This window comes from Hylobates moloch, unplaced genomic scaffold (assembly GCF_009828535.3).
Source record: "Hylobates moloch isolate HMO894 unplaced genomic scaffold, HMol_V3 SCAFFOLD_8, whole genome shotgun sequence".
Taxonomy (NCBI): Eukaryota; Metazoa; Chordata; class Mammalia; order Primates; family Hylobatidae; genus Hylobates; species Hylobates moloch.
The window spans coordinates 94,982,464-95,054,552 of NW_026652283.1; the positions used below are offsets into that span (position 1 = coordinate 94,982,464).

Consider the following 72,089-nt stretch of genomic DNA (forward strand, 5'->3'; position numbering starts at 1 on the left):
CACCACTGCTAACATCTACACACTCCTCCTGAGGGCCTGAGGATGAACCCACATAGCCTGTCACTACCACCAAAGCAAGCACCTACCAGAATATACCATAATAGAGCCTGAAAACTGGCCTGCCAAGCCCATTGCAGCTACCATTAACACCAACATGTGATGCTTCAAAGAGTTGTCCCACCACTGCTGCTGCCATTATCCAGGCTATGCACACCATCAAGGGAACTAAAGACCTGCTCATCTGCTGAGTCCAACCCTGCCACTGCCAGGACCTAAGCAAGCCAAGAATCAACCCATTTGGAGTCACTGACACCCAAGGTCTCAAAAACAGGAGAGATTGGCCCACGCTTCCACCACTGGGGTCTGAGGACTCGCCAGCACAGCTTCCACTAACAACCACAGCCTACAACACAAAGGAAATCACAGACACAACTGACACTGTTTACAGCCTAACAAATCATACAGAGAATAAACTACTGCACACACCAAAAATCAAAGCTAAAGTGTTCCACCCAACCAAAACTATAGATACACCTTCATGAAAAAAATCTTCCACAAAAAAAGCCAATCCAAAAAAGTGGGAGAAGCCACTGTTATATCAGATGTCCAGGCATCAATGTAAGGACACAGACACACATACACACAGACACACAGACACACACATGAAAAAATAAGAAAATATGACACCTCTAAAGGAATACAATAATTTCCCAGCAATAGATTCCAATGAAACAGAAATTTATGGGATGCCAGAAAAAGAATTCAAAATAATATTAAAGAAGTTCAGTGAGATGCAATAGAGCACAGATAAACAATGCAAAGACATCAGAAAAATAATTTAGGATATGAGTGAGAAATTCAGCAGAGAGAGATACATAAAAAAGAACCAAACAGAAATCCTGGAACTGAAGGATTCAATGAATGAAGTAAAAAAATTATCAGGGACTTCAACAATAGACTAGAACAAGCAGAAGAAGGACTTTTAGAACTTGAAGACAGGTCTTTTGAAATAAACCAATTTTTTTAAAAATTGATATTATATCAAATATTTTCTCAGACCACAATGGAATAAAACTATAAATAAATAACAAAATTAATTTTGAAAACTGTACAAATAACATGCTACTGAAGGACCAGCGGGTCAATGAAGAAATTAAGAAAAAAATAAAAAAAATTCTTAAAACAAATGAAAATGGAAAAACAGCATACTAAAAACCTATGGGATACAGCTAAAACAGTCCTAAGAATAAAGTTTACAGAAATAAATGCCTATATCAAAAAAGTAAAAAGATTTCAAATAAACAACGATGCGCCTCAAGGAGCTAGAAAGGCAAGAACAAGCCACAAAAATTAGTAGAAGGAAAGAAATAATAAGGATCAGAGCAGAATGAAACATAGGGGCTAAAAACATACAAAGGATCAATGAAACAAAAAGTTGGTTTTTTCAAAAGATAAACAAAATCAATAAACCAGTAGGTAGACTATGCAGGAAAAAAGTAGAGAAAGCCAAAATAAAATCAAAAATGAAAAAGTAGACATAACTGCTTCCACAAAAATACAAAAAGTTATCAGAGAGTATTATTGACAACTATACGCTAACAAATTGAAAAGCCTAGAGGAAATTGATAAATTCCTAGAGATTTAGAGCCTACCAAAATTGAATCAGAAAGAAATAGAAAATCTGGACAGACCAATAATGAGTAACAAGATTGAATAATAATGAAAATACTTTCAAACAAAAAGCCCAGCACTGATTATTGTATTGCCCAATTCTACCAAACTTATAAGAAAAACTAGCACTAATTCTCCTCAAATTATTTCCAAAAATTGAAAACTGTAGACCAATATCTCTGATAAACATAGATGCAAAAATTCTCAACAAAATGCTAGCAAACTGAATCCAACAAGACATCCAAAAGTTAATACGCCATGATCAGATGGGATTTATACCAGGATTGCAAGGATGGTTCAACATATGCAAATCAATAAACATGATATATCACATCAATAGAATTAAGACTGAAAGCCATATGATCATCTCAATAGATGCAGAATAAACATTTGATAAAATCTAAAAATGTTTCATGATAAAAACTCTATTACAACCAGAGCAATCAGGCAAGAGAAAAAAATAAAAGGCATACAAATTAGAAAGAGGAAGTCAAATTGTCCCTCTTTGTAGACAACATGATTATATATTTAGAAAAACCTAAACACTCCAGCAAATAACTTTTAGAATTGATAAGTAAATACAGTAATGTTGCAGGATACAAAATCAAAATACAGAAGTTGGTATTGTTTCTATACACCAATAATGAACTAGCTAAAAGAAATCAATAAGATAATCCCATTTACAGCAGCTACAAAAAAAAATAAAATACCTAGGATTAAATTTAACCATGGAGGTGAAAGACATCTATAAGGAAACCTAAAAAACACTAATGACAGAAATTGAAGAAGAAACAAACAAAAAGACATCCCACGTTCATGGTTAAGAATTAATACTGTTAAAATGGCCACATGACCCAAAGCAATCTACAGATCCAATACACCTATCAAAATACTAATGACATTTTCACAGAAATAGAAAAAAATCTTAAAATGTATATAGAGCCAAAAAGAAGCTCAAAAAACCAAAGCAATCTTGAGGGGAAAAGTGGAAGCATCACATCACCTGATCTCAAAATGTTTCTGAAAGTGACATTTTGAGTATTAACAAGTATCACAAGGGTATTAACCAAAACGGCATGATCTTGGTATGAAAATAGACATATGGATCAATGAAATGGAATAGAAAACCCAGAAATAAATCCACGTATTCACAGCCAACTGATTTTCAACAAAGTTCTCAAGAACATACATTGGGAAAGGGACACCCTCTTCAATAAATGGTGCTGGGAGAACTGGACATTCATATGCAGAATAATGAGACTAGACTTCTATCTCTCGTCCTATAAGAAATTCAACTCAAAATGGATTAAAGACCTAAATGTAAGACCCAAAACTATAAAACTACTAGAAGAAAACCTAGGGTAAACATTGCAGGACATTGGTTTAGGCACATATTTTATGACTAAGACCTCAAAAGCACAGACCACAAAAACAAAAACTGATAAATGGGTCTATATTAAACTAAAAAGCTTCTGCACAGCAAAGGAAACAATCAACAGAGTGAAGAGACAATCTTTTGAAAGAAGAAAATATTTGCAAACTATTCATTCAAGAAGGGATTAATATCTGGAATACACAAAATAGTCAACTCAATAGCAGAAAAAACCCAATAATCCCACAAAAAGTAGTCAAAGGACATAAACACACATTTCTCAAAAGCAGACATAAAAATTGCCAAAAGGTCTATGAAACAATGCTCAATATCACTAATCATCCAGGAAATGTAAGTGAAAACCACAATGAGATATCATCTTACCCTGGTCACAATGGCTATTATTAAAAAGACAAAAAAATAACATGCTGGTGAGCATATAGATGAAACATAACTCCTTATTAAATTTTTATTTCAATAGCTTTTGGGATACAAGTGGTTTTTTGTTACACAAAAAAATTGTATAGTGGTAAATTCTGAGATTTTAGTGCACCCATCACCTGAGTAGTGTACATTGAACCTAATGTGTAGTTTGTTTGTTTTTTTCAATCCCTAGCCTGCCTCCCGCATTCCCCATTTGGAGTCTCTAAAGTTTATTATATCACTCTGTATGCCTTTGCTTACTCATAGCTTAGCTCCCACTTATAAGTGAGAACACATGGTTTTTGGGTTTCCACTCCTGTGTTACTTCACTTAGAATAATGGCCTCCAGCTCCATCCAAGTTACTGCAAAAGACATTATTTCACTCCTTTTAATGGCTGAGTGATATTCCATGCTGTCTATGCACCACATTTTCTTTATCCACTCATTAGTTGATAGGCACTTATGTTGGTTTTACATCTTTGCAATTGTGAATTGTGCTGCTATAAACATACATGTGCAAGTATCTTTTTCATAAAATGACTTCTTTTTATCTGGGTAGATACCCAGTAGTGAGATTGCTGGATTGAATGGTAGATTTAAATTTAGCTCTTTAAGGAATCTCCATACTGTAGAAAATGTAACTCTTATACACTGTTGGTGTGAATGTAAATTTCTATAGCCATTCTGGAAAACAGTGTAGACATTTCTCAGATAAACTAATAATAGAAATACCAGAAAATCCAGTAATCCTTCTACCGGGTATTTATCCAAAGGAAAGGAAATCAGTATATTAAAAGGATACTTGCACCTTCAAGTTTATTTCAGCACTGTTCACAATAGCAAAATTATGGAATCAATCAAAGTGTCCACCTTTGGATGAAAGAATAAAGAAAATGTGGTACATATACCCAGTAGAATACTCTTTGGCCATAAAAAAAAGGATGAAATCTAGTCATTTGCAGCAACATGGATGAAACTAGAGGTCATTATGTTAAGTGAAATAAGCTAGGCACAAAAAGACAAATATTGCATGTTCTCACTCATATGTGGGAACTAGAAAACTTGCTATCATGGAGGGAGATGTTAGAACGATAGTTACCCAATATTGGGAAGGGTGTCTGTGTAGAGATTTGGGAGTGGGAGCATGAAGAAAGATTGGTTAATGGGTACAAACATACAGTTGAATAGAAGAAATAAGTTCCAGTGTTTGATAGCAGAGTGGGTTGACTACAGTTTTAAAAATATATTATATATTTCAAAACTGCTAGAAGAGAGGACTTGAAATGTTCCCAACACATAGGAATGATAGTCAAGATGTTTACCCTAAATACCCTGACTTGATCATTACATATTCTATGCATGTAGCAAAATACCACATCTATACCATAAAAAGATACAAATACTATATATCAATAAAAAAATTTTAATGTTATTAGAGCTAAGCCTTAAAGAATGAGCTTAATTTGAACAGACATGAACAAAGTTCCTATAATTTCAACTCAGATTATTTGTTTTTAATATTCATTTTATTACATAAGTATATCATGTTTATTACAGGGAATGTGAACAATACAGAAATATTGAGATAAAAATAATCGTCTTTTTAAATTTAACCAACCAGAATGAACTCAACATGAACACATTTCCAGCAGGTGTTCAGTTTTTGTTTTGGTTTGTTTTGGTTTTTGTATCATTTGCATTAGTAAGATATGTATTCACACAATTTTGCCTCAGTGTCCTGCAGATATTTTTATTTATTTCCTGTTTATTTCCTGGTATCTATTACTGGTAACAACAGTCTGCCTTTTGTCTGACAGTGGCTTTTTAAAATAATCAGTCTCTTCTGCCTGATAACTTTTAGAACTTTCCCATGATACACGAATGTTGTAGTTTCATTACTGTGTGTCTAGGGTGAAATTTCAAATTCTTCCATTCTTCAACTTCTCTTACTTAGCCCTCAACTCTTTTTCTATCTCTGCTGTATTCTGGATGACTTCCTCTGATAATCTTTCTGTTTTACCTATTCACTTCTTAATCCTGTGTAGTCTACTGATTAAAATGTCCTTAAAGTTTCCTCCATACCCATACCAATATTTTTCGTTTCTGAAACTAGCTATTTTTCCCCAAGTTTTTCCGTCCTCTTCCATTATCTCCATTTTTATGGATTCTATCCTTTTTTAAACTTTCAATATTTTCAACGTACTTATATTAAAGTACTTTTTCAGCTGATTTTATTACTTCTACTTTCTTGGGCACGAACACTCTATTTGTTGCACCTGCTAACTTACCTTTCACAGTGGTGTTTTTCAGTGTTTTGTGGTATTTTCTCCTCAGCTTATCTTCAATTGAAATTTTCTTCAGTGAGCCCTGGGTTATGAAGCCCTCCTTGGGGGGATGTTTCCTAGAGACTTTCAGCTGCGGTCGTGTGCGTTCACTGGTTCTAGACTTTCTCATTTAGTCCTCAGCTCAGGTTTCCTTTGCCACAGGGCAATTCTGCTCAGGGCATGGTCTCACTGATAAATCTGAGCCCACCCTAGAAAAGAGTAGGCAGCAAATTTTCTGCCAGGACTGCACAGTCCACCATTCTGACCAATATATTTGCATGTATTTAAATTTTCCATCCTGCCTTTTATCCCTTAATGTTTACAACATGAGTATTTAAATAACGGTCCTTTTACCTGGAGCCTCCGGAACTTTAGGACATAAAAATAGGATCAGCTAAAGTTGTCTGAAAATCTTGTGTTTTTGCATTTCTCCTGAGGCAAGAGTCCAGAGCTTTCATCACATTCACAAAGAGATCTAAGACCGAAGAAAGCTTGAAAATAACTATTTTAAACAGCCTTGAATGTCTTCTAAATTCATTTTAGCCCCTGGTATTATATCAAGAGCTACAGATCTAAGTTTTGAAAAATTCCTTCCACGTCTTTTCTAGTGTAGGTCAGAGCTGAGAGAAAAATGTTCCAGCTGGTGTGGGTGGTACCAGCACATGCTTCTCTGAGAAGATTTCTTTATTGGAATTCATGCAAATATATTTTGGGTTTGAGGGAGCTGGGAGAGAGAAGGATGTCTAGACAGTCAGCCCAACCAGTGTGGACGCCTTAACCAAGCAATAGCTAACCAGAGCCCTCCCCTTCTCTATACCCTTCATCCTATAACCCTAACCTCATGAAACCTGAAAGCACAGAAATATTATCAAATAAATGTAATATATATATATATGTGTGTGTGTGTATGTGTGTGTATCAGCACATAAAATAACATCACAAAAAATAATTTCAAGACAAAAAGTATGCCTAGAGAGAAAGGAAGTCACTGTCTAATGATAAAAGGCCCAATTCGCCAAGTAGAAATAACAATTTCAAACTTAATGAACCAAAAAATTACCTCACAATATGAAAAAAAAAAAAAACAAAACTTGACAGAACTACAAGAACAATTTGGCAAATCCATCATCACAAAAAGAGGTTTTGACAATTGAACACCAATAAGTGGCATCTATAATTGTGCCTTCACAAATAGTATCTGACCACAGTACTGATCACAAATGGAGGTTCAGTGAAGGGAATTTTCCCAAAGTCACACACAGCCAGTAGGTGGCCAAACTTTGATTCAAATCCAGGCTCACCTGACTCCAAAGTCAAAGCACTTTCCAGTAGAGCTTGCTAGTAAGAACTAGGAAAGGGATTGCAAAAGAGATATTATACTTTAATATACATAATTCACTAGGTTGACTATTTTTCCTCTCCTCAGCAGCAGTTAGTTGCTATTTTTCCCCACCTGTTAATTACTCGGGTTTGTGTGGGGGCAGATTTGGCTTCCTGCGGCAGCCCAGGCAGGTTGTCACACTGTCAAGGATTCCTCCATTAACAAGCTGTCAATGTGCTGCCAACAGCCGCCATTTGGTTTGTTCAGGGAGAGGGAGCTCTGGTGTGGAGACTTGGCTGTATCATTTAGAGGAATTAAAAAAATAAGGCAAGAGGCAGATGTCTTCCAGTCTGTTCTTCCACAACAGATTCAGAGATATGGCGTGGGTTTGCACTGGGAGGAGGAGAGAATAAGGCTTTTAAAATAAGTGTCAGGAAATAAAAAGCTAAGCATAAAGGAATGAAGGGTGAGAATGATGCACTTAAAAACGTAGTCTTTCCTTTCCTCCAGACTTACCATAGGACAAGTTTCTAAATAACACTAAAAGTGGACTTTTCAAACTCAAACTTTAAAAATGGTTAAAAAACCATGGTTTAGATTTTTAAAGTGAAAGGTGCCATTTGCCTGCAACCTTTTCAAAGTCATCCTAATGAAATACTGGGAAAATTTTCCAGTCCACAGAGGCACTTTCTGAAGCCTGTGTCCTTTCTGTTAATTAACACTGTTAACCTCTAAGCTGGCAAGCCCCCCTGGCTCGCCACTAATAGGCCCATAGAAGTGTCAGATTTTCAAAGGGCTTCAAATAAGTGAATGGCAAAGTCCAGCTTTTGAGCAACTACATTTAGAGCTGGGGGTCTCCATGAAAATCTTTTTTCTGCACCTGTAGACTGCACTCCTGACTCCTTACCTACAACTTCCAGCACCTGTGCTCACTAAAATGCACTTGAATTCTCTCCAACCAATGAGATTTCACAACCAGCTCAGCAGAAAGCTTGTTTCCAGAAAGTATATCAAAGCTGCCTTTGTTGTAAAAGTGAGATTTCAGTACTTAGATTACAGAAAATTAAGAAATATATCCACCTTTCCCTTTCTACTCCCTTTTTAGTGCACTGTGAGAAATAACATTATTGTTCGGACCCAATGAGTCAGTCAAAACATAACATTAATTTGTGGTAAGGACTTCAGTTGGCTTAAGAAAAAAGAAAAGGCAATTATCCTGGCCTATACCATCACTGAAGATATAAAAAAATGGTCTTTGGCAGAGGAGTGGGATGCATGTTTGGAGGTTATATAGACATCATGAGCAATGGGAAAGAGGGAAAAGGCTTGAAGATCTCCAAGCATCAGCAGTGATTCAGCAGGACTCATTCCAAGCATCAGAGAGACTCCCCTCAAAAAGAACCTGAAAGGCAAACAAACAATTCAAGTTTTCCCCACATCTCAACCCTAGCTGTGTCCTATCTCACCCCCACCACAACCCCTCCAACCCCCAGGTTGTCTCCTTGGAAACTCCTACTGGATTTTCTCCTATGAGACTTTCAGTTCCAAGCAAAAAAGAAAGCAAAGTGTTAGGTTTCAATCAGGCAGTAACCAAAGGTGGTTCCCCTTTAGCAGTGAGTGCTAAGAATCTTAGAAGCAACACTTTCAGAAACACTATTCCCGTGTCTTCTAATCTCAGCTATGTTACAGAACAGAGATTGGAAAACTAAAGCCTATGGGTCATATCTAGTCTGTCACCTAGTTGTGTAAATAAAGTTTCATGGAAACAGTCATACTCATTTGTTTACATATTGTTTATGGCTGCTTTTATCCTACAACAGCAAAACTGATAGCTATAACAAAGACTATATGGCCTACAAAGCCTGAAATATGTACTACCCTTTACAGGAAAAACCTCTGGGTTCAAAACACCTGCAAATTCTGGATAAAATGCTCAAAATATTTTTAAGGGAGGGGTGAGATGGCAAGGAAATTAGTCAAAAATGACCCCCCAAAAGAGAAGCCACAAAAGTGAGTGAGCACTTAAGCTAGTGAATGACCTTGAAGATACAGGATCATCATACAAAGAAACCTGCAATCAGTGACTCCCACAAAACCTGGAGCCCTAAAGAGTGACAACCTCACCAGGCAAACTAGCAAAGAACCTATCTCAAAAAGAGTGACAGTAAGGAAGGTTGCCTCATTTAGTCTTGTTTCTGATTAAAGGGGAAAGAAGTCTCTCCTAAGAATTTATAACCACTACCCAACTCTCAGGCAAAATTGGAGCTAAAATTCACACTGTCAATGTGGCATAAAAACAACCAAGCCAAAAGTTAACTTAAACTAATTGAGATTGGTAGTATCCCCACGGCTCAGCAAGAGCTCATGCAAGTCCTCTTTGGAGGAATGCACGTTACATACAAGCCTTAAGAAATTTCAGCTTATAATGTTCGATCATAAGGAATATGAGCTCACAATCAGAATTACTTAACACATGAGAAAAATAAGCCACTTGGGGTCAGTAAACAACAAAATCAATTCTACCAATAATAGCAGCAATAATAATAAAAACAGCTAAGACTCGTATAGGTTACTCTGTGGTGTGCTAGATACTTGTCTTAAGAACTTTATATTTATGGAAGCATTTAATCTTCAAAATAATCCAGTGAGTAACAATTACTTTATCCTTATTTGCCAAATGAGCAAAGTAAAGCACAGCATCTTCAGATTTTAGAATAATTAGATTCACATAGAATCTAAAAAATATGTGTGTAATACATTTGAGGAAATGTCATTAAAATCATGTCTCAAAATGACCTAGCATATTTGAAAGACTCAAAGAGAACTTGTAGAAATGAAAAATACAATAAATGAAAATAAAAACTCAAAAGGTAATTTAAATCACATATTAGACCCAGTTGAAGCATGAATTATTGAACTAGAAATAGTCCCAGAATGACAAGAGAATTACTCAATTGAAAGATAGATGCCAAAAAAAAAAAAAAAAAATGAGAAAAGCTACAATGTAGCATAGAGATAAAAAGTACAATCAGAGATAATGAGATCTAAGACATGCCTAACTGGAGTTTTAAAAGGAAATAATAGACTGCTAGATAGATAATATTTGAAGAGCTAATGGCTTAAGATTTTACAGAATTGATAAAAGACATAAGTTCTCTAATCATTAATTAGGATAAATAAAAAGAGCCCCATGCCAAGACACAATGTAATGAATCTGCCAAACACCAAGAAACAAGGTCTTTAAAGGTTCCCAGAGAAAACCAGATTACCTCCAGAGTCATGACATCTAGACTGATGGCTGACTCCCAGCAGTAATGGTGGAATCCATTTAAAGTAATGAAATAAAAGAGCTGTCAATGAGGAATTTTATAACCATCAAGGCAATATTTTTTAAATGCGGGTAAGATAAAGACAGTTACAGACAAACAAAACATGGATTAGCTTCCAACAGACATTTAATAATGTAATTCCTAAAGAATATACTTTAGTAATATTTATAATATTTTTAATGAAGTATATTCTTTAGAAGTAAGAAAGAAGAAAAGAATTTCCAATGGAATATTAGAGATCTACTAATGAATAGTGAGCAAAGAAAATAATTAAAATGTGGATAAATTTAACACATTTAATTGTAAAAACAATTACATAAGGACATAGCAATGTCCCTTTTGTGTGTTAAAATGTGAATAAAATACAAAAAAGTTTTTAGGTAAAAAGATATAGATTCTGGGAGAGTATTTGAGAATTAAATATTTCAAATTTTCTACATTTTGGGGAAAAGGCAATTTTTTAATTTATTTCAGACTTTATTAAATTACATACATGGTAAAAACTTAGAGTAACCAATTAAATAAAATAAATGGAATTTTAAACCTCCAAAATAATTCAAGAAAACTAAGGAAATCACGAGGGTGGGGGGAACCTCACTTGATTCAAAGGAAAAAGAAATTTAAAGCTAGACAAATGGAAAGTATAAAATAAGAGAATGGGAATAAATCCAAATATATCAGTAATCACTGTGAATGGAAATTGACTAACCCTACCAGTTAAAACGTATAGTAAAACTAGATAAAAATATACCTAAAACATGAGGGTGAAGAAAAGCTGTGAATTAAATGTATAAAAACAATGTATTAAGCAAATATCAGCATGTAAAACAGTATCACACAAAAATCAGATTTAAGGTAGAAAGCACTATTTGTTACTAAGGAGGTTGCTTCATAATGATTTTTAAAAACTCAATACTCCTCCCAAGAAGATATCACAATTTCGAACTTTTATACATTTAAAAAACATAGGCTCAGAATATAAAACTCAAAATTTGATAGAACTACCCAAAGAATTGGATAATTCCATAGCATGAGATTTTAACACACCTCTTCCCATAATCAACAAGTAGGAAACAAAGTCAAATAAAGAAGGTTAGGACATTATAAATAACAAATTTCATCTAATGAACTTATAAAATGGATTCACATGTAATACACATGGAATACATTTATAATAAATTTATTATTTATGTGCTACAGCCCAAAACTGAAGTACATACATTGTTTTCAAGAATTGTTTCGTTGGCAGTTAAATGGTAAGAGTTCATCTGTTTAAAAAGATGTTGAAAGTAATTGTAGCAGAAAATTATGATGGCTAGAATTAACATAGTGGTAATGTGGACAAATAGAGGTGAACAATTTTAAAAGAGATCAAGGAGGAATATTCATAGGACTTGGTAATTGATTAAATGTTGAGTACAAGAGACAGGAGGAGGCAAGGAAGAGATCCTGTCTCCAGATTGAAAAAAAATGTGCAGGATTTTGTTCTATTCTCTGAGTTACAGAAAAACAGGAGAACTACAATCAGAGTTCCAGGGGTGAATTCCATATGGGATGTGATAATTCTGAGGTCCAAGAGTCATAGCAAAGATTCAATAGGCAGGTGGTTTTATAGTCAAAGACTCGGCTAAATATTTGCTTTGGAGATACTGTTTTATGGCATTTGTTGTTAGAATATTGATATTAATTTAAATATTTGGATAAGAGGATATGACATGGTGACATGAGTAGATTGAGAAGAAAACAGCAAAATGGAAGAGATAGGTGAAATAGAAGGCTATATTAGTTATCTATTGCTACATAACAAATACTCCACAACTTAGTGACTTTTATTTACTCATACTTTGCAGCTCGGCAATTTGTGCCAGGTTTATTCAGGTATTTCGTCCACTGATCTCACTTGCAATAACTCATATAGCTACAGTGGATTGGTGACTCAAATGGACTGATTCATCTAAAACAGTCTCCTTTCATCTGGTTATCAGGAAGTCAGAATATCCTAATTCCCTTTCATGTGACCTTACTAGCAGTTTAGCTCCATACAGCACATCCATACTATGGGTTCAGAGTTCCAGTCAGTCAGAGGAGAACAAACCTATTGTGCAAGCACTTTTTAAGTCTTTGTTTGCATCATATTTGCTAATTTCTCTAAATCCTATTTGCTAATTTCCTTAAAGCAAATCATGTGATTATTATCAGATTCAATGGATACAGAAATAAACTCCATTTCTTGATTGAGGATCAACAAAGTTGCATTGTATAGGGACAAGTGCACATGGATAAGAGATATTATTGAAGTCATCTTTGCAATCTACCATAGAGATCCAGCAAAGAACTACTAAGTTGGAGAATTGTGTGCAGAAAGCCCAAGAGCATCTTAATGCACAATCCAAGGGGACAGAGTTTGGAGAATGATGAAGTGATTCCCCATGTCAAATACTGTCAAAGGGTCAAGTAAGACAAATCTGAAGATAAGTCACAGGATTTATTAACAAAGAGATTGCTAGTGCTCTTATCAGGAACAGTATGCAAGTGGTAAGGGCACAACCGCAGAGGATTGAGGAGAGAATTGAAAGGAAGTAAATGCAAAGGGCTCATTCAGGAAGCCTAGTCTTGAAGAAGGAGTGAAAACTACAGCAGTAAGAGAAAGTGGGATGACCAAATAGTCTTGTTCCTCTTTAATATACGACATACATAAAACAGAGCACCATTCAGAGTTAATAGGAGAGACCAAAGGATAGGAATATCAGGTGCAGCTGCAGGAAAGAGAGAAGTAAAAATGATGAAGACTGACCTTTAGACCTTTCTGTAACAAGAAGAAAGGTGAAAGCTATCAGAAATTCAAAGTGACTAAAAGCAAAGAAAAATGTAAGTGCATACCCACTTTCACACTGTCCTATGCAAGGGCCCAGTGTGTGGCTTTTCCCCACAAGTTACAGTACAAATAGAGTTTAGTTGATAGAACGTTAAGTTTGGAATAAAAACAAACCTGACCTTAACACACATTAACTGAGCAGCCTGGTGAAAGTAATTGAACATTTCTGATAATCTATGTTTCAGCCCATGCATAGAATCATAACAGACCCACACTGTTTGTGAAGATTATATGTGATAACATATCTGAAGATAACATACAACTTCAGTTTTCTCCTCCCTCAACAGCTCCAGCTCACCGAATGGGTTGCATGGCATCAGGCAAACTGTGACAACTTTCTGAGTTCTTGTTTCTCCATCTATAGAAGTGCAGACTGACAAATGGGCTTTCCAGACTCCTTCCAATATTGATGTTTTAGATACCATGACATCTCAGGAATGGCTTCAGCCTATAACCTAGCAGGCATTTGGAAGAAGGACAAGTTTATATGATGGTAGAGAAAAGGCCCAGAGTGGACATCCTGGAAGCTCCTCGAAACCATGAACAATGCTGTGCAGGCTTTGAATGAAGAGGCAAGAATCACAGAGCCTGATGAACAAAGAAGTCTATGTGGTAACTTGATGGCAACCTTACTGAGTGAAGTACTTTTCTAGAAATTTTACAATCCTTCTCTGGAACTGGCAACCTGACAGCTGCCAAAGCTCATGCCTCTCCTCATCCAGTAAATATTTACCAAACGCCTATTGTGGGCCAAGCATTATGCTAGACATTTGGGGTATAATAGTGATCAAAGGCATCATTTTGAGCAGCTAATATTCTAAAAAAAAAATATGTTACATGGTAATAAGTGCTATATAGAAAAAAATAAAGCAAGGAAAGGGAGAGGGGGAGCTGGTGGATAGATGCAGGTGTTACTTTAAATAAAACTGTCAGAGAAGGCTTCACTGAAAAGACAATGCTTAAGTAGAGACCTAAGAATGATGAAGGCAACAGCCATTTGGACATTTGGAGAAGATCAAACCAAGAAGAGGAAACATTAAGTGTCAAGGCAGGAATGTATCAGGTATGTTCAAGCCCAAATTCAAGAACAACACTTGTCATGGCCACAATCCACAACATTATGAGACTCCTTTATAGCTATTTTCATAGAGCTCAGTTGATATAATAAGTATTAAACATCAAATAGATTCAGGGTCCCACAACTCTGACCCCTGCTGTCCCCTCCCCTCACATAGCCATGAGTTACTTGCAATGCACCATGATATCTACACTGATTTATCATAAGTTCACACAGCCTCTAGATATGGTTCCCTCAGCAACCATACTTTTCTTTTTGTTATATTAGTTTCCTTTTCTTTTTAAAGGATAAAACTATTAGTTGGGAAATCTATTTTGTTCAGCTGTAAGCCATTTCCCTATTAACACTATCCAAAACATACTTTAAGATTAAAGCTTTTTCCTTTGGAGAATAAATTCCACATTTCAGCATAGCCATCCAGTCTCCAGGATTATTTATTCCCACATAGCAATGACCCCCTAACTTGCAGTTTATCTCTCACATTCTTTCTTATGCCCCCAATTTTATTTTTGCTTCTATGTGATAAATTTCAGGCAATCTGGAGCCAAGAAGAAGCAAATTTTGAGATAAGGATGTAAAGGTGTTAAAAGCATTTATTATGAGCCTAAGGGTGTCTACTTAAAATGCTGATGTTCTGTTATCCACCTGATATAATTGAGAAGCTGAGAATCTGGAGTGGTGAATTTCATTCCATGGCTCTTCACAATTTTCAAAGCCTTTTCATATGCCTTAATTTACTGTCACATCATTCCTTCCCTCACTATTGACCTCCTAATCACTAAATTCCATGGAAATTCTGGGTTTCCACTGACCTTGGCCTCCCTGCAGCATTTGAAGCTCCTGACACATTTGCTGCTATGTTCTCAGCAGTGTGATTCTATCCAGTTTCTTCCCATCACTTTCTTTACTAGACCTTATAGGTAGACATCTCTTTCTTAACACACTCCAGTTTTGGTGTTTCCCTGAGTTCTGGCCCAGCCCTTTTTACTGTAAGATATCCAGAACCTCTTGAGTCCCCTGCCTTGTATATGCCAAGGATTCCCAAACATAGCCTCTAGTCCTAATCACTTATTCTCCACTCATCTGGCTCTGAGTTTCCAGTTGTCAGGAGGACCTGGGGGTCTCACAGGTGCCACAAACTCAGCAAGTCAATAACCAAATGGTTTGTATCCAGTGCCTTTGCACATGATGTTCTGTACTGACTTTCTTTCTCTCATCCCCACTGTGGCCCCAACTAGTACATTTTCACAACCCATTCCCTGTTCAGACTTTTGCTCAGACATTGCGTCCTCTGTGATCCTTCCCAAAACAATAATCAATTTCTCCTTTATACTTCTTCTGCAATAAATAACTTTGTACTATTGCTGTAATGAACATCTATCACTGCATATACACACTATGCTGTTACTTTTGTTGCACTAGGATTTTTAAAGTCATCAATGGTTTTGTTGATCTCTATTTCCCCAGTGCCTAAAACTGCAGTCAATAAATGTGTATTGAATAATAAAAGGAAGAAGGTGAGGAGGGAAGGAAGGAAAAAGGAAAGAAGGAAGGAAGGAAGAAGGAAGGAAGGAAGGAAGGAAGGAAGGAAGGAAGGAAGGAAGGAAGGGTTGACGGGAAAGAGAAAAGAAAGGAGAGTGTCCTAATCAATTTTTGTTGCTTGTAAAAGAATACTTTAAACTGGGCAATTTATAAAGAAACAAAATGTATTTCTTACAGTGCTGGAGGCTGGGAAGTTGAAGGTCAAAGAGACACATCTGGTGGTGATAGCCTTCTTGTTGGGTAGGACTCTGCAGAGTCCCAAGGTGATGAACAGCATCACATGGCATGAGAGCTGAGTGTGTTAATATGCTAGATCAGGTCTCCCTTCTCTTATAAAACCACTACTGCCACTCTAATGATAAACCATCGATCCATTAATTCATTATCCATGAATGAATTAATCCATACATGAGGGTTCTACCCCAATCACTTCTTAAAGGCCCCAGCTTTTAATACTGCTATGTTGGGGATTTTCAATGTGAGTTTCTGAGGGGACATTCAAACCATAGCAGGAGTTCTCAAAACATGTCTTAATTTATATATAGAAAAAAACAGATTCCAGGAAATTTTAAAACTTGCCCAAATCCCCATGGCCAGAAACTGTAATTCCCACACTCAGATGCAGCCTTTTGATTTCAAATGACCAGCACTTTCCTCCTACACTACAGGAGCCTCAGCTGCCACTTTTCCTTCTGTTTTGCTAGAAAATAGCATGGGCATTTTTAAAAAGATAAACCAGGATGGATAATTCTTTTGGCCTACAACTGGGACAGGACTTTTCACCCAGCCTTCCCTGTGCTTCTGCAACTTAAGAGAGAAAAAGTATGTTGATCTCAGCAGTCAGCAGGAAGTCATCAAAGCATTTCTCAGACAAATCCTACAGGCTTGAAGGTGTGTCCAGACACATCTAACCCCGTGATTGTTTCATAGTATGCAATCCCAAGCGAACAAGTTGGGAAATGAAAGGTTGTGAGCATGGCTCTCTCCTGCCAACCATGTCTCTGGCATTGCAGTCGCACTGCTTTTAGAGCTTTCGGAGACCCTTGATACTCTGCCCTATGGAAGCACTCCATCCAATGCCAGTGAAATAGCTAAATCCAGTGGGCAATATGAATATACTGGACATTTCTGTCTACTAGAGTTTCCTTGATAATGAGTGAGCATAAGAGGATGAGGATGAGAAGAAGAGAAGGGCCTGGTTCTGTCCTCACTCCTCACCAGGCAGCTTGGTCCTGGCCTGCTTCAATGCGCACAATGTGTCAAGTGAAACATTGGCCGGGATTCCTGACAAACTCAGGCTTTTGCTGCTCAGAGTCCAGATTGGGGCCTTTACTTCCTCATTGGCAGGAACTAGCTACAACGGAAGGGGAGCAGCACAGCAGGGCGACTGCCAGAGGGCAAAAGCTTCTTTAGAGCTCAATGCTGAGTGAGCTTCTCACTCTCACCAGGCCCTTCCAGTTATGAAAATTTGCCGCCATTTGGAGATTGTGGCAGCAGTGAAGGTACATAGCTCAGCTCTCTCACTTCGAGAAAGGGCTTTCCTTTCAGCTGCAAGGACTGCAGTTATCTGATGGCTTCTAGCTGTCTAGTCCTCTGATTTCACCTCGGTTTCAAGGAAGGCTGTACTCTTCCAGGGCAGCCCCCAGCTATGGCAGGTGTTCTAGGACTTGGACATTTCAGTACTATGCAGGACTCCTCCAGTGGATAATCCTTGCCCTGGGGCTATTTTTGGGTTGGTCAAGGCTTTATGACTTCAGCACTACAGTCAGAGTTTCCCTCCCTCCTCCACACTCTGTCACAGGCTTTGCACTCCAACCCCAATAAGTCTTTTGCACTCCTAACTCTGTATCAGCACCTGCTTCCAGGAGAATCTAAATGACACAGTGGTCTCTCCTGGGATCCTGCCATTTATCTGTGCTTCCCAGTGATGTTTACTCTTACTTTTCTATTTGGTGATATTTTTACTCTACCTATCTAATGATATTTTTGCTCTGTTTGTTACTATCCATTAATCAGTTGGAGGTTGACTGTGGCATAACCGGGGAAAGAAGACATCATTTTCAAATGCAACACTAATTTGTGTACTAAAAGAGAAATTACTTCACTAAGGGTAATTACTCCAACTAACATTCTAACCTCAACACCCATTGTATGGCTTCCAGTTTATGCCCTCATGGACACAGGCCTGAGCTCTAAAGGACTGTCCATGTCCTGCCGCCACTTTAAAAAGTTCTAACTGTCAACTCTCCTAACTTTATCTGGGCATTCAAACACTGATTCTTAAAATGACAAATTACTGGCACAAACAAAAAAGATTAAATATAAAGAAAATTTGGGTTTTTTCCTTTCCAAAATATAGTCTATTTTTGCCTCTTTAATCTTATTACTAGCTGGATAGGGACTTTCAGTTCACAGCCCATTCCCCTGAGGGGAAGTAAGAGAGGAGAATTCCTTTGGTGGTAGGAGGGGGCATTACAAAGTTGAAGGGAAGAAGGAGGATGGAAAGTATCCTATGAGTTAATTAATAACTCATTTTTGTAATGGGAGCTGTCGGGGTTCCTCCCTGCATCCTTTCCTGAGCCAGTGCCCCCATCCCCGGATGATGTGAGTACTGGCTGCTTGTGACTAACTGACCCCTGCACCCTCCTCTGAAGAAATGACATAGGCTGATCTGCAGCTGACCTACCACCACCGTGGGCTATAATCAGTGACTTACTGAGATGGAGGCCTGAATAACTGGCCCCCATTCCTAAGGTAAGTTTTTTTTCCTTCAGGCCAGTTCTTTGCGTCCTAAAAAAACTTCTCTACAAAATAGTCACTGTGGTAATGGCCGTGCTATTTGTGAAATTGGTAAGAAATAGGCATCGAGTTTGCCTTAATTCACATAGAAAAAAAGGTTAATTTATTAATCTATCCATTTACCCCACATTCATTTAAGATGTACTCTCTACGTAGCTCTATGCTATGCTGACCTCAACATTATGGCTTAAAAACTTAATGGCTTAAAATAATGATAACCTTTATTTTTCTCATGAATCCGAAATTTGGGCAGAGGTGTCGAAGATAACTCATCTCCGCTCCACATGACATTAGCTGGAGCAGCTCAAAGGCCAGGGACATTCTTATCCTTTCAATGTGGCAGCTGATGCTGGCTGGTGACTGAGCCCTCCACTGTGACTGAAACTACCACACATAGCCTCTCACATGGCTGCTAGGTTTTCTTACAGCATGTTGGCTAGGTGCCCCAAGAGAACAAGGCAGAACTTGTATCACCACTATGACAACCTCAGAGTCTCATAGCATCCTTTCCACCATAGTCATGGGTCTATCCAGATTCAAAGAAAGAAACTGCTCAGTGGAGGCATGTCCATGTCACACTGTAAAAGGTCATTTGGAATGGGATATATATATATGCAGCCAACTTCAGGAAATACAATCTTCAACAAAAATATAAGAGGTACACCCAAAGCCAGTTGACCTTTATAGCCACTTTCATAGGGTGATGTGAGTGTAAGCCAGAAAGCAAGGGTGGGAGTGAGCCCAGGGAAGTATGGCACCAGCATACCCAGCCTTCCTAGGCTAGAGCAGAAGGCCAAAGGGATTGTCATTTTCATAACATCCCTGAGAACACAGTACCCACTGGCTGTGTACGTCAGATGCTATCTTCTCTCTGCTTTTCCAATCATGGCAGAAACTGTTGTAGCCAGTTTTATGGTTGATTTCATGGTTGAGTCCCTTTTTTTAGGTAAAAGAAAAATACCAGGTGAAATTAAATTTAATTAAGGATTCTTGAACAGATAGAAACATGGAAAACGAAATTGAAAACCCTTGCAATATCTTATTATAGAGAAGCAATTGAAGCTATGCATTCCTCTAATGTCCAGGATTGCCAAAAGTAGTAATTTTTTTCATTATCCCTCATGTTTCTTTATTGAGCATATTTCTTTAAAGAAATCAGAGCCACAAGAAACAATTTGGTCTGTCCTATTACTCCTGATATCTATGTAGTAGGCAGGAGGCAGAGAAAATAAATTACAAAGGGCGTGATCTTCAATGCCAGCAGAGCTTGGGTCCAAATCCTAGTTTTACTGTTTATTAACTTTATAACCTTGGACAAGTTTCTTAAACTCCTTGAGCCACATGCAGCAAATATTTATTGAGTGCCTATGCAAGCCAAGCAATGTTTTAGGTACTGAAGACAAAACAAAACAAACAACATCAAAACACAAAGTCCATGCCTTCACGGAGCATGCATTTTAGAGGGAGAATAAACAAAAAGCAGCTTATGTCAGTGGTGATAAGTGCTATGCAGAAAAAAATAATACAGGAGAGAAAGAACAAAGCATGAAGACAGTAGGGTAAAACTGGACCAGTAAGACCTCTCTTGCGACAACCTGGAGGAAAGGAGGGAGACAGCCACACAGATGTCTGAGGAAAGAACATACCATAAAGAGGAAACAAATGCAAAGAGCCTGAGGTTCCATTGTGCTTGTCATGTTTAAGGAACAGTGACAAGAAACCCCAAGGAAGTCGAAGTGACAAAAGTAAGTAGAATGGAGGGGAAAGATGGAAGAGGAGATTGGGAAACAGAAATGTATGTAGCCAGACCAAGGAAGGCTTCATAGACCACAATAAGAATGGCAGGTTTACTGCAGAGTGTGGCAAGCCATTGGATGGCATTGGACAGAGAAGTGATATGATCAGACCTCAATGTTTTTCACGAATCACTTTGGCCACTGGGTGGAGAGCAGGGAGTCAAGGGCAGAAGTAGGGCCACCAGTTAGGAGACTATTAAAGCAGTCCAAGTGAGAGATAGTTGTGGCTTGGATCAACAGGCAAGTAAGGAAATAAGAAATGGTTTGATCCTGGTTATATTTTGAATATAAAAGCCAAGTGAATGTGCTGATGGAACAGAAATAATAAAAGTATGGGAAGGCTGTTATGAGAATAAAACAAATAATGTGCGAAGTACCTTGCATACTGCTATATTCTCAGAGAATATAATTTGCCAGCCCACTTCTGCCCCCACACTCCTACATTTCTTACAAGTAAAGCAAAATCCCTGAGAATTCACATGATATGTTGGAATGATAGGAGTGAAGAGAGGGGAGAGGAAGTTCCTGCTTTAGGGAGCACAGACACAGCTGCCTTCCTTCCTCCCAGGTTGCCAAAATTCATTCCACCCTGGAGTGCCCTAGCTAAGAGGAAACTAGAAATCCTACACAGGTCAGCTAGAAAAATTACAAGTGTTCTCTCTCTACCTCAGCCCTTTGCACATGCCACCTTCTCCCTCTCAAATCCTCCTTTGCTTTGGTTCTGCATCTGGGACCTGCTACTGATCCTGTAAGAGTCAACTTGTAATTAGAGAGCAATTTTCAGGACTCTTACCCTCACCTTGTCCCTCTTCCTTCTATGTCAGATACTGTCTCTGTCACTCCCCATCAAGCAGAAGCTTGCCATTACTTCATACTTTATGACACGGGGATCATGGCAGGGTAGAAAATCCATCTACGTTCCTTTTTTTGTCTACAAGGACAATGTTGTTTCTTCGTTTGTTCTGTAACTGATATGTTCTTCCTCACAAGCATCCCCCAGGTGAGTAAAATAAGAAAACTAAATTTAGTTTAAGCTCGGATTCTTGGATCTGATTCTAAATGTAAAGACTGTTGAATTAAGCTAAATCCTCAGAGATCCTCAGAGTCTCTGCCATGTCTAAATCTATACTTTTGGTAGGGTCATCTTGCCTCTCCCTACAGGCAAGTTGCTGTCCCCATGGCAAGTCTCTCCTCTCAGCACACCTCCTCTCCCTTCCTGAGTTATGTTCATGCCACTGGAAAACCAAAGGTAATTCAGGGTTGCCAACTCCATCCCATCCACAGCCCTGGCCATTGGATTCCCTTGTCCCCATTTCCATCTCCCTTCCTCCTTCCACATCTGCCAGAACCAGACAGAGTGGATTTTCCTCCCTGGTTTTTCCGGATTTGCAGTGACCTCCCATGCACAAAATTCTATGACCAACTCTCTTGAGATTTCTGAAGCTCTTCTCATAGGCTCTATCTCATCCCCCTGAGTGTATTATCGGGTGGGTGGGCTGTGGAGAAGGGAATCTAGTGTCCTTGAATTGACCTGGTGCCCTGTGACTCTCTTCTGGCTTAGGCTGTGAAGAGGTAGGGCTAGCCTGTGCCCTAGAGTGTATTCCCTCAGGGAAGGTCAGTCCCACCCCAAGCATTCAGCCAGAAGCTGCTATGATGTCTCTGGCTGGTGTGACTAGCCTCTCTGTTTCTTCAAGAGCTGGAGGTACTATTCCTCCCTTGGACTCTCCCTGATGCCTCTCAGAGATACTTAAAGTCTCTGCCCTGTCTAAGTCCATACTTGCTATAGGGTCATCTTCCCTCTCCCCACAGGCAAGTGGCTGTCCCCATGGTAAGTCCCTCCTCTTGGCACAACCCCTCTCCATTCCTGAGTTCTTTTCATGCCACTAAAGGAACTAAAGGTAATTCAGGGATGCCAATTCCATCCCCATTCACAGCTCTGGCCATTTGATTCCTTTAGCCCCATTTCCATCTTCCTTCTTCTTCCCACATCTGCTATAACTAGAAAGAGCAAATTTTCCTCCCTGTCTCTTCCGGATTTGCTGTGACCTCCCATGCATAAAATTTTATGACCTAGTCCACCAGACCTACTTCTGCTATGTTAAATGGGAACTAAAATAATGTAGAACATTTTCTATCTTAATGAAGACTGTCCTTCAAGCCTGTGTCTGTTATCTAACATCACAATAATGCTGCATAACAAACAACTACAAAACCTTAGAGTACTCTAAATGAGCACTTATTTAGCTCATGTATCTGGATGTTGACTAGGGTCAGCTGACTGAGGCTGGATTCCATGGAGGTGGTTGTTTCTCTTCTCTCCCCTGTGACAAGCAAGCTACCCAGGCACATTATTCTCAAGGCGGTGGTGGAATAAAGGAAGAAGCCCAAATGAGCAAGCATCTTTCCAGCCTCTACTGGCCTCAGGTCTGCTGATATTCCACTGGCCAAAGCAAGTCACATGGAGTAGTGTAATATGCTCCCCTCAAATTAGAGAGCACTTTAACTTGCATGTGTAAGGTTGTTTCTGATGAGGAAGTAAAAAGCAAGGACATGAACATGGACATCTGGACTATTGACTATTTTAGAATGACTCTTCTACAATCCCTATTTCCATACCTCCACCATGAGACTGATGATTATTTTGGACCAACTTGAATTATTATCCCTGTTATAGAGTTAATCTATTAATCAGTTTGTCACCATTAAGTTGCAACCCCTCTTAAGGTCAGGGGCCATGTTTTATTTATCTTTGTAAGCCCTGAGTGCCTCGATATAGTATCTGTAATGGATAATATAGTTGCCTCCTGTTCCAGTTCCCAACAAGTTCATCATCTCCATCTGAGACCACCTTAGTCTGGACCTTATTGTTCATATCACTATTAGCATTTTTGTCAAAGCCATTCAACAAGACTCTAGGAAGTTCCAAAGTTTCCCACATTTTCCTGTCTTCTCCTGAACCCTCCAAACTATTCCAACCCTGCCTGTTACCCAGTTCCAAAGTCACTTCCACATTTTCGGGTTTCTTTTCAGCAATGCCACACTCTACAGGTACCAATTTACTATGTTAGTCCATTTTCATGCTTCTGATAAAGACATAACCCAAGTCTGGGAGAAAAAGAGGTTTAATTGGGCTTACAGTTCCACACAACTGGGGAGGCCTCAGAATCATGGCAAGAGGTGAAAGGTACTTCTTACATGGTGGCAGCAAGAGAAAATGAGGAAGAAGCAAAAGTGGAAACCCCTGATAAACCCATCAGATCTCATGAGATGAGACTTATTAACTACCATAAGAACAGTATGGGGGAAACCGCCCCCCATGCTTCATATGATATCCTACTGTGTCCCTCTCAAAACACGTGGAAATTATGGGTATAAAATTCAAGATAAGATTTGGGTGGGGACACAGAGCCAAACTATATCAGACATATCCCTCCATAAGTTTGTATGAGAATATGTCAAGGGCAAAGCTAATCAGTGAATGATATTCCCCTGGATACAGAATTCAGGGATGGTTTTTTCAAAGTGAAGCTCAGAATTCCTGTTAGCTTGTACAAACTAACACCTAACTTCCTCGACATAAGTGAGAAAATAGCCTGGTTCACATAGCCCTGGTCCACTGGCAGCCAAATTGCTCCCATCAGGAAAGCTAGTCTAGCACAAAGCAGACCTGAGAGAATCACAGATGAAAGAAGATGGAGAAATAAATTGGGCCCTGCCTCTTAAGTTTTCAGTTAAATACTTCACACTCCCATATCCCTACTCCTTGGCATTCTCTGTGCCCTTCATTCTGCTTAGTTTTTTCCATATCACTTATCACCTGAAATATTGCATATGTATTGAGATGAACACATTAATTTGTTGTTTCTCTATCTTCACACACTAGAAGGCAAGCTCCTCGTGGCTGCAGACTGTTTTATTTACTGTTCTATCCTCAGCATCCAGAACAGTGTCTGAAACATAAAATGTACTCAGTAAGAATTTGCCAAATAGATGAATGAATGAGTGGATAAATTAATGAATAAATTATTTAGGTCAGTTTGAGTTTTCCATGAATTACCACTAGAAGACTCCTGATACACACTGTTCAATACACACTTGCTGAATAAGTGTGTACTGAATCCTGACACACACAGTTCAATACACACTTATTCACCAAGTGTGTATCGAATAGTGTGTATCAGGATTCCTTTAGTGGTAATAAATGGAAAACTCAACCTAAATTGACCTAAACAATTTATGGATGGAAGAATTGATGAGAGCATGAGACACAAGAGCTGTCTTCAAATATTCAAAGGCCATGCTGTAAAAAAAAAAATTAAAAAGAAGCATTAGATTCATTTAATTCATTCATTCATTCTTTGTGGTTTCAGAAGTGGAAGTTGTATTAAGGCTCAATATAAAGAACAGTTTTCTAACAAGCTGTTCAAGATGGAATGTGTTGACACAGTAGGTAATGAGGTTCCTGTCACTGGTGGTAAAACAGGTGAACCCAAGCTACTGATAGAAACTATAGAGCGTATTCTTACAACAGTGACAGGCTAGATGCTGGATCATTTTCAATATTGATAATGTATAATTCTAGACTTCTTTCCTGGGCCTCCAGGATACATATGCATCTTAAAATGTGAACCGGTGAGAATGTCTCTTCATTATGTAGCTGTCATTTGCAAAGATTTTCTGTCTAGTCTTAGCTATGACATTTAGAGTCCTGTGACTTTGGGAAGGTCAGCTTGCCTCAGGGAACCTTGGTTTACTTATCTGCAAAAGGAGGGGATAGGAGTGAATAAATGAAATATTTCAAAATTATATTTGTGAGGACTCTTTGGCAGCTTGATGCTGTACTAAAAGCTTTATAGTAGCCTTGGTTTAATGTGATTTTAATAATTACAGAAATCTTTACACTGTAAGGGACACAGTACTATTAACCTCTTTCTACAAATCAAGAAACAAACACTCAGAAAAAAACACTAAGTAATTTTTCCCAGGTCACAACACAAAGAACTTCTGAAACATGGAATCTGAATTATTAATCAGGACCCCAACTTGTTGATCTAGAGCTTTTAAGTCAATCAAGATTGAGAAAATGCCTACACTCTATAATACCCAGGTAGGCTCTTCCATCTCTGAAGGTCTGGGATTACAATCTTCTCCCTCAGGCTGCATACTAAGGATTCAAAACTAAAATCAACACAGCGCAGCAAGAAAAGCAGCCTCATCCTGTACTGCTGGTTCCTCTGGGCTAAATATCTCCAAATACCTGGATACCAAATCAATTCCCTAAAAGTTTGTGTTTCTCACACATACCCTACCTCTGTCCCTTCAAGATTTCTTGACCATAAGTAGACATTCTGAGTCAGAATTTTCCAATTAGGGAATCAGGACCAATGCGGGTAAAAAGGATAATATTATTAGCATCCCCATTTTACAGATAGAAAAATTGAATTTTAATGAGGCATTATAACTTGTGCCAGGTCACTCACAGCTATTAAGTTCCAAGACATTTGAACTCAGCAGTATAGCTGAGTCTAAAAAGTCCATCCTCTTCTCTTTCTTTCTTTTTCTCAAATATTGTCCTGGAAGAGATATAAATAATAGTTCAATCCACTTGATTTATACTTTTAGAGAAATGTAACTTCTCCTCCTAATTTGAATTGTTGGAAGAATTATTAGAAGTATTACTTATCCACCTTCTCTCTAATGAATGGCCAGATAAATTATTGTGCAGAAACATTGTAAAGTTTCCTATTCTGACCTTTGATTAATGATCAGTTAGCTACTGCCACAGTTATGCTGTGTAACAGAACACCCCCCAAACTCAGGAGCTTAAGACAATGATCATTTATTATCATGGGTATAGGGGCCAGTTAGGGGTGGCTTGGCTTCAAACTACTGCATCTGAGAGTTGCCTGACATAGGCTGGGTTCAACCAGGTACCTCTACTTCAAGCTGCAAGGCTATACTCCATGTGTCTCTCATTTTCCTTGAACTGCCCAGGCAGAGCATGTTCTTCTCACAGTCACAGGCATAAGAGAGCAAGTCAAACTACCCAGATGTTTTTTAAGTCTCTACTTACATCAAGTCTACTAACATTCCACCAACCAAAGACTATTCTATCACCAAACTCAAAGTCAAGGGATAGCAAAGTACACTCCATCCATCAAGGTGACATGGTATACTAGTTTGCTAGGGCTACCATAATGAAATACCACAGAGTGGTTGGCTTAAACAAAAAATATTTATTTGCTCACTCTTGTAGAAGCTGGAGACTGGAAGTCCAAGTTCAAGGTATCAGCAGGTTTAGTTTCTCCTGAGGCCTGTCTTCTTGGATTGCAGATGGCCACCTTCTTGTTGTGCCCTCAAAGGGTTTTTTATCTATGCATGCGAATTCCGAGTGTCTCTTCCTCTTTTTATGAGGATACCATCGTATTGGATTAATGCCCCACCTTTATGACCTCTTTAATATTAATTGCCTTTTTAAAGGCTGACAGTCACATTGAGGGTTAGGGCTTCCACGTGTTAATTTCTGCAGAACACAATTTACAGTTCATAACATGGGGTTAGTAAATTTGAACAATAATGATTGATCTCTTTTTAAGTTTTCTACAACTTGGAGTCTGACTAACCACAGTTTCCAATTCTGACTTCGCCACTTCATAGCTGTGCAACCTTAAAAAGACTATGTGTATTGCCCTACTTGTAAAACTGGAATAATAATAGTAATTAACTCATGCATTTGTTAAAATTTAAACAATTTATAAAAAGCAGGTAGCACAGGATTTTGCACAAAGTAGTTGCTCAAGAAATGGTGCTTGTGTTGTGGCTCTTCATAGTTAAGAAGCTTTCACTTTATTCAGGGAGGCTGCACGGGCTGTGGCCTCAGCCACATGCCTTCTTTCTCAGGACCTGGATTCTCTCCTGTAGCAAATTCTATTCCCCCAAATCCTTCTTCCTTCAATCTGTTTCTGCAATATGGTGATGCCTTAAAAAAAATCCACTTAACATTTCTCTGCCAATAAATTAGAGACCAGAAAGAAAGAAGATGGTACACACTTGTCTTTCTAGATATTTTGCAGATGGCTTGTTTGAAGCCATGTCATAGCTGCTGAGGCCTCAGCTAAGTGCTGGACTCTTCCAGCACTTAGCTGGAAGCCTGTGGGCTCAGAGGAGGACAGTGCGTGCATTAAGTATTGTCCTTTGGGAGATTCTCCTGGGAGTTCTTTTGGGATTAAGGATATATGATCCAAAAAAAATTTTTAATAACTTTACAGTCACTTTTCAGGATCAGGTTTGTTATTTCACAAGCTGCAGGCCACTGAGAAATCAGTGAAACATCTACTTCCAATGTCCTCTTGGTGCTTTCTCAAAAGAACTGACTACCTACCCTCCCAGGATCAATTCCTTCAAAAATTAATTATTGTGTTCAGTGGTCTTTAAATTCTCAGATCCCACCCCAAATATTCATAGCAAGCAGTTGGGCTGGGAAGCACAGGTAAGGGCGCCAACATGTAATTCTTCTCTATATACCAACTTATTTAATGATCACAATCTGCCCAAAAAGTAGTTAATGTTTTCCACTTTTTACCATAAACAAGATGTTAAAATTAAGTTTTGAGCAAGGCACCAAGACACAACAGGTGTACATGCCAAAGTTAGATGCCAGACAAAATGCTGGATATAAAAGGAAATGTTTGAGAACTATTTCCACATTGATTGGCTTCTATAGGCAAATCACAGATATGAAAAAAGGTTAGAATATGGAAAGAGAACATTTCCTTTGAAATATATCTACAGAGAAATGATATTCAAAATGTAGCCTCCAGACTAGCAGAATTAATAACTTAGCAACTTATTAGAAATGTAAATTATCAGACCCCACACCAGACCCACTGGATCAGAAACTCTGGGAGTGAGGCCCAGTAATTTCTGTTTTAATAAGCCTTCAGGTGATTCTGATTTAGGCCAGAGTTTGAGAACCACTGATCTAGAAAAAGCCATGTTCTGACTACCTCCTTTCCCCACCCAAGAAACATCCCTAGACTGCCAAGAGTAACCATCTGAGACCATCTGCGAAACCAGGGTCAATTTAACAAGTGGCCTGCCTCACTGCCAGCCATTTTCCAAGACTGGTTTACTCTAGTCATTTGTGGGGCATTATTCCCCAAGCCAACGGATTTAGAAAAGACAGAAATAAAACCAGGCTGTCTATGAGAAGACTTCCAAGTTTTCTAAAGACATGTGGACTGGTGAAAAGTCAAAACCCTAACCCATCCTCTCTTCATTTCTGTGCCCTCATAGAGCTTGCCACACTGATTGTTCTAATCCCTGGAAGAACAAAAGATGAGTCAGGGACTCTTGGGGAAGTTCCTCAAAGTCCCTACAGGGAACAGAGAGAATTGGCAGACCAGTTTCCCTTACTCACCCAAGCATGCAGACTCAAGTTCAGTGAGGAAGAAGATCTTTGTATGAATCACTCAGGAAGGCTAATACGTGTCTCCTGGATACTCAGTGGACTGAAATATGACCCTCGTCCTCTAAATAGTGGAGGGCAGGGAACACAACCTGGCAAGTCGATTTAGTGCTTTCTAAAGTTCAGTGCATTAGTAAAGGTGTGCATTTGCAGGTTTTCCCAGTGCAAAGGATATGTATTTTCCAGGCACCCAACAATAGTGGTATGCATAAAAGAGGCAGCACAGGCTCCTCTTAGGCACTGTATTAGTTTTCCAATGCTGTGTAATGAAGTATCACAAACTTAGTGCTTTAAAATGCCATTCATTTACTAGCTTACAGTTCTGCAGGTCAGAAGTACAGGCACAGCATAACTCAGTTTTCTATTCAGGGCCTTAAGGAGCTATAAACAAGGTATCAGCTGAGCTGCATTCCTTTTCAGGGCCCCAGGGAAGAATCTGCTCCCAAGCTCATTCAGGTTGTTGGCCAAATTCAGTTCCGTGCTGCTCTAGAATGAAAGGCCTTGTTTCCTTGCTAGCTATCAGCTGGGGCTGCTTTCAGCTCCTAAATGCCACCCACATTACTTACCACATGGCCTAATCCATCTTAAAAACCAGCAACAGAAAGTCCCTCTCACACTTCAAATATATGACTTCCTCTGTCTCTGACCTCTAGGCCCAGATTTAAAGGGTTTGTGTGATTAGATGCAGCCAACTTGAATAATCTCCCTTTTGTTTAACTCAAAGTCAAGTGATTGCTAAAGTAACCTATACTTAAGTACAAAATCAACTAATGAATTAACATTAATTGCATGTGCAGATCTTTTTTTGCCGTATAGTATAACAATCACAGAAGTCATATCTCATCATAGTCTAAGATTCCACTCACTTTCAAGGGGAGGGAATTATACAAAGGTAAAGGTTATTTATGGTCATTTTAGAATTCTGCCTACCATAGACCATTTTTTAAAACTAGAGAGGTAAGTGGGCCCGAGCAGGTAGGAGATAAAAGTGGATAACAGCTAGGGATCCTCCTTGGAGGTTCAGGATTTTGCAAAAAAGGGATCTAAGCAAAAGGAATTCCCAAATAGCTCATGAAAGTGTCCTTTGAGAGAGATATACAGGGGGGCTCTAAACTCTGCCAGACCTCAAAAGCAAGGAGCCAGAGAAGGAGAACACCAGTTGTCAGATGCATAAGAACTTTCTTGTATCCTCTTTTGCCCTCTACGATCTATAAATTTTCACCCTGGCAAGGGCAAAACCTCTGCTAGCAAACCAGGGAAAGGGGTAAATGCTGGGACAAGAAAGAAAAGTCAAATCATCACACTCTCCTCCCTGAAGGCAGGTGGCCATGAAATGCAGGTCTTCCCCAGGTAGGAGAAGTCTTATATTTGAATGAAGGTTAAAGTCATGATTAATGTCTGGGCCGAACTTCTTGTTCCAGAATTACAAGTGTGTTTTATTGTTCATTTCATATTCCTTTATTTAAAGTAGACACAGGTTTTCTGAGAGTGAACAGAAAAGTCATGGAGACTCCTGAGCTTTTGTATAGTGGCATAGAAAAGCCCTTCTCCAATAAAAAAATAAAAATAAAAAAAATTTAAAAAAGTTCAACAGAACAATATAAGACAAGGAGGAGGAGGCAGAAAAATGCTGCACCTTGATTATACCCCAAGCATTATGGTTATTCCACATGCTAATTACATACATGTGAGACAACTGAGACCATTAAAAAGTGAATTGACTTGCCCAAGATACACAACTAATGAGCTAATGAGTGACTGAGCTGGGATTGGAAATCAAGTCTTCCTAACTCTAAAATGTATTCCTTTACTATCATGCCAAGTAGGAATTTTGACAGCAGGCACATTATGAATCTGAAGGACAGAAAGCCACAGAGGAGATGCATAGAGATACATGCCAATGCCCACTATGAGTAGGTATTTACCATCTCTTTTGTCTGCACCTGGCTTCTGTTCAGGCTGCAGAATCCAACGTGATCTTCACTGTACTGTCTCAGTACCTTTAAGAAGCCTTAACTGTTCTTCCCAGATGAAACTCCAGACATTCAGACTTTCTAAAAACAGGAGGTAAGGACTCTGTTCTGGGAATAATCTAGTACCTCCCGGATAATCAATCAGTGTGATCTATTCATGACCAGAGGATTAAGTTCACTTGAGATAATTCTTTCTCAGTCTTAGTGGGAAGAAAAATATGCAACGGTCTCCAATTTTTATCTTCCAACCAGAATAACAGTAGAAGTTTTCTGGGGTGACCGTACCCCAGTGTAGTGAGAGAGGAAGGAGTGCTCTCACTGGAAGAGAAAGTGCACTCGCTGTGGTTTGTGTCTTCTCTTGTCCAAGCAGCAAATTGCTACAAAAGAGGAAACAATGACAGAAAAGAAAAATCACATATACCAGCTCATGCCGGCAGGAACTGAGGAGCTGGGACACGCATAGGACGCCGGGCAGTTAAACGAGGCTCAATAAAGAAACTGAGAAATGAGGTCACAGAGCACAGTAGAGTAGAAACAACAAGGACAGAGAGCTAGACAGCCTGTGATGTGTGCAAATGTGGGATTCTGGACATGCTTAACCAGCCCATGTGAATCTCTTTCCCTCAGCTGATAAATAGGCATGCAGCTCCCTAGAATTGCTCTAGAGGATGAAATGAAATAACATTTATACAGTTGGTACTTAGTTGACTTGACTCTTGGTTCTTGCCACAACCAATACTATATGTTTTGGCCATTGCCCTAGGAAATTGAAATTTTTAGAGAAGTCTTCGAGATTTATATAAATAATATAGTTCGAATCAGTTACGATATTTGTAATCAATATGGACATCCACACAGCCTGTGCTCCTCCATTCATTAATTCCTTAGTTCTATCTGGTAGAGTCCATCACAAACATTTGTCATGAGGCTGGTGGTCAGACCAGACTCTCAGGGGGAAGATGGACCTGACTATTCCCTCCCTCTTCAGAATCAGAGATGGAGTGAATGAAGAAACATAAAGTAGGAATAATTGTATTCTAACCTTGAACATGAAATCTGAGTGCTCTGCTAATATATTTCCACAGCACAAAAGAAGGGAAGAGAGAACTGTAGCAGAAAACACAAGGTACAAACTCGCAGCCAATCTTGAGTGGCTGACTTTGCAACCCACCCAAGCTGATAAAGCTGCAGCCACATAGGAATCCTCTTATCTAATTGTCAGCCAAGATGAGAATGTGCCACTGGGCCTTGAAAACTTTAGCTGTGCAAGAACTTGAAATGCCCTTACTTGAAATTTCATGAGAAATGTCTTCACTTATCTTTCTTAGTTATCGTGCTTTTGCTTGGTGTGAAGAATGCCTAGATAACTAGTCAACATACTCATCCACAAGGAACTCACAAATAACAGGAAAAACAGATATCATATTAATCAAGGTAATTAATGCCATCTGCCCAATATACCCAACATTTCAGTGGCTTAATACATTACAAGTTTATTTCTTGCTTACATCATGTCCAAATGTGGATTGAGTGGCCTTCCTTCATCCTGTAGTTACGCAATACAATCTGAGGCATAAGACCTTCAAGATCAAAAAGAGATGGCTGGTAGATGGCAGGAGGATCATGTGGGATAATTTCAAAAGTTGAGCTCAGAATTGGTACACATCACTTCTGCCCATATCTCACTAGCCAGAACTCAGTCACACGGAGCCGACCTAATGGCAAAGGGGTCTGGGAGATATAGAGGAACACACAACACACTGCTGCTGAGTCTTAACAGTTTCTGCCATGGATAAACAAATTTATAATGGCAATGCAATGAGTTAAGTGCAAATATGGCATAGGTTTGTGATGACACAACGAAGGGAGCAGTAAATTCTGCTTGGGCAGGTCTAAAAAGGTTGCATGAGAAAGAAGACACATGATATGAGCCCTAGAAAAAGAACAAGAGCAAGATAATTGTGAGAAGGAAGAGGGGCATTTTCAGGCAGAGGCATGGATGCATGGACTAGTGTGGCAAGTTTAGGAACTGTAAAAAATGGGATGCCTGGAAAAGAGTGTGGATAAGAAATGCATGGAGTAGAGACTGGAGCTGTGAGTGAGAACTAATCCTGACGTTAGGAGGAAAATTTCAGGGGCACAATAAAGGCATCCTTGAAACTAGGGTTCCTACCAGGCATCAGGAGAGAATCTGGACTCCAGGTATGATCAGATATGTGAATCGAGTCCTTGTGGACCTTCAGCCAATAAGCAAGTGAAGCCATCTTCACAGGGTTAAAAAGAATTCTGAACAGAAATATGGTTATAATTAAACATCAATCATGCTGCACTTGGCCCGCTTCCTTGCCAAAATCACATAGCACTAGATACTGACAATTTGCATCCCCATTGCTCCTATAGACAAGATCTCTGACAGAATTATAAGGCTTTTGTTTAAGCATCGCTTAAGATGTCTTTGAGATCCCAAATTCCAGTGAAACAGCTGAAGCCAATCAGTTGGAAGAGCCCCACAGAGGAATCAAATCAGCATAAAAATATAGTTTCTTCATCTCCCTGTCCCATGACTTTACCCTGCACTCTTCAACCAGTCAACATTCTCCACAATTCAGTCCACTCCAAAATCCTTAAAAAACCATAACCTCAGGGAGAGGGATTTGAGGATTCCTCCCATCTCCTCATTTGGTGGCCCTATGACTAAACCTTTCTCTGCTGAAACACAGTGTCTCAGTTCATTGACTTACTGTGTGCATCAGGTAATGAACCTATTACAGTTACAAAGGCCTCCTATGTTTCCCGCTTCCGCGACAAAAAGGCAGCATTGTAACAATGATGACTGTAGGCTGCTTTAAGTAGCAATACCAGGCTTCTTTCTTGGGTTTGCAACACCATGCAGAAGGAAGGTAAGTTTGAGCATCAGACAGACCTGGATCCAAATGCTTTTCTGAAGTTACTCTCTAAGCCACACTTTTTTCTAGAATGATAATAACAATGACTGCCATAGAAAAATAGCATGCAGAAGAAGTGAAATGCTGTTGTAGAGCCACAAGAATGGCATCCGATGGAGTGGACCTTCCAAATGTATTATTAGCACTTCCCACTCTCTGCCACATCCGCTTTTCTCTCCCCGTTTCTAATGCAGTTTTTGCTCACACAGTTGATGGACTTAGATTGTTCACAGGGAGCTCTTCCTTTTCACAGAGGTGTCTTTGGGCTGTGTGAGTTGAAGTAAAGCTGTTTACTGCCTTAACCCCACGCTCCGACACACCCACTGGGTAAAGTTCTTAGATGTTCCTGGAATCAGGCCGCCTCTTAGTCTCTCCTTGAAGCCTGCCTGACATTGGAGTCTAGAAGTCTTCTTAAATCCATTATCTCATTACATATTGACAATCACCCTCTGCAACAGACAGCATCATTCCCATTTTATAAATGAGGAAAACCACAAAGGGATTTGACAAACAAGGCCAAATGTATTCCATTTCCTTTAATCCAATTGCCTGATACTCTCCTTGGTATAAAAAAATGACCACTCTTTATTCCTGCCTTAAAAAACAGTAGGAAAAGATGGAGATGCTTTGCCAGGAAATGAGATGGCTCTAAAATCAAAACTTGTCAGACTAGTTTCCCCAGTAAAGCACTAAGTAATAAACCTAACTCTAGAGATAAAACACAGAAGGCACAGCTAACGTTGTTTTTAACATATGCTAAACTGAAATAAACTGATCACCAAGTAAAATAGGAGGGCCCTAGTGTGAGCATGTTAAAAGAATGACCCTCCTCCTTTTTGGCTGGTATTATTTTACTGAGAAATCACAAAATCCATATATAAGATGTACAAACAAATATACACCTACACCTTTATATGTAAATGAATGTAAACATATACATTCACACACTCATATACCCTAATTAACACAAACCAGCCTATATATACATTTTTTCTTTTTTACTTTATTCTAACATAGGTGACCATAGTATAAAAATGAGAAAAAGGACACTTTGGATAATCTGACCCTCCCTTCATCCATCAAAAAGAGTAAACAAAATTTAAAAAGTGAAATGAAGCTTAGCGGGTACAGCATTTCACAGCCAACACCCCTGATTCAAGCAGCTTCATGATGTGTCTTTTCCCTTCCATTGGCTCCCATAGCAGAAAGTATCAGGGCCTATCCAGGGCCTTTCTTGCCACCTTGAGGTCACCCACAGACCGTTTCCATATGCACACTCTCGCGTCCTGGGCATATGCTCAGTCTGGGCTCGGGACGGGCCAGAAGTGCCAAGGAAGTAATGTCCTGGGGGCCACTCTCAATGCCGAGCTGTGATAGGAGCTAGTGAGTAAATATCCCAGCTTCCTCACCCCTTACAGGGACAGAATCTGAAATGTGCTCTAAATAGCCCCTTATAAGGTCCCCATCAGGACTGACACCTGTTGCCCATGGCAGTGACCTGCTTACCAATGCATCTTTATTGGCCTTCCCCACCCACCCTGTCCCACCTCCCCACGCTCTTACTGTGCTGCCTGAGATCACTGCCCAAATAAATGACTTACCCAGATCCCTATCTCAGGATGTGCTTTTAGGGCACTAAAACTACAAAAGTTTCCTAATTCCAAAGCCTCTAAATCAGGTCTCCAACCCCTGATATCAGCATGTCTCCCACTAAAGTCCCTGAATGTTGACATATTTTCCAGATAGTTCCCAAGGGATGGTCCCCGCTCTGTGCTGTGATAATTTACATTTTGTCTCTCCTACTGGTCTGTGGCAGGGATTCTGTCATTTACCAAGTGCAGTGGTGGAACAAGGCAGGTGTTCCATAAATGACTAATGAATCATCATGTCCTCTCTCTCTGAAAAGCACACGCCCATCTCTAACACTTCTGGCCTGACTCTGCAGCCCTGGAGTCAGTATTGCAGAGTTGCTTAGAGGGTTGCAGAGGTGTCTGGCCTGAGATCCAAGAGCACCATGGGAAGCCCATCAGTCAGCTCTGGTAATATGCCTTACTATAACTGCAGACACACAGATGGGCAAATGGACAGGTCCCTGGCCACTTGTGCTCTGTGCTGGCATTGTGTGTGCCTAAGGGGGCTTGCTTTGTTGTAGAGCAAAGAGAGTGGTGGCAGATCACTCCCGCCACCCACATCACTCCCACCAATTCCCAGCAGCAACTCTCGTACCTCCCTGTAATGTCCCTATTTCTAAAGAACACATTCGCAGCTCCTCAGGATGAGGCTCTCTTGAAGCTGGACTCTCTCAGACAAAGCCACCCTACATGTTCTGCCGGCAGATCCAGTGAGCAGGAAAAGTCTCATGGATATCCCAGAGGGAGTTTCAGCAGCCAGAGAGGGATGGAAATCCTGCAGCTACTCAACTTCAGTGTGAGTCCTCCCCCTGCTTTGCCCAAGTTGCTCTTCAAGCTCATTCTCTGATACCCATGACTTTCCCCAAGCCTGAGCTCCCACAGACAAGCCGGCACCATACACTGGTAATGTCTTCCCTTCTGGACTTCTTGAGAACAGGAAGAGTTTGTGCATTCTTGTCCCCACTGCCTATCATAATGCCAGTTACACATAAGGCATTTTATATGTGTGTTGAGAACAAAAGTAATTTGTTCCATACTAGGCAGAAACGGACCTTAAAATGTATATATATATATATCCCTTGGAGAGGGAACACAGTAATATACATTCATTCAGAACACTGAGACTTTGATGTGTAAAAGGGGATCTTAAAAGAGGAGAAAAGGTTTAGAAAGGAGAAACTTCAGGACAACAGAGGCATGCTTTGCTTAATTCATACAGAGCATGGATGGGAAGGATGATGCCGAGAAGGGAAGAGGATACCATCCCCTCTCCGAGCAGCATTTCTTTCGATATTTTAAAAAGAGCAAGAACTCTGAAGATAGAATTTGATTTGCAGCCTAGCTTTTCTGAGATTGTTCATGAAGGACTATGAAAATGCCAAAACACAGTAGCAGAGGAGTCTCGGGAAATGAGCTCAGGCCTGTCAGCATTTCTGATTGTTAACCAGTCACACTTTGAGCTTTATTTCAAGCCTGTTTGAGGCCAGTGGAGAAATGAACAGGCCATAGCTACACAAATTACTTTCCAGATGAAGCTTCAACAGTGTGGAGGGAGGTAGTTTCTATTTGTTGACTCAACCTAGAAAATGGTTTAGAAAATTTTCTGGCAGGTATTAGCAGGAACTTGATCAAGGAATAACTCTAGGTAGGGATTCTCTAAATGAAATTCAGAGTAAACACTATAAAGAAAGTCAGCGTCGCAGTGAGAGAGGGATGCTGGCATTCCAACACACCTGGTGGAGACTGAACCTGGCGAGCAGCTCACAAAGCTGGCTCTCAGACATTTGAGACCCTCACCACAGATTTGGCAGTGCTGGAGAAGATGCATTCAAGCCCTGGCCTGGATGTCATGGAAACCAAGTTTCGTATGCACGCTCATCCAAGGTCTCCTAATTTACTGTCTAAAGCAAGCTTCCTCACCATTCTCCATCTGTTTCCATTTCTACATTTCAAAGTTGGAGACAATCCTCTTAAAAAAAAGTGCAGAAAGTGAGTGCTTATAGAATACCCACTATGTGCCAGGCTCATACTAGATGTTATATATGAATTACTCCATGAATCTTCACAACGGCCCAAAGTAGTTAGGTAGGGTGAGGTAATGTATAGCAGTCAGAATTCACGTTTAGATTTCAGAATTCTCTTAAAAAACACTTTGTTTTAGAGAAATGGATTAATACAGAGAGTATTAAATACAATGACTAAAGACTGAAGGCTGGTGAGAACTTCTGCTAGCTTTGAAGAAATTAGAAAATATTTGAACCACAGGAAGCCCCTGCCAATGATCTCATCTGCATGTCACACTGAAGTAGGGGTTCACAGAAGTTCACCTGGGAACTACTGTGAATTTCATGTTCATTACATGTCTACATGGCTATTCTCCAAAACAAGAGAGCAACAAATGCTTCTCTTCTTCTGTTGTAAAGGGCTGCTGCCTACGTGTCTCACATTGGAAAAACTAAACCAGAACCCTGTTGACCAGGTGGCCTGGAAAATGTAGTTTTCAGAATTTTAGCCCCTAAAAAAACAAGGAAGAGCTTAGAATCAACAGTCAATATCCAGCATTGACGAATACTATTGTGTTTATCTTATTACTGAGGCAACTAAAATTTCAAGAAGTTAAATAACTTTTCTTAAGTTCTTTCTGCTAGTTTGTGATGGAGATGGAATATTATTATAATAAACCTGGGTGTTTCTTCCTCCAAATCTAGGAGAAATAATGGAATTTTGATTCATGAGGAGGCACAAATTTGTTCAATTGCATCCAGAGAGGATATTTCTGTGTTTGCGTTGCTGCCTATCCACTAACCCTGTTAGCGTGAAGGAGATAAAAAAGGCAGGTTTCCCCATAAACCATACAAGAGTCTATGTGATATTTGTCCGTAATAATTAGGAAGAGTATGAGGGCAATAATATTAATGCCTGAGGAAAAAACTTCAAGTGCCACCAGGAGAATGCAAGCTAAAACCACAATGAGACACTGTGTCACATCTACCAGACTAGCAAACATGAAGTGCTAGCAAGGACATAGAGCCACACCAACTCTCTGCCACTGCTGGTGGACATAATAGATTGTTACAATCATGTTGGAAAACAATTTTCCATTACCTCTTTTTGAGATAGGGTCTCACCTTGTCACCCAGTTTAAAGTGCAGTGGCTGAATCTAGGTTCACTGCAGCCTCCACCATCGGGCTCAAGAGATCCTCTCACCTCAGCCTCCTGAGTAGTTAGGACTACAGGCATGTACCACCATGCTCTGCTAATGTTTTGTATTACTGTAGATATGAGGTTTTGCTATGTTGCCCAAGCTGGTCTTGAACCCCTGAACTTAAGCCATCAGCCCACATCAGCCTCCTAAAATGCTGGAATTACAGGTGTGAGCCACCGCACCCAGTTTTCCATTACCTCTTAAAGTTAAATGCATTTACAGTCTGTGAGCGAGGAATTTCACTCATACGAATATATCCTAGAGAAATTCTTGTACTTGTACACCATAAGATGAAATACACACATAAATGTTTATAGTAGCATTATCCATAATAGATTAAAAGCTTAAAGCAGACCTAATGGCCATTAACAGGATGAATAAATAAATGGAGTATATTCATACAATGGAATATTATAAAGCAATAGAAATACATGAATTACAATGAGATAGAACAAGATGTACGAACTTAAAAGGTTTAATGCTGAGGAAATAGTCTCTATTCCATTCATATAAAAGATAAAAAACAGACAATACCAAATAATATACTCTTTAGACTCCATACATATGTCACAAAACTATAAAGAAAAGCAAGGCAAATATTAATTAAATGTGAAAAATAATGAGTTATTTTAGGGGGAGACAGAATGGAGTAGAACTAGGGAGGGACACTTGGAGGAACTTTCTATGATCTTAATAATAATCTAAGTGGGATGGTGAGTTCAAGGGTGTTTATTATTATTCCTTATATTATAAATATGTATACTCTTTTATATGTATATTTGTACACACATTTCTTTGTATATTTCATATGCAAAGATAGTTAATGTCATAGTGGAGATTTTCTGTCAGCCTCTGCCTTTCTCCAGCCCCTCAATTGCAGTTTGGTGCCGGGGTAGTGGATGTATACAGCCTGTCCATCCCATTCTGGGCTTTCAAATTCAGCCCACTCTGAGACAATATAAGGTCTCCTTGGTATATTAACTCCATCCCCAGAATTCCTCCTGAGCACCTCTCACTTGACAGCTTTACAGTATGAATAAACCACATTGATTAAGAACATGAATTTTAAAACCTGTGTTTGGTTCCCAGCCCTGTCACTAAATAGTGTTGTGACCTTGGGATCATTATATAACCTCCATGTTTCTCAGCCAGTCAAACAGTACTTTTCTCCTGGGACTGTTGTTATGGAGGTGCAATGATTTAATCTATGTAAAATACTTAGAAGATTGACTGGCATACGGTGACTATAATTTAATTGTCAGGTTTTACTATTACTTCTTAATTTTTCTCTTGCCAGATTTGTTGATCACCCCATCTTTCTTGCTTGACTCCACATCTCAGTAATAACTATGTACTTGGTCCCATTCCTAAGAACAGGGATCAGCAAACTATGGCCTGCAGGTCAAATTCAGCCCACTGTCTGTTTACTGAAACACAGCTGTGTGCATTCATTAATATATTGTCTGTGACCACTTTCATGTTACAAAAGCAGAGCTGGGTGGTTGTAACAGACTATGATCTGCAAAGCCTATCTGGCCATTTACAGAAAATGTCTGCTGACTCCTCCTTAGAATATGGTTGAACTCTGCTCTCTTGGCTTTGATCTTGCCCATCTCCCATAACCTTTCTGCTGCAGACAGGATTCCACCTATCTGTACTCCGACCTCAGGCACAGTGACAAATGAAGCCAACATAATTTATGTTCTTGGGCTATAGAGATTATGAAATCAAGCCCACTCCTTTTGGGCCATTTCTCATCATGGATAGAAGGGGTTAGACACATCGAGTGCCCAGGCCACTCCTGAGCAAGGCAATGCATGTGACAGCCGACTCTGGCATAAAAGGCTCACTACCTCCTACTAGAAATTTCCAACAGCATAGCATGTGATTACCTCACTTTGAAATAGAACATGTAGAAATATAATAAATATGCCAGGTTACATATTTATAAACACATACAAAGATAAGCATTTACTGTCACCATGACCTGGCCATTAAAATGTTTTAACTCCTGAATATTACATCCCTCTAAGTAACATATAGACATTAAAGCAATAATTGTGAAGTCATATGATCCTCTCAATGGGTCTCAGGAGGAAACAAGTCAATATAAAATAGGTGTCTATTTTTTTTAATGTAATCCCTATTCTGCTGACTTCATCCCTATGACCTCAGCTACCAAAGATAACACACCTACTTCACAATTCTAAATGAGAAGTCCTCTAATAAGGGTGAAGGGTGACACAAAGACAAAATCTAAAAAAAGAAACCACAAAGACTGCAAAGACAAGGAGCTTCAGCAAATCACCCATTCCCATCCAGGGAAAGAAAAAAACAGAAGTGCCCTCCTTTGTGTGCTATTTTGGTCACATGTGATTAATAGCCTGTCACACTGTCAGGAGAACCCAAACTCGATCAAATCGACACATGGCAGCTCTGTGCACTAAGGTGGGGCACATTTCTGCACAAAATGTGCCAGAGGGATGCACTGTATGTGTGTATATATATAGAACACATACCTGCCACTTGCATCCCTTGATCCTGAAATACTGCTGAAATTCCTCTCCCTACACATACTCCCAGAGTGTTGTGTGTGTGTGTGTGTGTGTGTGAGAGTGTGTGTGTGCATTTTCCCATTTCATTCAGCAAGCAGCTGTGAAAGCTGTTATACTGCCTACATAGCATCAGAAAAGGATCTGGTAAGTGTTTAATGAGGGGGAGGTGTGACAAAAGGGATAAGGCAGTTAAATTGGGTAACTTAGAAAAGAATGAGATAAGATAATGAATGTGTTGCCATGGAAACCAGGTCATAGGCATAATCTAATACTGCTCTCTATCTGTAACATTCTATATTCTGAGAAATGGGCAAATCCTGTTTTTGTTTTTACTTATGACTATTATCTTTAGAGGGACATTAATAGTCTAGTCAGTGTCTTATTTCCCCACTCATTAGTGAAGCAATACATAAGTGAGATACAAACATGCCCTCTAGACTAGAAGAATGCAAAAACTCTTTGTGAATCCTAAAAGGACTCGCTATGATTTATTTTTGTTCCTTTTTAAATTGACTGTCACATTTCTCTTTACTTCCCATAAACATCCTATCCTCCAAGCTTGCTCTTTACTAAAATATGCACAGGAGAATGCCCAATAAATTGATACATTTCTGTAAAATTTGGCTCCGTAACCAAATGTACCCCAACTGTCTGTATCAAAAGAGCCCTTCAAGTAATCATCCTGGAAGTTCTTGGGCTGGCTGATTCCCCAGGGTGAATATATTTATAACTCCTCATTTGGCACATGGGAATTAAGGTGACTTTAAAATGCATGTTAAAATACTAAAACATAAGGAAAAATGAAAATTTAGGACTCAAAAATGTAAATCTAAATGAAAGATCAGCATGGGGGCGAGGATGGTGCAATACATATTCACAGCCCTTAATGTCCTATGTGTGCTAGTTGAACTAATGTTTTGAGTGTGACTTCTGGTGGTCAAAGCAAAAAAGAAAGCATGAAATAATAAATAAATGAGTAAAATAAAACATCCCTCAAAATAAGCCAAGCCAACATTTTCTCAGTATTGAAAGAAATTTCTTACTTGGAGGTTCATACATGAACCACTCAGATATATTGTGCACAATAACCCAAGTGCAAATGCAAGAATAGGTTTCATTAGGACATTCAGCCGTGAGACCAAGGTGCAAATTAGGAACGCAATCTTGAGGGGTGGAGAGAGAGATGTAATGATGGGGAAAGGAAGGGAATAATATGAAGAATTTATAGAGTATTTTTATTGGTCCTGCTTGGTCTAAGAATTACAATACTTTCAAAGAGAAATTCCCCCTATTCACTTCCAAATATCTCTTAATTCAGCTAACCATTAGGTAAGAATCAGAAAGCAGTGTTTTTATCCTCTGACCTAGAATGCAGATCTACTCTGGGTTTAATGACAATCATGATGATATATGGGCCAGATTTACAATCTTTTATGAAAATAGAGGGCTAATTCAAGACTCTCCAACCAATTCCCAGGTGATGGTGTTATTGCAAAGCCATTATTAGAATGAAGCAAACTCTGGAGATGGTTCTAAAGAGTTAACAGTGCAACTGGGTTATCCTGGAGAACTTGGCAGGAGCCGTTAATGCTCATCACATCTCCATGGCTTCTCTGCATCTCCCAGCTCCCTTTACAATTAGGTTTGGACTATATAACAAAGTTTAAACCAAAGGAATGTGGGAATAAATGCTGTATACCCTTAAAAAGTCCACAGTAACCTTCCAGTTACTTTCTTCCCTTGAAATGGCAACCTTAGAGGCTGTATGTTCCAAGCGGGGTGGCTCCATAAAGCAGCAATATGAGCGAGAAATAAACTTAAAGCACATGCTAAGCCACTGATATTTCAGGGTTTACCTAGTATGAGAGTAGTCATGGATTACCCAAATGACTAATAATATAAGTCATTATATCCCATTATATTGGGATTACCCAAATGACTTAATAATAAGACAGCCAACGAACTGTCTTCACCATACTGTCTGTCATTTTTAAATCATGTTTCAATAATTTTATTATAGATGTTATATATTTTTAGCTTCCTCTTGTAAAAATACAGGCAAAAACTTGCAAGATATAACTACTGAACCATCTTTGAATGTATACCCTTACAGACCCAATTTCTCTCTCTCTCCCCTCTCTCTGCTTCATTGCCCTCTCACCTCATGCCTTCTTAACATAGAGACATAGAAATATAATTAGAAAGAAAGATATATAAACAGTGGATGCCAGATATAAATAAGTAGGTAATAAAGAAGCAGACAGACATCAGGCTTAGATATGCTTCTGTAAGTTTCAGGTGGGCATGTTGTCACATAACCTCAACAGGTGACTGTATAAAGGCAACCCCTGTTAATTTATAAATGTTGGCATTGAGTACTGAGAAGTAAACTGAGATTAGCAGTTAGTGGTAGGAGAGCATTTTAACTCAAATAGTTCTACTTCGAAGCCTGCATCTGAATCACTACTTTCTACTGGCCTGAGTTAATTGATTATCTTTCATTCATTCCCTCAATTTTTCCAACACCAATTGTTGCTTAACTAGTAAGATAAGGGATAAGGTCATTATTGTTTCTTTCCTGTCTCCTGACAACTTGTGTTTCCTTTTCTGTCAATTGCCTGTTTTTTTAAGGATTATGTATGTATTTATTGATTTGTAACAGCTCTTTATAAAGATATTAACTTTGTATCTGCCATATTTGCTCAAAAATATTTTTCCAGTGTTCTTTTTTCTTTTAATTTATAGTGATTTTTCTTTATTTCCTTTCAAATCTTTCCTTATAATTTCCATTATAGTTTTAAAGCTCTTGTCACTCCAAACTAACATAAATATGCACTTATACTTTCCACGTATGCTAATCGTTTGTTTCACCATTACATCCTTTGTCTACTTGAGAGTTATGCTTATATAAATGCTTCAAATCCTCCCTAATTTTGTTTCCTTGGTGTTTTCATTTTTCATAGTTTTCCAAAGAATACTAGTGAATATCTATGTTTTATCCTATTGATTTGAAATGCTATCTTTATTACATGATATATGAATTGTGATGTAGCAGGGAGAGCAGACAATCTTGACAATCTTGACTTGTAAAGAACGTGACTCTAGTGTTTGCATTTCAAGTATGACGCTGAGTGCTTTGTCAGATATATTTTTATTACATGTATAAACTACTCTTCTAGCCCTATTTTACTTATAATTTATTTTAATCATGAATAGATAGCCATACATTTTCCCTTACTAACATAATGGATTATCATAATATACATATATTTTATTAATAAGCCATCATTAAAATTCTGTAATAAAACCTACTAAGCCATAGCACATAATTTCTTTAATATACTAGAGTTCATGCAGTCACCATTTGTTTAGAATTTTGCATTTCCATTTCTAAAAGAAATCGATCTATAGTTTCCTGTAGTTAAGCTAATTATAAGAAAAGAAAGAGGGAAAACTTACCTTTTATTATCAAATATTTCAACTGGCACAAAAATTTTGTGTTATATAATGGTTTGAAAGAACTCATTTCTAAAGCCTTATGGGTCTATCATTTTTTCACTGGTTATTTATAGATACTTTTAATAATTTCAAGCTCTATTCAGCTTTTTTCCTACTTAATCTATGATTGATTGTTTTTTATATTATCCTTTAAAATTATTCTTTCATTCATGTCTTTATCTATATTGGCATATATTGACACAGAATTCTATTTTTTCTGTTAAATGTGTTAAAATGTAAACAAATAATGATTTAGTTGCATCTTCTTGATCATTCCTAATAAACTGTATGGTTATTTATTTTTCTTTCCCTGGTCATGTTTATGAGATTTTGTCTATTTTGGTGGTCTTAAGTCTTTTTTAAAAAACATACAAAAAACCTCTAATATTTATTATTTTATTATTTTCAAACATTATTTCCATTTGTGCTTTTGTTTATTTCTTCCTTGAATGGACATAATTCAAATACAACCATTAAACATAACTCATTAATCCTATTATTGATTTATCTTTATTCTGTTACCTACTTAGTATATAAAATATTGCATCCTACCATTATCTTGACTTTTTCAATTTTTTTTATTTTGTACATTCCTGTGTCATTCATTAGCTAACATTTTGTGATTGTTTATTTTCATTTGGATTTTACCATTAGCAATGTAGACTTTGTCCCTGTTGAACATTTTATATTTTTTCATAAAATGTTACATTTTTATATCAATCCTTTCTGTCATGTGAGGACACAACATTTGTCTCCTTTTATCCTTCACCTTCTGCCATGCGAATATGCAGCAAGAGGGCCCTTGCCAATGCCACACCTTCGATCTTGGACATCTCGACCTCCAGAACACTGGAGAAAAAATTTGTATTCTTTATAAATTGCTCAGTATCAGGTATTTTATTAGAGCAGCATAAAATGGACTTAGGTGCCTACTGGAAATTCATATAGTTGAATTTCATGTTACTCTAGGAGTTTTCACATTTACATTTCACAGGTTTCATGTTCCTAACATCTTACAACCACATTATCCTGCAAGACAATTTCAAAGTGTGGGAAATATCAATTAAAATCAAAATGGAAATGCTTTGTGGGCATATATGCCTGACATGCATGTTTGTATACAATTGTATATGTGTGCACACATGTGGGTGAGTTCATGCATACATGTAGTGGGTGTGTGGTCTGCATGCATGTAGTGGGTGTGTGGTCTGCAGCCAAAGATGACCAAAGAGACTGAAAAGTCATCTGACCAATAAGGACCAGGTAAAAATGATTAGCTATCTCCAAGAGCATGTTTATTAGCTTCTTGACTCTTTACAAAGGATTACAGTTCAGCACAGCAGCGGTAGCAAGATCCCATAAAATATGATGAGCTGTCATATTTCCTATGAAGATAGAGGCATATGGGCAGCACAGGGGAGACAAACTCAAGAGATTCAGAAAGACAGGTGACAGCTAATTTAAATGAAAGGTTGAAATCAAGACTTAATGACAGGATAATCCCTCTAGGAGCTACAGAATTTTGCTTCATATCCTTGTGCATATAGGTTGATAGTGATAATATCTGAAGAAACAATTATAGCTTGCCTGATCTTTGAACAATCAAATTTGTAACAGTGCTGTGATATTTCTGTCAACTTCATGTAAGATCTCAAAATAATTTCTTCATGTTTAGAGGCTCATGCTGGCTGGCTACCACTATGCACTGCCTGAACCCCGCAAAACCCTCCTCTCCAAGTACTGCGCTCAGCTAGCTCAATTGAGCTGCTAATTCATCTGAGCCAGAGACCCAAAAGGACCTCCCCAACACAGGGTCCTGGCCAACTGCCAGATCATGGTGACTGGGCTTAGTCAATCATGTGTTTTTAGAAAGAGTGGCAAAACTATACCCTGCCAAAAAGAAGAGGTAAAATCTGGACTTCCTGAAATGTGTTACTGAAACATGCTGTTTTGGAATTCACTATTCCACTGAGAAATTCTCTCTCCTTCCCACAGAGAAAGACTCATGAGGGTGGAGAGACTAGGAGCCAGAATCCACCTGCTCCCCACTCATTTATTCAAACTGAAAATAGATCTTAAAGAGCTATATGATTTTTTCCCTGGGAAGGTATAAAAATATGTCTCTGTTAAAAGAATCATTTTAATACAGCCTTGGGAAGATCACATAGGTTTTTGAAAGTGAGTTCAATTCATCATCTTCATTAACAAGTATTTATCTTTCTTATCTTTCTTGGGCAGCCTCCGTTCCACTTTTTATGGCCTACAGGTTGAGCTCACCTGCTCCATCATCACACAGTATCAGGGGAAAATGCTTAAATACATTTCAGATGTAAATGAGCATCTTGGGAAGAAAGCATCATAAAAGCCATCCTCACATACCCGTTGCCTCCTGAGGGCAGTTGCTCCATGGAGTCTACTGTGACCTCGTTGGCAAGTATCCTGATAGAAGAGGACGCAGACTGATGCTAGCCCATCTCACCTGCATCATGCTATTGGCAGCCCAATTCCATACTCTATCCAGAACTACTTTACAGGCTAGTCTCTCCTTCTTAATTGTTTTATTACATACACAATGTAGTCAACATGAAAACCAAGAAATATGATAGATAAGGAATAAATGAGGCACAGGTGTTACCTGCAGGTCTCATCAGGGCACAAAAAACCAACCCATTAAAGAGGCTCAGCTGCATTACTTTCTCCTTGAGCAGACTTTTATGGCCCCTTACACCTACATGTACAAAACAGGAAGAACTGGGAAGTCAGATGTGCATTCCTAGTGCTACCTGGTTAGCAGGCCCTGGAGTAAGTAAAGCTTGTGTTTTTCCAGGGAAGTAGCCAAAGAGACACTTTCCTGTGCTTTTCCCGCTGAACCTACAGGCAGCAACCCCACATGTCAAAAGTGCAGACTGATGACATTGCCAAATGTTTCACACAAAGCCTGATGTGCTACCTCTTGTTTGTGTTATCATCCCTCTTCTGCAGTCAGAGCCTGTTCAGAGCTACATGAATCTTCCTTGGTTCCTTGAACCCCAGGCACAGGACAATCCCAATATGCAGCTTAATCCCAGTTTTGAAACACCAAGATCAGATTCCAAGATTCTCACGTAACATGCAGACATGCATGATTATGTGGGCACGTAGTAGGTGTATATATTTACGAGGTACAGGAGATGTTTTGATACAGGGATGCAATGCATAATAATCACATCATGGAGAACGGAGTATCCATCCCCTCAAGCATTTATCCTTTGTGTTACAAACAATCCAATTATACTTGTTTAGTTATTTTTAAATATACAATTACATTATTATTGACTACAGTCACCCTGTTGTGCTCTCTAATAGGTCTTATTCATTCTTTTTTTTTTTTGAGACGGAGTCTCACTCTGTCACCCAGGCTGGAGTGCAGTGGCGCGATCTCGGCTCACTGCAAGCTGTGCCTCCCGGGTTCACGCCATTCTCCTGCCTCAGCCTCTCCGAGTAGCTGGGACTACAGGTGCCCGCCACCACGCCCAGCTAACTTTTTTGTATTTTTAGTAGAGACGGGGTTTCACCGTGGTCTTGATCTCCTGACCTCGTGATCCGCCCGCCTCGGCCTCCCAAAGTGCTGGGATTACAAGCGTGAGCCACCGCGCCCGGCCCTTATTCATTCTTTCTAAACATTGTTTTTGTACCTATTAATCACTCCGAACTCTCCCCAGCCCCGCCCCTACCCCGCCCTGCCCCTACCCTTCCCAGCGTCTGGTAACCATCTGTATTAGTCCGTTCTCATGCTGCTAATGAAGATACCAAAACTGGGTAATTTATAAAGGAAAGAGGTTTAATTGACTCGCAGTTCAGCATGGCTGAAGAGGCCTCAGGAAACTTATAATCATGGCAGACAGGGAAGCAAACACATCCTTCTTCATGTGGTGGCAGCAAGGAGAAGTGCCGAGCAAAAGGAAGAAAAGCCCCGGGTAAAAACATCAGATCTTGTGAGAACTTACTATCACAAGAATAGCATGAAAGAAACCACCCCCAAGATTCAATTATCTCCCACTGGGCACTTCCCATGACACATGGGGATGATGGGAACTACAATTCAAGATGAGATTTGGGCGGGGACACAGCCAAGGGATATCACCATCCTTCTACTCTCTATCTCCATGAGTTCAATTGATTTGATTTTTAGATCCCACAAATAACTGAGAACATGTGATGTTTCAGAACATGCAATGTTTTTCTTTCTCTGCCTGGCTTTTTTTCACTTAACATAATGATCTCCAGTTCCTTCCAGTTGTTGCAAATGACTGGATCTCATTCTTTTTTGTGGCTGAACAGTACTCCATTGTGTATAAGTACCACATTTTCTTTCTCTATTCATCTGTCGATGGACACTTAGGTTGCTTCCAAATCTTGGCTACTGTGAACAGAGCTGCAAAAAACATGGGAGTGAAGATAAGTCTTTGATATACTGATTTCCTTCCTTCTGGGTATATACCCAGCAGTGGGATTACTGGATCATATGGTAGCTCAATTTTTAGTTTTTTGAGGAAACTCCAAACTGTTCTCCATAGTGATTGCACTAATTTACATTCCCACCAATAGCATATGAGGGTTCCCTATTCTCCATATCTTTGCCAGGATGTGTCATTGTCTGTCTTTTGAGGATAGAAGTCATTTTGTTATAACTGGTATGAGATGATATCTCATTGTATTTCATTGTAGTTTTGATTTTCACTTCTCTGATGTTCAGTGATTCTCTGATTGATGATGTTGAGCACTTTTTCATATGCCTATTTTCCATTTGTAGGTCTTCTTTTGAGAAATGTCTATTCAAATATTTTGCCCATTTTTTTAATCAGGTTATTAGATTTTTTCCTATAGAGTTGTTTGAGCTCCTTATATATTCTGGTTATTAATCCCTTGTCAGATAGGTATTTGCAAATATTTTCTGTCATTCTTTGCATAACGTCTCTTCACTTTGCATGATCATGCTTCACCTAGATAGTAATGTGCATGGCGGTTTCTACCATCCACTCTGCCAGCTGTGGCTAGTTAGAGTGCCAGGTTAATAAGACCAAAGTCTCTCAATTTCCACTTCCAAGGAGTTTCAAGAGAGGATGCTGATTCAGGTCTCTAAGATTTGTGAGAAATCTTCATACAGGTATTTAGCACAGATGCTTCAAGGAGAAATTTCACATGTTATGTGGAGGATGTAAATACTTTAGCCTCAATGTTCCTCCAATTGAGATGCTGTGGATCCACACGTCTACAATAAACATATTAATCCTCTCAAGGAATCTATTTCTCCATCTTGACTAAGGGGCTTGGATAGGGCAAATATAGCTAGGTCAAATTAAAGTGTAACTAGAATTCATGTAACTGGAGTGATTAATGGAAAGTTTTACCTCCTCTCTAGTCTTGGATGGTGAGACATGTTTTCACACAGAGCACAAGATAATAAGAATTTCTAATCTGGACTCTCCTCATTATTAAAGCACATCACTCAGAATTACCTCAGAAGGGAACCTTCCATGAATGAAGCCTTATGTCACTAAAGTCATTAATATTACTTGTTTCAGGCATGAATGAGACCACTACATAAATTTTGCTTTGAAAATAAGGAAGAAGGGAAAAACAAAAACTCAGTATGTTGTTCTTATGTTGGTTATTATGATCAGCAGCAGCACCAACTGGTGAGCTCTGAAATTAATAAACAGAAATGCAGAAAATATAAACAGCCAGAGCTATCTTCAGCCAAAGATCAATCAAGCAGCAATCTCCTGACATTGTGCAACTCTAGGGCTCAAGGTATGCCTCAGAGTGGATTGATTGCTTGCTTTTTGGAGGCATTCTTCCTGTTTGAGAAGGAACTATAGGATAATCATCAGACAGGTTTTTGCAGCCTGAAATGGGGTCTCTCTATAGCTTGGTTTTGTTTTGTTTGTACAGCTCCTCAGTAAAAGTTACCAAGAAGGCATAAAATGACACCGCACAGCTCTATTGCACCGTAGTATTCAGGAAATCAAAGTGCTGAATGTTATAAGACATAGAAAGGAAATGAGAGGCATTTGCAACAGTGTGGTTTCAAACCGCAGCATTGAGGCTCTGCTCTTACAAGCAATTTTTTTCAGGTCAAATTTTAATCAAAGAAAGTGGCTCACTTAAAGTTTGTTTAACAACACTAGGTGATCAGTATATCTAGAATGATCAGACAAAATGCCAGCACTCTGTCAAGCTACAGCTGCTTGCCATCTTTCCCCAGGTTGTCTTGAAAAAGAAATCAGGAAATCTAAGTTGAGGCTTCCTAGGAAGATAATTTGCATTGTGATATTTAATTGCCCAAAAACAGCTATTTCAGAAACCTATAGAGAGAATTTTAGATGTATAGTGAAAAAGGAAAATAAGCAGCCCAGGAACTTGTTTGTCGCAATTCCAACATTCAGGATAATATAGTTAATTTAGAAATGAAAGGACTGAGACCCAGAAAAGAGAAATTGTACTGAAAGATGAAGAACTAAAGCCGTTGGAAATTTAGAATATAAATTGAAAAGAAATGAATGAAGTTCATTTAAAAACTATCTATCAGAGTGGCTAAAATGAAAAAGACAATACTAAGTGAGTGTAGCAATGTGGAAAAACTGGAACTTTCATAGCATATGCTGCTCGTGGTAGTGTATATTGGTACAACCATTTTGGAAAACTGTTTCATGATATCTACTAAAGTTGAGCAAGTGCTTATTCTATGACCCAGCAATTCCACTCTTAGGAAAGTATACAGAAGAAATGTATAAACACGTTCACCAAAAGGCATGTACTAGACTGTTCAGAACATCATTATTTGTAACTGTCAAAAACTGAAAACCCTCCAAAGTCCATTAAAAAGAGGCTAATAAATTGTAATATGATAACACAATGGAATACTATGCAGTAATAATAATGAATAAGCAACTACACATAGCAACATGGATAAAACTTATTTATGTATCATTGAGTAAAATAAGTTTGAAACAAAAGATTACATAACATAATGCCATTTATACAAAGTTCAAAATCAAGCATAACTAATCTCCGGTGTTAAAAGACTGAATATTTATGGACACAAGAGAGACTTTTGGAAATCTAATAAGGTTGAATTTTTTAAACTGAGTATTGCTTACATGAATATGCTCAGTTGGTGATGAGTCATCAAGCTACACACTTAAAATTTGAGCACTTTTCTGTATGCATGTAGTACTTCAATAACATTTTGATTTTTGTAGCTGGTATAGAGATGGTGATGGATATAGAAGATAAGAGAAATTCATCCCACACAAAATTGTTCTTGATGAACTAACAAATGATACATAAATTCAATTATTAAAATACAGAAACTTTTTCAGACATAAAGAATTTGTAGATGAAAAGGGTAGTGACCTGCCCTTTCCTCAAGTAAAAAAAAAAAAAGGCAAACAACAATAAGCATTGTAATTATATCCTACCAAAGTCACTGAAATTCAGTGTTAACAAACCACCTTGGGAAGTTCAGCTTCTGGTAATGGTGAATTATATAATTCAGAACAACATTCCCACTGAAGATAGCTAGTAGAAAAGCTAGACAAAACCCTTTTTTTTTTTTTTTTTTTATACTTTAGGTTTTAGGGTACATGTGCACAATGTGCAGGTTTGTTACATATGTATCCATGTGCCATGTTGATTTCCTGCACCCATTAGCTTGTCATTTAGCATTAGGTATATCTCCTAATGCTGTCCCCGCCCCCCCCACCCCCCACCCTCCACCCCACAACAGTACCCGGAATGTGATGTTCCCCTTCCTGTGTCCATGAGTTTTCATTGTTCAATTCCCACCTATGAGTGAGAACATGCGGTGTTTGGTTTTTTGTCCTTGTGATAGTTTACTGAGAATCAGCAAAGGACATGAACAGACACTTCTCAAAAGAAGACATTTATGCAGCCAGAAAACACATGAAGAAATGCTCATCATCACTGGCCATCAGAGAAATGCAAATCAAAACCACAGTGAGATACCATCTCACACCAGTTAGAATGGCCATCATTAAAAAATCAGGAAACAACAGGTGCTGGAGAGGATGTGGAGAAATAGGAACACTTTTACACTGTTGGTGGGACTGTAAACTAGTTCAACCATTGTGGAAGTCAGTGTGGCGATTCCTCAGGGATCTAGAACTAGAAATACCATTTGACCCAGCCATCCCATTACTGGGTATATACCCAAAGGAGTATAAATCATGCTGCTATAAAGACACATGCACACGTATGTTTATTGCGGCACTATTCACAATAGCAAAGACTTGGAACCAACCCAAATGTCCAACAACAATAGACTGGATTAAGAAAATGTGGCACATATACACCATGGAATACTATGCAGCCATAAAAAATGATGAGTTCGTGTCCTTTGTAGGGACATGGATGAAACTGGACAAAACCCTTTTTAAAAAACATGCTGGAAGACACTGAAAAGCGAATAAGGTAGTAAAGAACTGCAATCACAAGAACTAGGAAAAGTCAAAGATGTAAGGTGAGCCCTCCATGAGAAGCCGCTTTTGGTGTGGGGATTTTGCAAGTCCTGAGAAGTCAGTGGAGAGTGCGGGCAATGTGCTGTTTCTTGACCTAGGTGAGGCATACATAGGTGCTTGTTTTGTTCTTTGTAAATTTTCTATATATGTGTGATAGTTTGCAATACAGAGTTTAAAAGGAAATATCAAGCCATCATTTAAATAGAAAAAAAAGAGTTAATTTTAGATTTATGCAAAGCAATACTATCAAAGCCAGAAAGCAGTAGACAACTGGTCCCAGTGATCTGAGGAAAAAATACCTGACAAGTAGTCCTTTAAGTATAAAGTGTAAAAGCAACAAACATACATTGTTTAGTATACAATAACTTAGTAAAGCCAGCATTTGCAGGCCTTGCTTGAGGAGAGTACTAGAGGATAAAATTCTGCTAGCAAATAGATATATCAAAATATAAACAACAGGAAAGAAGAAACATAAAATGAGGACTGGTGGATAACATTAAATTCATTTAAATCTAAAACTTAGTCTAAGCAACTGTGAGAATTATGAGATCACTGGTTATTTTAATTCCACCGCAAATTTATCTCTGCTAAATTAAAGAAGGATTATGTTTAATATGTTCAATAAAAATAGCATCTGCCTTATAATTCCAATCTTGATAATTATGTTTTCTCTCTCTCCCCCATCTATATGTACTCTATATGTATATTAATAAAGAAATATCTAGAGTTGTGTTTATAAATGTTAAAAACAGGGCAGTGGAATTTTAGGCAATTTTTTACTTTTTGAATGTCTCATTTTTGCATTTTCAAAATGAACATGTTTGTGAAAAATAATAGTTATCATTCTTTAAAAAATAAACCGGGAACAATATATACAATATACACAAAAATAAAATCTATACACAAAAGTCAGCTAAGAAAGTGTATTTCCCTTAGCAACACTGAAGGAGACATTTAAATATAATCAGCATTCAATGAACACATAATTTAGTAATCAAAAAAAAACTGACAGCGTGTAAATTATTCATATTTTAATTTTTCAATTGTTTACTCTTTTCAGATATTTATTTCTCCCTTTAAAGCAAACACATTTATTCAGGAGTATAAAATTTAAAAGGAAGAAACTTTTGTATCAAACTGAGTTTAAATTACATATTGGAAATTTAGGTTCCACAAACAAAAGAAACTTCCAATAGTAGAAAATAGTCAAAGCTATCTTAAATGTTTATAGTACTAAGTCCTTTGTTAAATTCAACTTTTATAGAATCACTGTTTCTACCTAAAATTATCCCCCTGCGCCTTGTATTTCTGCTCCTAGCACATCCAGTCTTCTGAACCAAGCCAACAGCTTCCACCACTTTTGATGTTCTCTTCTGCTTTACTCGTGACATCCAGTCAAGACCTACTTTTGTAACACATCCTCCAATCCATCCATTTTCATTGCCTCCAAAGTCAAGCCCTAATTATTTAGCAACCAGACTGCCTACCTATCCAGTGGCCTTACATCTAATCTTCCCACATTCATTCTTTCCTTAGATTACTTACGAAACCCACTTAAGACACTTAAACCCACTTGGGACGCTAAGCTCAGGAACCCACTTAAACCCACTTGAAACATTAGTCTCGGACTTTGGAGACCACGGAATGAATTTCTTTCCATCAATTGGATTAAAATCCCGCAAGGAGACAGGCAAGCAAGAAATGTGCATGATACAGCATGGTAAAGGGAAGCAACAGGCCCCAAGAATGAGGAATTATCCATACAGAAGTCCCAGAAATCTTTCCCAAGAAGTAACAGGTGAAACGAACCTGAAGCATATGAGAGCCAAGTACAGAAAAGGGTATTCCAGGTGGTGACAGCATGGGGATGTTCGGGGCAATGTCTAATTGTTCGTTAAATCTGACGTGTTCAAAAAGAGAAATCTAGAGAACAGCAAGGAGGCTATGGTGGCAGCCCACCGGCCAAAGCAAAACATATACCAGGTTGAAGAGGCACCAGCTGATGTAAGGGCTGGCACGATTCAAACTGAACAGCACTGTCGATAATCTTTCCAAAAAACATAACTGATTTTCTTCATTTGTGTGCTTAAAACTTGTCACCAGCTCCTCAATTAATTATAAGCACCTTTGGAATAAATGACAATCATTTTCTCATTTCCATGCAGGAAAAAAAAAGGCTTAAATGAGCCCCATTGCTTAAAGGAACTGCAATCCAGACAATTCATATAAATTATTACACATTCTGATTTACTTGAAGCAAAACAACCAAGCCGTAGTTCACTATTCAGCGATCTTTCCATTCATTCATGTGCTGAAGATACAATGATGAACAGGAGACAGTAGAGTCTCTTGGGGGACTCAAACATGAGCCAAAACAGAAATATGATTAGAACTTTAATAAAGATATGTACAAGGCACCTTGGGAGCCAAGCTGATGCATCTTAAGTCTGTCTGTAGATATTCTGAAAGACTTCCCCAAAAGGATGGAGACTGGGCTGAACCTTGAAGGATGAGTGTAGTTCTCAGCTGGCAAGGGCAGAAATGTTTAAAAGGTGAAAAACTCAGCGTGTCTTGGCCACAGAGTGAATGGAAATAAGAAACATGTAGAAAGACAAGTAGGATCAAATGATGAGCCTGAGAATATTTTTGGTTTTGTCTTTTTTTTTCTTGGAAAACTTTTTAATTGACAAATAATTGTATATATTGATGGGCTACATGTAATGTTTCAATATATGTATACATAGTGTAATGATCAAATCAGCTAATTGACATATTCGTCACCTCAAATATTTATCATTTCTTTGTGGTGAGAACATTTAGTATCCACTGTTTTAGCAATTTTGTAAAATATATTATTGTTAACTATAGCCATCATGCTGTGCAACAAATTACCAGAATTTATTTTTCCTAAGTGAAACTTTGAACTCTGTCCAGCGCCCCTCCTTTCCCTGTCCACCCTACCCGCTCAGCCTCTGTTAATCACCCTTCTACTCTCTACTTCTATGAGTTCAACTTTTTCAAATCCACATGTAAATGAAATTATGTAGTATTTGTCTTTCTGTGCCTGGCTTATTTCACTTAGCATAATGTCCTCTAGATTCTTCTACATTGTCACAAATTACAGAATTTCCTTCTTTTTTTAAGGCTGAATAGTATTCTATTGCATATTTAACACATTTTGATCCAGCCGTCTGTTGCTAGACACTTAGGCTGACTCAGTATCTTGGCTATTGTGAATAACACTGCAATAAAAGTGGGAGTGCAGATCTTCCTTTCACATACATATTTCCTCTCCTTTGGATATATAGTGGGATTGCTGAATCATATGGTAATTCAATTTTTAGTGTTTTGAGGAACCTCCATACTACTCTCCAATATGGCTCTACTAATTTACACTTTCACCAACAGTAGGCAAGGGTTCCCTTTCTCCACATCCCTGCGAACACTAATGTTTCATATTTTTGTCATAGTCATTCTAACAGGTGTGAGGTTATATCTCATTGAAGTTTTGATTTGCAATTTCCTGATGCTTTTAGTGATGTTGAGCATTTTTCCACATATCTGTTAGATATTTGCATGTCTTTTTTTTTTTTTTTTTTTTTTTTTTTTTTTTTGAGACGGAGTCTCGCTCTGTCGCCCAGGCTGGAGTGCAGTGGCGCAATCTCGGCTCACTGCAAGCTCCGCCTCCCGGGTTCACGCCATTCTCCTGCCTCAGCCTCTCCGAGTAGCTGGGACTACAGGCGCCCGCCACCACGCCCGGCTAATTTTTTTTGTATTTTTAGTAGAGACGGGGTTTCACCGTGGTCTCGATCTCCTGACCTCGTGATCCGCCCGCCTCGGCCTCCCAAAGTGCTGGGATTACAAGCGTGAGCCACCGCGCCCGGCCTTGCATGTCTTTTAGAGAAATATCTATTCAGGTCCTTTGCTCATTTTTAATTGGATTGTTTGTTTTCTTGTTATTGAGTAGTTTGACTTACTCACATATGTTGGTTTTGCTTTTTCAAAAGTTCACTCTGGCAAAAGTGAGGAGTCAGGACAGTAAGAGATAGAAGTGAAGGCAGAGAGACCAGTTAGAAAGTGTCAAGGTAAACCAGGTGAGAAATGATGAGGGCCTGGCCTAATGCATTTTTATGAAGTATTTGGCTTCATTCTCTCTCAGTAGGGCTTGTTGATATAAATAGCAAACATCAGAAATGATTAAAATCAGATAAACTGTGTTCTGATATTCAATTCTTTACTTTCTGGGTGAGACCTCTACTCAGACAATGAGCACTGGGAGGCAGGATAAATAGGTTCCGCTGGTATCTGTGGCTCTGGTAAACACCATAGAGATTACTAATCTGTTTTAAGTCAATGATCTCTAAAATCTGCTTTAAAAAAGCTATGAATCTTCCTCTCAAAAATCATATACACAAAATTTTTATGTGTCCCAGTGTGTCCAAAGGTAATGAAGACTCAGCTTCTATACTTACCTTGAATATTTGGTGGACTTTGCAGGAAACACTTCAAATTGATAACAGAGCAAAGGTCTCCTGCAGATGTTCATCTTGTAAATGTGGGCCTGACAGATGACAGTGTGGGATAGACAGATGTAAACTGTGGGGCTAGCTCCTAAAACCCAAAGTATCAAGTACATCAAATATTAACTTTGAAGGTAGTATTCCATAAAAGAAAGGATCTTACCATTAAGAAATAGTATTGGGTGAATGAGCTAAGTTTACATGATGCCTTTGAGAGAAAGGTGTTTCGGTACAAAATTGCCTCCACGTGACAACAAAATAATACGGGCTTAAACTAGGTAGAAGTTTATTTTACTTTTACATAAAAGTCAAAGCTGTTAAGAAATTTCTGTTTTTACAAATTTATCTGTGATCCAGGCTTCTACTGTCTCATTTCCTGCCATGGATGTTTTGTCCACATGATTTTTGGATGTTTTGTCCACATGATTTTTAAAATGCCTCATCATTATATCCACACTCTGAACAGCAGGGTAGAAGAAAAAGGAAAAGGGTGTGTACCCCTCACTTCCAAGACATAGCTCAGATATTTCACACAACTCTATGATTCCAGCATCTGGAAATTAATCACATGGGTAAACCTACAGGCAAGGAAAGTGGGGGAAATGTGCCTAATTAAAAATTATTGTAGCAGGGGAGAAATGCAGATGTTCACTTATGTTTTCTTTGAATCGGCTTCCACATTTGATGAGTTGAGAGCTATATTCAACAGCTTCCACATTTAGCGAGTGGGGAGCTATATTCAACTGCAAGATTAAGTGAGTAAAATTTAAACTTTCCAGAATTCAGGAGATTTATATCAGCAATATGATGGAATATGAGATATTAGCCTTCATCTGTCTACAAAAAAATTAGATAGAAGATAGATACCCACAAGCCAAAATAGCACAGAGAAGACTCAAGGACCCATTAAAAAATTTGCAGCAACACATTGGAGCAGAAACCCAAAAAAAGTATTTACACAGAATTATTGGTGAATTCAGCACACTTGAGATACTAGAACATGGTTAGGAACAAAGAAGAAAGGCAAAGGCTCTTGGCATCCGTCATATGGCAAGAGCCACCATGGTCCCCAGTGGCCTGCTCTTCAGTGAACACTGGCATCTTTTGCCCTTGAAGTAACAAACAGCCCTTCTCACTGGGGAACCCGAGAAAGGGAAACACATCTGCACTCCCATCCCCCACCCAAGAAGCAGCCTCTTTTGAGCCACATCAGGAACAGAGCTATCACCTCTCTCAATCCCAGAAATACCCTGACCATAAAGACAGAGCCACTCCATGAATGCCTCCTCCTACAGACCCGGGCTCTGTGGCAGCACTACCCCACCAACGTCTCAAACACTGGAGCCATTGTCATAACAAGCTACTTCACACTGCAAGGCCCACAGCCAGGTTCTTACTTTGTATGTCCATGGTCTGGGCACTGGCTCTGCCACCACAGAGGGCTAGGCCCCAGCTTAACCCCAGAGCACTCTGATTCTATGAAAGCCTATGCTCCCATTCTCAGCTCCCTGGCTGCTTCGCAAGTACCTGTGCCTCACATAATGTTACTAACAAAGTAGCTGGGTTTGGGGTTGCCTGAGCCCCAGGTACTAGATCACCTTTCATAGAGAGCTAGGCCCTGCCCTGACCCTGGAGCTGCTCTAAATCTGTGTAAGCCTGTGATCCTTTTATCAGGTCCCTGGATGCTTCATAAGTATCACTGCTTTGCATACTGTTACCACTACAGTAGTGGAAGTGCTTACACCCTTGGTTCCAGTACCATTACTGCCTCAGATCCAGAACCTATAATTTCTCCATGCATGCTTTGGATTCAAATCTCAGCAACATGGCTACCTTACGGATATCACTTATCAGACACCAGAGCCACTGCCACCATGAGTGGCTCTATAAGCCAGACAAAAGACTAAGAAAAATCTTAACCACAACTTTCCCAGTGGGAGAAAAAGAGATCAGGAAATCCTAAGCAGTCATCACCACCAAAGACCCCAAAAACCCTCATTGTCACTTTGAACACTTTGACCCCAAAGAAATGAAGATATAGAGACTGACTGACAAAGAATTCAAAATGATTGCTTGAAGAAAGTTCAGATAAATTCAAGAAAATACAGAGAAATCCTTGAGGAAGGTCTGAATTAAACTAATGATTTTCTCACTTAGTCAGAACATATACACCTGCTTTCCTCATGGAATTTTAGGGTTAAATGTTACCTTTATTCCAAAACACATACATTTTGTTTCTTAGTAGGTTGGTGTTATATGAAATTATGAAAACAGTCTGAGAGATTAGATTTCAGAGTCTGACTTCCCTTCTTGCTGGCACTGCAGCCTCAAGTAAGTTATTTACAATCTCTAAACTTCAGCTTTTTCCTTACATTAAATGTATAATCCACTTTGGTGAAAATTAATACCTTCACCGTGCTAAATCTTCTCATTCACTTTGTATCTCTTAGAAAAGTTTCCTTGTGCCACATTTCTTGTTGACTCTATTCCTGGATGTTATATAAATTTCTTGCTATGAAGACAGAGATCTTTTTCCTAATAATATCCACAAGTATGCAATAAACCTAATTGTGTTTTATATGCATACTTTTCTAACTAGCCACTGTAGGAAACTCTTTTATTAGTCCTGATACTTTTGCAGTTGATTTTTTTAGTTCTTTAGAAAAATAATAATAAAACAGCTTACTAGAGTCTAAGTTCTATGAACATGCAGATTCTTGATGGCTAATTTTCAAGCACCAGGCAGAGTAACTGGAATATCCTAGGAACTTTTATTAGTAGGTTTTTTCTTTGTTATACTGCTGAAACAGGTAACTCTAATTGCTCAGTTGATTTAATCAACAAGAGTTTATCTCAATCACATTATGTGTTGGCAGCAGGTAGGCTGAGACTCTGTTCTACAGCTGTAGGTCTCTTTATATCTTTTTTTAAATCTCAGAATCCATGCTGATAGAGCAGATCCTATCTAGGACATCTTTTCTCCTGGCAGAAAGGAAAGAACAATAGCAAAACCACAGGTAAAGCTCTTTCTTAAAACTTCTGCTCAGAGGTTGTACACAACACTCCTGCTCATAATCCATTGGCCAAAAGAAGTCATACGGCTAAGCCTAAGAACAACAGGGAGCCATATTTCTCCTACAGGGAAACACTGCAAGTCACAAAGCAACAAGCAGGGATGTATTAATCCTTTTTTGGGTAGGGCAGCAATTTGGGAACAACAACACAATTCATCACAGTACTCAGGAAATGCTTGCTGAATAAATAAATGATTGCTTACTTTTTATTTTACCTTTGTCCTGTATGGATATGTATTGGATTTGGATTTTGGTTTTTCTTTATTCCTAGAATTTCAAAATATTTTTAGCTATATTGGGGAATGAGTGTCTATTTATTCATCTTGTCTAGACCTTCGTGAATCTTTCATACCTCTAGATTTGATTTTGGTGGGATTTTGTTTTAATCTTAGAGAAATGTACTTTTATCACAGTTGTCTCTTATTTTCAGTTTTACAGTCTGCTCTTTCTCTAAGTTTTCTTATAAGTATAGTTGATATCCTGCATCTGTTCCCCACACATATTTTCTTACAAAGTTTTAATATCTTCATTTTTCTCTGAGCTCTGGGAGTATTTCTCTTGCAGTTACCAGGCTCCTAAATCTATTTCCTGTGATGGGCATCATTGTTCATTATTTCATATAACTGACTTATTTAAGTTTTCTTTATGACTGTCTTACTTTAGAAGGATCAGGGAAAAAAGAAAGCATGTGTCAGCCTCTATAGAGCATTTTTCCATAGATTAATACATGTTTTTCCCTCAAAAGAAAATTAAAATAAAAATCACATGACTAAGTTTGTGTTGGACACTGTGTTCTGGTCTGAAATGTGTGATAAATCAATGAAACCTGGGTAGACATAGGTTTTTATTTTTATTATAGGTAAGTGACTCATTAATCTCATTTTGCCCATTTTCCTAGCACAACTAATGGTTATTTTCACTCTTAGAAAGGGTCTGGTTTGGAAAATACATTATTACATGGTCACCCTAATCATTAGTCAACTTTTGTTTCCTTAAAAAACAAAGAAATTAAGAATAACTCAACCCCACTCCTCTGGATATTCTTAGGAGGATGTAAGTTGCTGAAAAACAATTTCTCACTTCTGATGTTACATCCTTGAGGAAGTGCAAATCTGAGCCTGTTTTGATAAGCAAGTACAGAGAAAAGAAATGCTATAAAAGGGCTGGTCTGTAGACAAATAATGGGATTACTGCATTTGATTAATATATCCACACTTCCCTGGTCTATGAAGATGATAAAAAGCAGAGTTCACAAAGAGCAGGTTCATGGCCACGCCATATCCATCATTAGGGAAAGTTATTAGCTTTCTCTGGTATTCACCTGGCCAGGGATCGAGGCAAACCTTCTTTCTGTGTTCACAACACCAAACAATTGAGACTCTTTTTCTTTTGTTAAATTTGTTTTATCTGAGTTCTAGCTACATAAACTTTTGGGAAGGCTAATGGAAAATGAAATAGGGAGCAGATAAATTATTCAAGTTAGTCCAGAAGTCCCACTGCAATAGACTTCTTTGAAGATCCTTTTTAAATTCCTATTAATTTTTTTGTCTCCAAGAACTTTTTCCTATTTCCATGAAAAGTAATTGTTCCATGATTCTCTACTTTTGTTTTATTGACTCAACCTTCTCTCTGATCTCATTGAATTTTTTTTATTCTTTTAATAGCAATAAGTTTTTTTAATGGACTATTTGTCCATATTGGTATCCTTGTTATTACTATTTTGATAGATAGATAGATAGATAGATAGATAGATAGATAGATAGATAGATGATAGATAGATAGATAGATAGATAGATAGATAGATAGATAGATAGATAGATAAACAGTTACAGATTCTATATATAGAAATATTGGTGAAGGTTTTTATGTTTATTCATTCTTATGTGACGGTAGGATATTTATGTTTGTTTAGTTTAAGGACCTATGCGCTATTGAAGGTTATATGGCACAAATATAATAGTGTACAAATCTTTAGGAAAAGACTGCGAGAAAAAGAAAAAATTTGAATTTATTGAGAAATAGTAATCTTTTGAGAGACAGTATGGGTATGGACGTATTTTGGTGAATAGAGGCAGAAGAAGCCAGATTTTGAACAGAAACATCCTTTGGGGCTAAACATTCTTTCCAACTCCTAAACCCTTTCTCCCTTCCCCAAACTTTCTACCTAACCAAACAGAAGGAAACCCACTGAGACAAGAACCCCCGCTCTAAACTAGCCTAGTATTCCCATGACCTTCAGTTCAACATACACATCTCAGGCCATTTGGGGTGCCACTGTAGGATTATTCCCACTCTGTGTAAATCCTTGCACATTGTATAGGGTTTGTTGGAAGCACTAACATGATTATAGTTTGCTTCTCACACATATTCATTGCCAGTAACTAATCCTCATTTCTAGGCCCTGTTTGTTCAGTCAGGAGGAATTTACCAAGCTTTTTGTTTGGTTAGTTTTGTTTTGTTTGCCAGGGGTCTTCTTAAATTCCTAGGAAGGCAATTCCTCTCTATGAGGATAATGGAAACTAATCCATTCTTTTTTTCTTCATTCTTATCTCTACTGTTTCTTCCCATAAATCTCTAAAGTTTTAGAATCATACCATTTGCTAATTCATAGCCATGATATAGGAATTTCTTTGTTAATAGATCACATTCATGAAGGAGTGAAAGAATGAAAGAATTAGTGCTGTGGGCTTAGATGGCTGTATAGAACAGAAGTTGGGAGAAGTCCATTACTCTGTTTCAATGTGCTTAAAATCATATGTCCAGTTCATTCCAGTATGCAGATATTTCTGTGGGTTTCAAAGTAACCCCATGAAACATTCTTCAGTCACATGAAATGGCACAGTGATCTTTCATCTGAGTCCTTCAGCAGACATCCCTTCCTTCTATAGCTTTGCCTGGTATCTCCAAGGCCACCAACAATTAAACAATATGGGATTAGCCAGTTTAGAACACCAAATAATTGAATTGATTTTCCCAAGGTGATAGTACTGGCTATTCGCCTCTCAGTCTTGCCCTGGTTCTGGAGCCAGGCTGCTCTCTTATTTAAGGTACTGAAGCTAAATAATGTATTTGTTGGAATTTATGCTCTAAGAAGCTCATTAGTGTTACACCCCTTTTCTCAGCACGTGATCCAACATTGGAATCATTGCCAATAAAGATTACATCATACTCTTGGTGCTTTATGTATATAGGTAATTATTATCACGTTGCTACTATGTGGTTTAGGGAGGTTGGTTTTAGGGTGAGGGGGTAGAGGCACAGTGTAGTTATTAGTGGCACCACTGTCTCTGTTTCTAGTTCTGTTTAACCACTCAGCAAAATGCTGGCTATTTAAGAGTTTCAACTGAACAGCAATTTGTGAAAAAAGATATGTGAATTTACTGGAGTTATTTTTAACTTTGAGCTCCACCTACACACACCTGCTAAAATTGTGGGCAAGATGGAGGACATGTGGTAACAGTCCTTGGGCTGAAAAAACTTAGAGGAATCTGAGAGAAGCTTAAGGGCTCTGGGATCCTCTTAAGGGAATTGCAGAGTCTGTGAAAATGTTTCATCCAGGTGTCTTCCCTCTATTTTGAAGATTCAAACAACCAGAAGAAGAACAAATTGCTGATTTGAATTCCCAATAGGAAGCATTAATGTGTAAACCTTCAGAACAGACTGTCTTCACCTGAAAAGATCAGCAAGTCATGCATATTAATAAAGATAAGATTAAGGCCTAAAGAGGTTAACAGTTTTATTTTCAGTTAGGTAAATAGTGGACTTGGGTGTTCCAATTCCTAGCCCAGAGTTCTCATCACCACCCCACACGCACTACGTTCAAAGGTGTGTGTCCATAATGGTCTTGGCAAGTAAGTGACACTTCATTCAATAAGACTGATCCTTGGCTGGGCATGGTGACTTATGCCTGTAATCCCAGCACTTTGGGAGGCCAAGGTAGGGGGATTGCTTGAGCTCAGGAGTTGAAGACCAGTCTGGCCAACATGGTGAAACCCATCTCTACAAAAAATGCATAAACTAGCCAGGTGTGGTGGTGGGTGCCTATAGTCTCAGCTACTTGGGAGGTGGGGGTGGGGGCTGAGGCAGGAGGATAGCTTGAGCCTGGGAGGTCAAGGCTACAGTGAGCCATGTTTGTGCCACTGCACTCCAGCCTGAGTGACGGAGTGAGATTCTGAAAAAAAAAAAAAAAGACTGATTCTTAATTTCCAAAAAAGACACCTATACTAAAAGTTTTCAGCTATCTCTGATTATCCTGTCTCTTACACTTCCGATCACTGAGAGGGGACTGTTCAAGCTTTCATATCCACATCCATCCTCTCTTTTCCTGCTCCACAGGTGCTGTTTTACCTAGGCCTTCAGCATTTGGGGCTCAGTTCTTGTGACGGCATCTTAATGTGCTCCTTTTCTTTTAGTCTCTCACTTTCCAGGGCTCCATACAACCAACAGGTGTATCTTCTTCCTGTGTGATTTGGACCACTTCCTTCCTGAACAACCTGTTCCAGATTCTCATTGTTTACACAATCCCATCAAAAAACCTTAGCACAGCTTCCCAGGGTCTGAACCTAAAAGGATTATCCTGCTTCATCTCTCACAATTTCTGTTTACCAACTCTATGCTCCTGACACAGGGGCCTGCCAGACTTTTCAAGGAAAAAAAAGCCATGGATATTGACTTCCTTTCAATGCCCCAGGTCTTGATACATACTATACTTCTATCTAGACTACTACGCTTTTCCTTGCAAATTGTCGCAATTTGAAACAATATATTTAATTGAATGTGAATGAACAAAATAATAGTTGAATTTAGTACTTATTCATTCCACTTTCTTTATATTCCATAATTTACTCCTCCAATTCCTCTAGGTTAATAGCTCATTGAGAATCAGAACCATAGTACCCTACTCCTATGTCAAGCACCATGTATTCTTCATGGAGAAGAACAGTTACCCTGTTATGCCCTTCTTCTGTGTTCCTGCTGCTGTGATGTCCCACAAGTAAGTCTGCTGCCAGGGCATTCAGACCTAATTGGTATGTGACCTCTATATCCCACTTTCCTATCATGGCATGCCCAGAAAATGGAATATAATCAAGGCTACTGTTACAATGAGGGTCTGGTCCATACCTAGCTGCTACCACTGATCTCCCCAAAGCCAGATGCACACCAAAATCAAAGAGAAGGCCCTTGGTCAAATGTGCACAATGCCAACACAGGCCATGCCTGGCCAAGGACTGAGGCCTAATGATCTGGCTGGCAGTTCTCAGGAAGGGAACTTGTCCAAAAATTAGATGCTAATTTCCCCACAGGGTCTCCTGAGGCCACTTTTCAGAGGAAGAATCCTTGAAAAGCAAGAGTTCTGATAGAGGAATAGTTCTCTTAAAGTTACTAAGGATTGACTGGGCACAGTGGCTCATGCCTGTAATCCCAACACTTTGGGAGGCTGAGGCGGCCAGACTGCCTGAGCTCCGGAGCTCACGACCAGCCTGGGCAATACAGTGAAACCTCATCTCTACTAAAATACAAAAAATGAGCCAGGCATGATGGTGCATGCCTGTAGTCCCAGCTACTCAGGAGGCTGAAGCAGGAGAATCACTTCAACCCGGGAGGCAGAGGTTGCAGTGAGCTGAGATGACAGCACTGCACTCCAGCCTGGGTGACAAAGTGAGACTCCATCTCAAAAAAAAAAAAAAAAAAAAAGTACTAAGTATCTTTATGCAGAAGGGAGACAAGACTTAATGGAGAAAATGTCCTCCTAGGGGATGAAGGACATTTTCCCTATTTCTCGTCAAGGGGATTAGTCTTCATGTGGGAAAGGACCTCACTGGAAAAGATCCTTATAGAAATAGGGTCCACATGGAAGACTTCTCATGGGTAGAGGAACCTCAGGAAGAAAGGGTTCCTAAAGGGAAAATGTCCTCATGAGGAAATGTCCTCGTAGGGAACAGTCCTCATGGGAAAGGTCCTTGTACAGGAAGAATCCTCTTGATTTTAGAAACCCTATAGGAAAATGCCTTTGTGGAGGAAGAGTTTCTGTCAGTAAATAATCTTTTTGAGAACTATTCCTCTACCAGGACACTTCTTCTTTCCAAGAAGAGTGGGAAATGTAAGGATGAGGCTACTAGCGTGCATGTTTGGGGTACTCCTCTGAGACAAAACTTCCAGAGGAACGATCAGACAGCTGAATTGGTGGTTCATGAAAATCCGCTGTTCTGCAGCCACCGCTGCTGACACTCAGCCAAACAGCCTCTGGAGTGGACCACTAGCAAACTGCAACAGACTTGCAGCTGAGGGTCCTGTCTGTTAGAAGGAAAACTAACAAACAGAAAGGACACCCACCCAAAAACCCATCAGTACATCACCATCAACAAAGACCAAAAGTAGAAAAAACTACAAAGATGGGGAGAAAACAGAGCAGAAAAACTGGAAACTCTAAAAAGCAGAGTGCCTCTCCTCCTCCAAAGGAACACAGTTCCTCACCAGCAACGGAACAAAGCTGGACGGAGAATGACTTTGACGAGTTGAGAGAAGGCTTCAGATGATCAAACAACTCCGAGCTACAGGAGGAAATTCAAACCAATGGCAAAGAAGTTAAAAACTTTGAAAAACATTAGACGCATGTTTAACTAAAATAACCAATGCAGAGAAGTGCTTAAACGAGCTGATGGAGCTGAAAGCCAAGTTTCAAGAACTATGTGAAGACTGAAGAAGCTTCAGTAGCCGATGCGATCAACTGGAAGAAAGGGTATCAGTGATGGAAGATGAAATGAATGAAATGAAGTGAGAAGGGAAGTTTAGAGAAAAAAGCATAAAAAGAAACGAACAAAGCCTCCAAGAAATATGGGACTATGTGAAAAGACCAAACCTACGTCTGATTGGTGTACCTGAAAGTGATGGGGAGAATGGAACCAAATTGGAAAACACTCTGTAAGATATTATCCAGGAGAACTTCCCCAATCTAGCAAGGCAGGCCAACATTCAGATTCAGGAAAGGCAGAGAATGCCACAAAGATACTCCTTGAGAAGAGCAACTCCAAGACACATAATTGTCAGATTCACCAAAGTTGAAATGAATGAAAAAATGTTAAGGGCAGCCAGAGAGAAAGCTCGGGTTACCCACAAAGGGAAGCCCATCAGACTAACAGCTGATCTCTCGGCAGAAACTCTACAAGCCAGAAGAGAGTAGGGGCCAATATTCAACATTCTTAAATAAAAGAATTTTCAACCCAGAATTTCATATCCAGCCAAACTAAGCTTCATAAGTGAAGGAGAAATAAAATACTTTACAGACAAGCAAATGCTGAGTGATTTTGTCACCACCAGGCCTGCCCTAAAAGAGCTCCTGAAGGAAGCACTAAACATGGAAAGGAACAACCAGTACCAGACACTGCAAAAACATGCCAAATTGTAAAGACCATCGAGGCTAGGAAGAAACTGCATCAACTAACGAGCAAAATAAACAACAAACATCATAATGACAGGATCAGATTCACACATAAAAATATTAACTTTAAATGTAAATGGGCTAAATGCTCCAATTAAAAGACACAGACTGGCAAACTGGATAAGTAGTCAGGACCCATCAGTGTACTGTATTCAGGAAACCCATCTCACGTGCAGAGACACATATAGACTCAAAATAAAGGGATGGAGGAAGATCTATCAAGCAAATGGAAAACAAAAAAAGGCAGGGGTTGCAATCCTAGTCTCTGATAAAAATAGATTTAAACCAACAAAGATCAAAAGAGACAAAGAAGGCCATTACATAATGGTAAAGGGATCAATTCAACAAGAAGAGCTAACTATCCTAAATATATATGCACCCAACACAGGAGCACCCAGATTCATAAAGCAACTCCTGAGTGACCTACAAAGGGACTTAAACTCCCACACAATAATAATGGGAGATTTTAACACCCCACTGTCAACATTAGACAGATCAACGAGACAGAAAGTTAACAAGGATATCCAGGAATTGAACTCAGCTCTACACAAAGTGGACCTAACAGACAAGTACAGAACTCTCCACCCCAAATCAACAGAATATACATTTTTTTCAGCACCACACCACACCTATTCCAAAACTGACCACATAGTTGGAAGTAAAGCTCTCCTCAGCAAATGTAAAAGAACAGAAATTATAACAAACTGTCTCTCAGACCACAGTGCAATCAAACTAGAACTCAGGATTAAGAAACTCACTCAAAACCGCTCAACTACATGGAAACTGAACAACCTGCTCCTGAATGACTACTGGATACATAACGAAATGAAGGCAGAAATAAAGATGTTCTTTGAAACCAACGAGAACAAAGACACAACATACCAGAATCTCTGGGACACATTCAAAGCAGTGTGTAGAGGAAAATTTATAGCACTAAATGCCCACAAGAGAAAGCAGGAAAGATCCAAAGTTGACACCCTAACATCACAATTAAAAGAACTAGAAAAGCAAGAGCAAACACATTCAAAAGCTAGCAGAAGGCAAGAAATAACTAAAATCAGAGCAGAACTGAAGGAAATAGAGACACAAAAAACCCTTCAAAAATTAATGAATCCAGGAGCCGGTTTTTTGGAAAGATCAACAAAATTGATAGACTGCTAGCAAGACTAATAAAGAAGAAAAGAGAGAAGAATCAAATAGATGCAATAAAAAATGATAAAGGGGATATCACCACCGATCCCACAGAAATACAATCTACCATCAGAGAATACTACAAACACCTCTACGCAAATAAACTAGAAAATCTAGAAGAAATGGATAAATTCCTCGACAAATACACCCTCCAAAGACTAAACCAGGAAGAAGTTGAATCTCTGAATAGACCAATAACAGGCTCTGAAATTGTGGCAATAATCAATAGCTTACCAACCAAAAAGAGTCCAGGACCTGATGGATTCACAGCCGAATTCAATATCCTTGATGAACATTGATGCAAAAATCCTCAATAAAATACTGGCAAACCAAATCCAGCAGCACATCAAAAAGCTTATCCACCATGATCAAGTGGGCTTCATCCCTGGGATGCAAGGCTGGTTCAACATACGCAAATCAATAAATGTAATCCAGCATATAAACAGAACCAAAGACAAAAACCACATGATTATCTCAATAGATGCAGAAAAGGCCTTTGACAAAATTCAACAACCCTTCATGCTAAAAACTCTCAATAAATTAGGTATTGATGGGACGTATCTCAAAATAATAAGAGCTATCTATGAAAACCCACAGCCAATATCATACTGAATGGGCAAAAACTGGAAGCATTCCCTTTGAAAACTGGCACAAGACAGGGATGCCCTCTCTCACCACTCCTATTCAACATAGTGCTGGAAGTTCTGGCCAGGGCAATCAGGCAGGAGAAGGAAATAAAGGGTATTCAATTAGGAAAAGAGGAAGTCAAATTGTCCCTGTTTGCAGATGACATGATTGTATATCTAGAAAACCCCATTGTCTCAGCCCAAAATCTCCTTAAGCTGATTAGCTACTTCAGCAAAGTCTCAGGATACAAAATCAATGTACAAAAATCACAAGCATTCTTGTACACCAATCACAGACAAACAGAGAGCCAAATCATGAGTGAACTCCCATTCACAATTGCTTCAAAGAGAATAAAATACCTAGGAATCCAACTTACAAAGGATGCGAAGGACCTCTTCAAGGAGAACTACAAACCACTGTTCAATGAAATAAAAGAGGATACAAACAAATACAAGAACATTCCATGCTCATGGGTAGGAAGAATCAATATCGTGAAAATGGCCATACTGCCCAAGGTAATTTATAGATTCAATGCCATCCCCATCAAGCTACCAATGACTTTCTTCACAGAATTGGAAAAAACTATTTTAAAGTTCATATGGAACCAAAAAAGAGCCCGCATTGCCAAGTCAGTCCTAAGCCAAAAGAACAAAGCTGGAGGCATCATGCTACCTGACTTCAAACTATACTACAAGGCTACAGTAACCAAAACAGCATGATACTGGTACCAAAACAGAGACATAGATCAATGGAGGAGAACAGAGCTCTCAGAAATAATGCCACATATCTACAACTATCTGATCTTTGACAAACTTGACAAAAACAAGCAATGGAGAAAGGATTCCCTATTTAATAAATGGTGCTGGGAAAACTGGCTAGCCATATGTAGAAAGCTGCAACTGGATCCCTTCCTTACACCTTATACAAAAATTAATTCAAGATGGATTAAAGACTTACAGGTTAGACCTAAAACCATAAAAACCCTAGAAGAAAACCTAGGCAATACCATTCAGGACATAGGCATGGGCAAGGACTTCATGTCTAAAACACCAAAAGCAATGGCAACAAAAGCCAAAATTGACAAATGGGATCTCATTAAACTAAAGAGCTTCTGCACAGCAAAAGAAACTACCATCAGAGTGAACAGGCAACCTACAAAATGGGAGAAAATTTTCACAAACTACTCATCTGACAAAGGGCTAATATCCAGAATCTACAATGAACTGAAACAAGTTTATAAGAAAAAAACAAACAACTCCATCAAAAAGTGGGCAAAGGACATGAACAGACACTTCTCAAAAGAAGACATTTATGCAGCCAAAAAACACATGAAAAAATGCTCATCATCACTGGCCATCAGAGAAATGCAAATCAAAACCACAATGAGATACCATCTCACACCAGTTAGAATGGCAATCATTAAAAAGTCAGGAAACAACAGGTGCTGGAGAGGATGTGGAGAAATAGGAAGACTTTTACACTGGTGGTGGGACTGTAAACTAGTTCAACCATTGTGGAAGTCGGTGTGGCGATTCCTCAGGGATCTAGAACTAAAAATACCATTTGACTCAGCTATCCCATTACTGGGTATATACCCAAAGGACTATAAATCATGCTGCTATAAAGACACATGCACACGTATGTTTATTGTGGCACTATTCACAATAGCAAAGACTTGGAACCAACCCAAATGTCCAACAATGATAGACTGGATTAAGATAAATATGGCACATATACACCATGGAATACTATGCAGCCATTAAAAATGATGAGTTCATGTCCTTTGTAGGGACATGGATGAAACTGGAAACCATCATTCTCAGTAAACTATCGCAAGGACAAAAAACCAAACACCTCATGTTCTCACTCATAGGTGGGAATTGAACAATGAGAACACATGGACACAGGAAG

The 72,089-nt window shown here is 38.8% G+C and overlaps 1 long non-coding RNA gene across 1 annotated transcript; it reads right to left on the reverse strand.

Moving 5' to 3' along the window:
• Positions 1-8,274: 8,274 nt before the first annotated feature.
• LOC131384131 (uncharacterized) lies at positions 8,275-47,250 on the reverse strand. Its single transcript, XR_009214689.1, has 5 exons — positions 47,186-47,250; positions 33,145-33,235; positions 32,480-32,702; positions 26,012-26,104; positions 8,275-8,514 (listed from the first exon to the last, which is right to left on the reverse strand). It is a non-coding gene; the product is annotated as an uncharacterized LOC131384131 (long non-coding RNA).
• Between the last annotated feature and the right edge of the window lie 24,839 nt (positions 47,251-72,089).